The sequence below is a fragment of the Benincasa hispida genome, chromosome 1 (genome assembly GCF_009727055.1).
Source record: "Benincasa hispida cultivar B227 chromosome 1, ASM972705v1, whole genome shotgun sequence".
Lineage (NCBI taxonomy): Eukaryota > Viridiplantae > Streptophyta > Magnoliopsida > Cucurbitales > Cucurbitaceae > Benincasa > Benincasa hispida.
The window spans coordinates 81711059-81783147 of record NC_052349.1 but is presented as its reverse complement, the minus strand read 5'-3'; the positions used below and the strand labels follow the sequence as shown (position 1 = coordinate 81783147).

Here is a 72089-nt window from a genome sequence, read left to right as displayed (position 1 = left end):
TTCATTGTAACCATGTGAGTCACTACATTAACTTGCGCTGATTGAGAGAGAAGTTGCTCTGTTGAGTTAGCCACCTTCTTGGAGGAGTGAGGTCGTCATTTGATCGACCAGTGCGCTCATTGTATCAGTTGACACATCGACACTTTCTACTCTTTCTTGCTCTAGATCTCTTACCTCAAGCCTGGTATCAATCAACTCATCAGAATGTTGCGAGATGCGATCCAAAATATTCTTTACTTCCGTACATGATCTATTCATTAATCCTCTTTCTGTGGAGGCATCAACAACTACTTGCGTTGATTGGTCTAAGCCATTGTAAAAGGTTTCCATCAGAATACTATCGGGAATCCCGATATGCGGATAACTCTTCACTAACTGTCGGAATCGCACCCATGCGGTGCTCAAGGTTTCATAACCCTTTTGCTCAAAATTCAGCACATCCCTCCATCTCCTTGCGTTGACGGCTGGAGGGAAGAATCTGTTCATGAACCTATCAACCAACTATTCCCATGCTTTAATCTCATTCGGCTCTAATGATTGAGCCCACCTCTTTACGTCATCCCGCAGTGTGTAGGGGAAAAGATATAACCTAAGTCTTTCTTGAGTCACATCAAGCATGGAGAATGCTCTGCACATGTCTACAATATTCTTCAAATGCGCATGTAGGTCTTCTCCTTGTAATCCTCTAAATTGACCCATATTCTGAATCGTCTGCAGCATAATTGGTCTGATTTCAAAGCTTACATTCCCCTCAACCGTTGGTTTTGAGATTCCTGGTGAGAAGTTATAGAAATCTGGCGCCGCATAGTCTCTCATTGGGACGTCATGATCAACGACAAGAAATATGGAGCCTTGCGCTGGCCCATTTTCCCTTTGATTCCCTGTGGGAGCCTCGTTATTATTAGTCATGCTTCTTCACAACTTAATTTGGCCCTGATGAACTCTTGCGCGAATAATACACTTGATCTCTGGGTCCACTTAGAATTTCTGGATCACTCCAGCACTCATAAGCCGTCAGACTGCTCTTCTCATTGAATAGCCAGTACAAAGAGATCTATCCTGCAAAATACCACAAACATGCTCAAACATTAAATCGTTAACCAATCCTCGGCAACGGCACCATAAACTTGTAATGACATAAACTATACAATGACGCACGCAAGGCTCAAGTCCATGTCCCCGTTACAAGTTCCCTGGAAACGACACCATAAACTTGACAATCGAAAAATTTGTATAATGCAATGCATGTCCATGCCATAAACTCGTAACGACACAGATTTTATGCGATGATATGTGATACTACTTCTAGATATGCGTTATTGACAAATGTTCTTGTAGTATGTTGTGCGTTGTCACAAGTTTCCTTGCGTTGAAACCAAGTATAATTTCACCACAAGTTTCTCGGTGTGGTCCGAGGTCGAAAATAGGGACTATTTTAGGTTATTGCATTATGCTTGTGATATATGCGACCAGGGGTTTTTCAATTTAATAAAGATTTTGTGTACAAGAAATTAAACATGCGATAAAGCAAAGTAAAGCGGTAAAATTGCGATAATAACATAAATTGCGTTAAAGTAAGTAAATCTAAGCTAAGATGATACAAGATACAAGTTTCATGATACAAGATACTGAGGTCAAGGCTGGTTGTGAAGATTATGCAAAGATCGTGTAATGTGGTGACAAGTCTTATGTACGAAGCAGAAACAGAAAAGATAACTAATATAAACAGTGTAAGTTCCTTAATTGCGTAAAAGATATAAGTATTGTTCTGCTTTTCCCTTGGCTTACACCTCTCGGTGATCGGCCACATTCCCATATCTCTGTGGTGAAACAGGGATGAACGTGATGAACGCAAGGTTGCTCCCATCCTTGGAAATACTACTTGCTTTAGTTAACGCATTCTTCTAACCTTCTCTCGATAGATCAGAATGACATCTTCACTTCTACTCTCACAGGTGAAGATGTCGTCTAGCATGCTTTAGCTAAACGCATTTATCTCTTTAGCACAGATTAAGTTACTCGTTTAATCCATAATAATTATCAAAGTATTAAGAAAACTTCATGGAGAAAACGATTAATGGAGGAATGGAAATAGATAGAAAAGTGATAATGAAAGTGATCGAGACATTCAATAAATCTATTTAGCATCTTATACATGTTTTGTGAATGAAGAGATTAAGAAGATGAAATACACTTTATGAAATAGAATTAGAAACAAATACAAATAAGCGCCAATGTCTTAGTGTCGATCTGGATGGAGATTTGCTTACCGGCGTGGATGAACTGAATAGATGGATGAGCTTCCCTCTCAGGCTTGCTCAATCGGTAGCAGGGATCTAAGCACAGAGCTACACAATAGGGATCAGGCAGACTCGCACTGAGACTCACCTCTCAGCCTTGTCTCTTCTCTTCTCGGATTTCTTCCAATCAATACTCAGCTCAGCCTTTTCTCTCAATAATCCAGCAGCAATTAGCCCTCGTATCAATTATACCTGTATCAAGTATATCTTCTCTGAATTCTATGGGGGTATTTATAGGTGAAAAGCTTGGACTCTTGGCTTGTGGACCCCACTTCTTATTATGGAAATTTCGAAGATGGAGGAAAATATTCCTTCTGTTATGTAATCAGACCGTCAAATCTGCATAACGGTTAGTTGTACACGTGTCACAATCCTCTGTGTTTACGTTGCTCAGCTGCATCTTTCGATCGGTTGCTTGTATGCGGTGTTGTTTTTATTACCACATGCGGTTGAAATTCAGCTCAGGATCGACTGTCGCATTGCGCTGTCATTGCGTTAATCGTCTCTTAATTATTGATTTGATGGGCGCAATGTAACAAAGATGCGTTGTTCAGTTTCTCGTTGAGCCTTGATCACAAGCGGTGACTTGGTTTCCTGCAAAACAAAGTAAAAATACCCTTTTCTACCATCTCGACGATGTCAATGGGTGTAATTGTGATAATTTATAATTATTGTATTCCTAAGCTAATTTTCATACAATCGATGCATATTTACTCACTTTTGGCCACAATATCTAGATAAGGCAACATAAATAACTTGTATTTCTACCAGTTATCAACAACGCCCCTTGCGGTCTACTTTTCAGCTCACTCGCAATCTGGCCCATTTGCAATTCAAGGTTGTGGATGGACGTAGCTTGACTTTGAAGCACTGTCTCGTTTTTCTCTATATATTGCTTCAATAGGGTCTCCAAAGAAGAAGATTGCAGTGGTTGTTGTGAGCTGCTTGCTTGATTACTCGGTTGACCATTGTTGCATTGGAAGAATCCTGGTGGCTCGTCTTTTTGCGCCATAGATTGAAAATTTTGTTGTTGATACTTCCAGGCAAAATTGGGGTGGTTTCTCTACCTGGGGTTGTAAGTGTTTGAAAAGGGATTATTCTTTACAAAATATACAGACTGTAGATTTTGCGGGCAATCTTATATCGCATGCCCATCACCGCAAGTCGCACACCTTGCAGTGTTTTGACTTATTGCATTGATTTGCCCACCTTGAGGTGTTGGGCTGCTGATCGCCATTTCTTGGATCAAATTCATCATTGCGGTCATTTGGTTTTATAATGAAACAATGGCACCGTTAATTGCGTTAGAATTTTTAAGTCTCAATCTCTGGTCACTCTCTCTCCAGTCTTTATAGTTCTTCGAGATGTGGTCCAGGATATTCTTCGCCTCATCATAAGTTTTGTCAAGCAGACCACCAGTGGCTGCCGCATTGGCAGCGGTCTGCGAAGCGGGATTCAAACCATGATAGAAAATTTATATTTGAAGGCAGTCTGGTAACCCATTATGCGGACAATCCCGGACCAACCTTTTAAACCTCACCCAAGCATCGTTGAGCAATTCGTCCATATCTTGTTCAAAATTTGTAATAAGCTTCCTTTGTCTTGCGTTCTCGATAGGTGGAAAATACTTCTTCATGAATTTCTCCACCACCTGCTCCCAATAAGTGATCTCCCCTGGTTCGAGCGAATATGCCCATTTCCTAGCCTGATAACAAAGAGAAAATGGGAACAACGTTAGTCGAACTTCTTCAGTAGAGATGTTCGGGAACACAAAAGTATTGCAGATTTCAATAAAACTTCGGAGGTGAGCGTACGAGTCCTCGCCACACCTTCCTCCGAATTGACCTGCAGTCTGGATCATCACAGCATCACCAGTTTCATCTCGAATCTACTTCCGTCGAGGGCAGGCCTCATGATTCCCGGAGAGAAATCATAGAGGTTTGATGATGCATAGTCCCTGATGGGTCAATTGCGATCGTGTGCAAACAGAATCGGATTCGTCATGACATTATTATCATTTGGTGCTCCATTTCCAGGTTGCTCCGCCATCTCTTCTTTGTCTGATCATGTTTACTGTTGGTGGTCTCTTAGTCTCCTTCGAAACGTTCTCTTAATCTTCGGGTCATAGCTTGCCAGAGATTGAGAGTTCTGCAAAGAAATCACAAAAATTACCATTAACAAACTATTTTGTCGAAGCCCCCAGCAACGGCGTTAAAACTTGATGCTTGGAATTATGTAGTGGAAATATGGATGCTATGCGTTGATGGAATTGCATTGTGCACTTAAGTTTCCCCAGTGGAATCCAAGTGTAAATTCCTCTGAGTTTCTTGGTAAGTCCAAGGTCGAACACAGGGACTTTTGAAAATAGATTGCGTTGGTAATTTTTATGAAAAATTTGTGGTAACCAAGTAAAAAAATAAAGTGTTGGGTGTGTTGTTGCGCTGATGAAAAAGAAATAAATAAAGGCAGCGGATTTGAGAAAGATAGTTGCGTTGATAGATGCAATGAGTATGCGATGAACGGGTTGAGAAGATCTTTAGCTAGTGTTACTTGGGAATGCATCAGACTATGTGATCATGTTACAACCATGCACAACAAATCATTTTCCAATGTAAATGTGATGCTCCTAAGTCCAGGACGTATGTGTTGAATGCAAAATGTCCATAGAGCTTATCCCTAAGTCTCTACTCTTGTCCTATGCATTGATGCAAAATGCATGAAAGCAAGGTGACCGCATACATTCATATCTTATCGCTAAGATGCATGCGATGCGTTAATAACAAATAGTGCTCATTCCTAAGCGCCTATCTCTCGTTTATGCGTTCTAATTTGGTTCTTCTAAACCTAGATTCTAACCTGACCTTCCCAAGTCTAGATTCTATCCTTAGACTACCCTCTCGAGTATCCCTAATGGACGAATGAAGCATACAAAAACAAGATAATCGCAAGGAATGAAGATTTCCTAGTTATGCTAGCTAAATGCTTCTCAACCCATTCAACTAATTTAGCTACTCATGCGTGAACAACAAAGAGTGAACAGATATAGAGAAAGAAATTCCATTCTTATAAATGATTTGAGTACAAAATGACAATGGAAAGTAAAGGTAGAGAGCCTGGTAGCAATTCCTTGTTGACCGAGGCTTTTTACACTGAATCTCTATTCTGATCTAAAGATGTTCCCGCTTCCGCAGGCGTCGGCCTTTCCCAAGCTTACGGAACGATCTACCGGCCAAGTTTCTTCCTCGCGTCTGCCTTAAAATGAAAGTAAACTATGGACAGAGACATGAACTTGTGGAACAAAAGATTTTAAAAGTCGTGAACCCCTCTTCTGAAAAATGCACTTGGTATTTATAGAGCTTCCATGGTGAAAGGCAGCTTCTCTCTCTTGGTTGTACAGATGGGACAACTTTAATTCCTGACTGATGCACCAGATAATTGTCACCGATAAAGCTGAATGTACTTCGTGACCGTTATCGGCTGTCAACTTAATTTGGATCCAACTATCATTAGCTTTTTGTCCCATCGTTCTTAATTATCCTTTCACCCGGATGTGGCTACCATGTTGCGCTGACCAAGTTGCGGCGATCCTTCTCGGGCGAATGTGTGCGAGCAAGATCAACGCAAAGCCTTGCAGTGAAGTTGCGCTTGACCAATGAATTCCGCAATCTTTGCATTACGTTAACGCATATTCTACACAAAAATATAAAGATCAACTGTTCTAATGTGTTGGACGTATGCGACCGCAATATTATAGAATTTATGCTTAATGGACACAATTTAACATATTTTATCAATGCAATCCAATATTGTTTAAGAACTTAACGCTATGATAACATGCATTTCTGCCCGTTATCATTCACCTGCAATAAATAAAGAAGAATGGAGTGAAATTGAGGTATGCATTCGATTAAAAATTTGAGAGAAAATTTCGGTTGGAAGATAAGTTATTCAAGTGGTGTGCTACTATGATCTTCTTCTTGTGTTTACATTGCCTCAAGCTATTATTGAGTCCCACAACTCAGTCTAAAGCTCTAAGAGGATAGTGGGGAAGATCTTGAGGTGGTTCATGGTGATCTTTGGAGAAGACTACTGTTGATTAATCGAGATCTTGAAGAGTTCTACAAAGGTATGATCACAAACCCTTTTATTTATATGAACATGCTGCCAAAATTAGTGAATTTGAAAGCTTACTGGTCCTTGTTACTTCTGTTGCATGTTAATACACTCTTAGAAAAAGTCACCGTAGGGTGATCAAGTGCCCCTTCACTGAAATGAGACAATCTCAACCATTAGAAAGAAACAACTCCTTGTAACTAAATCTAACAGTTACCATCGTTCGGTCCAGAATTTGTTAACATCCTTAACAATTCTGTGTAAGTGTAACCCCTAATTTTAGGTCCTAAAGTCTTGCCCTAATGAGCCAACCTTAAGGAAAAGCCAATTAGGACAAGAGACTAACACAACCCTATCCATTTATGGAGATCAAATAAAGAGTTGTGCATAACTGCTATCTTTTAAGGGGACACCACGATGCCACAAGGTGATGTACATAAACTTTATCCAACCTAATGAGAGAGACTGAGGGATATGTTGTCACACGTCTCGCTTCTACTTACTATGGACATTCTCTCCATTCATCTTGGTATTGACCTACCCAAATGCCACTTGTAGAGAGACACTCCCATGATGCCTCGAGGCCGAGGATAAATCTCATAGTGTGAAATTTTAGGGAGAAACATGTAGAGGTAAAATGAAGTATCATATACCCTATTTACCTCCCACTCAATGTTCTACCTAGGGTTCATTAACTTAGAAAATCCGGCTACTAATTTTATCTAAGTGATTTGTTTAATTTGCTAAAAAACAACACTTGATTTTGATGATTAAACAACTTTGATTCAAGTCTTATTAAACTCTTTAACAAACTTTCATCAAATTTGCATGCGTGTAATAAATCTATCTAATTCACCTTTTCAGGTAGGTTCCCAGATAGGGGTGTGACGTTTTCATCGACTTAAGTACCCCAGCCTAGCCAAAACCAGCATTAGCCAAAATGTCCCTTATAGATACATTTGTTACATATTTAATCTTTTATTAGGAATCAATTTCATCCTATTAAACCGATTTAAAAGGTTAAACTTAGATTTGTAATTTTATTAGAAACGTGATCGTAGGTCTATCTCAATCAAATTTTAAAACACTTTTAAAAGATGATTAAAGCCTAAGATTTGCATGCAACTCTTTATTATTGATTTTAATTCTAATTTCATTAATTATAACTCTTATAAGAAATGAAACAATTAAAACCAATCAACATTGCTAGCTAGACATACATAGGTTATTTATAACATTTATAAATTAACCTAAGGTATTGTCATGCTTCATGCAATATTCATTCATTACTAATGTATAACTTTTATATAGACAAGTAATGAACTAAGCTGTAGCATACATTCCATACATACATACAACCTTATATTATAACATTTATAATATAAATGATGCATGAATATGCTATAATGCATGTATATATTATAACTCTTATATTATATGATGCATGAGCATGCTTTAAGTAATTTAATCGTGCATACTAATATATTATAACATTTATAATATAAAATGATGCATGAAAATAAATGCATAAACTATGGTGGGTTTTAAAACTATATGACATACATTATGACATATATAATAATCATACATCTCATACATATTTAAATAAAGTTGATGGACCAAGATAGTAAACCTCAAAACCAAAAAAGAACAGGCTAATCTATTACAAAAGTTGAGTCTACTGGTTCAAAACAGGTGAACTGGGTCTTGAATCGATCACCTTGAAGCCTTGCAGCTTGATCGTGTAGCAACCTTCTGATCATCGAGCAATGAATGTCAAGTGTAAACGATTGTGTAGCAACGGTCGCGTAGCTTTGAACTATTCGATGAGCACAAAAGTCCACACGATCGTGCAATGTGCTTCGAGTAGCATATACCATGCGATCGTGTAGTTAAAGACTATGCGATAAGCATGATAGTCTACACGATCGAGTGGCGTGTGTCAAGTATCGTATACTATGTGATCGTGTAACTATTGACCATGCAATGAGCATGATAGTCTACACGATCGTTTAGCATGCAAGCCTTGGTCGAGTATCAAATATCGCACGATCATTTACCCCTCGAGCGCTTACGTGATCATGCAGCGAACACAACACGATCGAGTAGACATCTCTACACGATTGCATAGCATTAGCTATGCGATCGTTTAGTAGATGCTACACGATTGTGCAGAAAACTTTACACGAACACATAGCCAAATCTAAACGATCGTCTAGCTATAGCTACATGATGTGACCACTGTTTCGTCTTCTCCATTGAAACGCACTGCAACCTTCACATCTAAAGCTTCTTCATAAACGAATACAAACTCGATTGCAAGAATTAATGCCCAAAAATGCAGGGGCCTTGCAAAATTAACTTTTGTAACTTAATTAGAAAGCCAAAACTTAGATTACTACCCCGAAACATCCATCAATAAACCATCCACATACATTTAATGATTAAACGCGATGCAGAAAATAAAACTCACCAAACTGTAAACAATTTTCAATACAGCAAATGGAATTTGGAATCAGAACACAACCTAGCTCTGATACCAATTGAAGGATCTCGTTTTACAGAGAACCTATGAGTGGAAGCAGGTTGTCCAATTCCATTACGATTGAAAATAAACGTTTACAGAAAAACATTCAGATTGTGCATTCTTAATGAAATTATAGCATGCTTTTGAAACTATAAAAGGAGTTCAAGTGATTATACCTTTGAAGATCTCTTCTTCACATAAATCCCTCGAACTAATCGAACTCCTCGAACAGCAACGAATTCTCCTCGAATAAACAGCAACTAGAACACTCGAACCAAAAGTGAAGGACACTACCACTTGGTTACCTTGGTATTCTCGGGGTGAAACCCAGAAGTGGTGGGCTCTGGCTATTTTGGTTAGGAGGGAGTTTATGTGATTGGAGGAGGAAGACGATTGAAGAAGTACAAGCTATCATATAGCAAAGTGCTTCGATCGTATAGTTTCTGGAGACTATCGTACAAGCTCTTAATTTCGTGTAGAAGAACTAGGAAGAAGAAGAAAACTGTTTTTCTTTTTATTCTGAAGAAGAAAACTGTTTTTTTTTGTTATTCCATTTTCCATAAAAACCACTTAACTTCCCACTAAGGTGCTTAGAAAGAAAAAATGATTAATTACCTAAATAAATAGAAATAAATAAAACCAACTTATCATATTATATTTATAACCTAGTTTTAATATTGCATCATATACAACATAAACTATAGTTCTTTTTCTCTATTTTATGGAATTTAATATAAATCATATTTATATTAAATTTGACAACTATAAATCTTATTCATAGAAAATATATTTGAATGATATTCAAATATTTGTTCCTCCAATCAAACTATAATGTATCAAATACATTATGTCAACTATATCATATATAATTGTATTAATTTAATTATATTATATATAATTAATTCACTCTTATTAATTTGAACATTTCAAATTAACCCAAAAATTGATTCTCAACTAAATCCTTTTGAGCTACCAAAGGAACCTTATCGACCTGTAGTTTGAACCTCAAACGATACATAAATAATTAATTAAATTCTTTATTTACATTATCCACCATTCGTTAATTGTTGGGTACTCCATTAAAGACCGACAACTGTCCTCTTCGCACTATAGATATATTTCTGTGTCCATTGGATATAACCAATCAACAGTACGATGACCCTTCACAAATTGCTCGTAAGTATAATTGGGCCAAATTACTGTTTTGCTCCTGTAATTATATCTAACTCCTTAAGTACCATTGATTCCTCTAATGAACAATAGATCATAGTTCCAATATGATTAAACCCCTCTCGAGCCAAGAGAGAGTATCGCACCACTTCAAGACCTAGAATCAGCCTTTAAGGGAGCAATTTATCTACTTACCCCTGCTTCAGGGAAGGAGTGAATTCCATCTCGTGTAGCTGAGTTCCCAACTCCCTAATCCCCAAAATGGTAGGCTTGTTGAGTCAACGATCTGGCCACTTTCATCCATAAAAATCAAAGGACCGCCCTCATAGGCAGGAGTTCACAACTCACTCAAGATTCAGGTCATGTTACCTATGGTCATCATAGTGAAATGAAAGTTTCTATTCTGAATGACGTTATATAATAAGACTAAGCATTTTGTGGTCCGATCTTATACAAACTCCTTTGTATAGAATATCCTTGTTCGCATGTCTAATACATGAATGATCAGGATCTGATCATTTATAGCATTTTACAACATTTGTAACATCTACAAAGCGGGTCATACTCGTAGTTTCACAAGGATAAGGTATCAAGCCTTATCCATATATTACAGACCATTTAGGTTATCACTTAAATATGATCCAACTGTATGTCTCCACATACATATTTAAGTTATAATGATAACCTTGAATATTAGTTTATTGGTTTGTGGTTAACGCAACTAAAATATCACATATTTCATAAACAAAGTGAATAAAATGTCAAATATTATTAATCACAAAAATGTTTGTTCATATAGTTTACAAACTGTAGGACCCTACGAGATTTAAGGCATCAACCCCAACAATCTACTACTGATTTGAAGGTCAAATTCGTGAAGATCAACTTCGATTTGAAGGATTCATCAAAGGTATAAATTCTGAAACTCTCTTTTATGAAAAATGTTTTCATGCATGCTTTTAGAACTTAAATTAAGTGTAATTAGAGTGTTTATTGATTCTAATTACTTCCGTTGCATGATCGTATGTTCCATCAGTTCATAATTACGGTTGAGTCAAAATGTTCATTTTACCCCTGTAATTACATCTTTTCCTTAAGTACCACTAATTATGAACAATTTGTTTATGATCCAGCCATGAACTAAATCTTTCTTAGGCTAGTGAGGGGGCGGGGCCCCTTGTTCAAAACTTGAAATTAGTACTTAAGAGAACTACTAATCTACTTACCCTATGTGGGATGGAATGGATTTCATCTCGTGAAGTTATGTTCCTAGCTCCCCATTTAGTCAAGTCCCCAAAATGGTAGGCTTATTAAGTCGGCAACTTAGACCACTTTCACCCATGCAAATCAAAGAACTGACTTCACAGACAGGAATAGTCTTAATGAATAAACCATATGTGATTTTATCGTCAATTTTGAAGTTTAAATGGATGATATTGAAATGTTGGAGTTAAATTTGATAAATATATAAGTTTAAGGGTTAAAGGGATGAAATTGTAAAACTAAAATCTACTTTTGAGTTTTGAGTTAAATTTTATGTTCTTGAAAAATAATGTAAATTAAAATCCAGTCTAGGCTCTATATTTTTTATTGTCCAATTTTAGTTTGGTACTTTTAATAAACTATTGTTATTATTATTTAAGTAATTTCGATAAAAAAGAAAAAAAAGAAAAGAAAATAAGTTTTTCGAGCTGGCGATTTGACTGGCATGAAGGAAGGTTTATTAAAAATGTATGGACTTTATATTGGGCTATGTAAGAAATCAAATGAATCATGGCACAGCCACATGGTGGGCTAATCGGCTAACCGACTGGTAGCCTATGGAGCCCAGACACAGATACGGCTATACGATACGAATACGGTCGGATACGACGATTCGTCAATTTCAAAAAAGCTAAGATACGGATACGTCTAAGGATGCGTCGTTTATATATATATATATATTTAATACATACATTTCTAAAAGATCAGGATACTGATACGTTGAAGATATACTTTCTTTTTCTTTTAAATTATCTAGGATATAGATAAATTTAGCATACAAGTTAATAACAATAGCACAAAATAGAATATAAACACTGAAATACAATACAAAAAAAGCAACATCTAAGATGTTGAAGTACAATAGTTATAAAATGCAATAAAAAAGTGACTCATATTGCAAAGAAGAAGAAGAAGAAGATTAGAGGGAGAAGTATGAAGATAAATGAAGAACTTCTTCATTGAATTGTTGAAAATATCCAAATGATTTATATTTTGTGGACTTTATAGGGACTCAAGTGTGAAGATGGAGATTAGATGATTATAGTCTAAGGTTTGGTTTGTTATTTATTTTTTTCCCTTTTAGTTTTAGACTCGAGTAATGAGCTTTTTAAATAGGTTGCCTAGATTTAGATTGAGAAAGATTAGATGAGTTGTTTATCTTTTTTCTTTAAAAAAAGTATGCGTAGAAATAGATACGTCAAATCGCGTGTCAGATACATATCTGGAAAGTAACTGGAAATATCAGTATTCGATAAGTGTCTAATACTGATTCTTTGTCTCATATGAAGTAACTACGCTTCATAGCTTGTAGCATTACTAGCAGGTAAGTTTTTCTCTTAACGTATAACCATAGTTCAAAATTTTGGTCGAATTCTCAAAATTTCTATTTTCCATAATTTCTCGAAATTTCCATCGACATTCGATATTTCCATCAAAATTTTGAATGTTGAGTTTTTTTTTTTTTTTTTTTTTTTTTTTTTAAATAATTAGCTATGCTTGCTCAAGAGAAGTTGGTGCTCTTTTACCATACAAAATTTTTATTTTCAAGAAACCATATATTTTTATTCAAATATTTTCCATAAGGTTTTTGCATCATTTGTTTCAAATTTGAATTAATGTGAGTTCTCTAATATTTCTTACATTTTCTCTCAAGCTCTATGAACTTATAGAATTTTCTTTTGCTTCTTTCTTTTCCATTATGTCGTGTTATATTTAATGTTATAATTTTTATATTATTATTATGTTAGTTTGATTCTTATATTCTTATTATGTTAGTTTGATGCTGTTATTTTTCAAACTTTATTTTATAACAAACAATTTACAATTATTCTATATATAAATATTTCATATACTTTAATTTTGTAATTAATTTTCAATATTTGATATTATTTTGTAATAAATTTTTGTTTTTTTAAATGTATATTCTCACATCAATATTTACATTATTTTATAAGATACATCTATATGTTCTCTTAATTTACAAAAATGATGATTAAATATAGTAAATTATGACATAATTTAGCTACAATTAAAGTTCCATCAATTAATTATAACAATTTTTATAAAAATTTTCAAAATTTTCATTAATATTTACATAAAATGAGGACCTCGAAAATTTTGATCGACAACAATATTTCAAACCTAACTATTTCACCATTAAAATAAATAAATAGAATAAAATAAAGTAAAAATAAAAATAATGTATAAGTAGGCTTTCTCACCTCACTCTCTTTCCATCTACGCTGTTACAAACCCGCCACTGTAGCCGCCGCTCCCCGCCCTCACTCGGCATGTAATTATCGTTCTCCCCTATTCAAGATAAAAAAAACTGATGTGCCGATTGATCCTAACCGAACCCAAAACCGACTGGTCGGTTCAACTCTGGAGTCCCGTCTTCAAAATTGCGAGTTCTTGAAAACTTGAGCTAACCTTGAGTACCTTGGCTCTTGCAGTATAACCCAGGCAGATTCCTAGAAGATGGAACCGGAACTAATTGCGGATAGTCTTGTAATGGAAGCCGAATATGGTTCTAACATACCCACCAGTCGGAAAAGAAAGGCTGATACAGCAGCTGACGGCAATAATGATGGCCGGCGAGCAACGCTCATGAAAAGAATTAAATTGTCTTTGACCAAGCCATCGTTTGTTCTGGGGCTTGCTCCGAAGATGGTGAGGACAGAAAATCGAATTACATTGCGCAATGCCCTGCACAAACTTATGAGGCAGCAAAACTGGGTGGAAGCAAGTGGAGTATTGAGCATGTTACTGCAAGGGACTTTGCGGGATAATTCTCCTATTAGGAATCGTTTGAAGTATTCGGTAATAAAGCACACCCCCCGCCAAAAGAAATTGTCTATATATTGCCCTCATTGGTTAGTATAAAATTTCACAAACTAAGTATATTTCAAATAGAAAAAGAGGTGAAAAAGTTATGATCACATGTAGAAAATATGCTTACTGTGGACGATTTAAATTTGAATTTGTTGGTTCTGTGCACCCTTTCCAATAGGAAGAACAGAGCAAGCTTTCTTGCTGTTAGCTATGCCATAAGCTTTATGTAGCTCAAATATTTGAACTTGTTTACTTAACTATTTAATGTACTTCTGTGTATGTCTTAGATTAGAAACAGAGCTAATTGTAAAGTGCTAGTGGGGAGAGGGGTAGAGCTAGAAGACCCTCAAGATGGCAAGCTGCTTGGGAGTGATAGATCAAAGCCGCATGGTCCGAATGGGTTCACTATGGTGGTTTTTCAAGATAATTGGGATATTATGAAAGGGGATTTGGTTAATGTGTTTAAATAGTTTTTTGAAAGGGGCATATTGATCTATGGACACAAGTTATAAAGAGTATTCATGGTAGAAATTTTGGTGAATGGCACACTTCTGGAAATCTTTTTGTAGTCTTCGTAGTCCTTGGATCAGCATATCAAAAATTTGGTTGAAAGTAGAAGCCTTGGCAGTCTTCAAACTGGGAAATGGAAGCAGAATAGCCTTCTGGCATGACTCTTGGGCTGGTAACACACCCCTTAAACTCAGTTTTCCCTCTTTATTTAGAGCTGCTTCTAACCAAAATGGATCTGTTTTGGATCATTGGGATTCTCAAACCCTATCTTGGTCTCTACCCTTCAGAAGACTATTAAAAGATGAAGAAATACCAGACTTTCAGACTTTGCTTCTCTTGATTTCCAGCCTAAAGCCTTCTCTCAGACCTGACTATCGTTCTTGGTCCTTAGAAGCAAGTGATTTATTCACAGTAAAATCTCTGTCAAACCATCTTGCCTTGGCCTCACCTATTGACACCCACCTTTTAAAAGCTCTGTGGAAGACCAATAGTCTTTGAAGAGTGAACATTACGGTTTGGATCTTGCTTTTTGGATCCCTAAACAGTGCCTCAGTTCTGCAACACAAGCTGCCCTCCCATTTTCTTTCTCCTAATCAATGTGTTTTATGTAAATCAGCTGGAGAAGACTTGCAACACTTGTTCTTTGACTGCTTCTTCGCAAGAAATTGTTGGGTAGTCCTTTTTAAATCCTTCAACATCAGCTGGGTTTTCGACATTACTTGTAAAAAGAACGTTCAGCAGTTACTCACTGGTCCTATCCTCAAAAAAGCCCTAAATCTGATTTGGTGCAATGCATTTAAAGCAATATTAGTTGAAATTTGGTTCGAAAGAAATCAAAGAATTTTTCAAGATAGAGAACAAATTTGGTTCTCTCTCTATGAGGCTGCTAAACTTAATGCTTCTCAATGGTGTTCTCTTTCAAAACACTTTGCAGCCTACTCACTTCAAGATTTATGTTTGAATTGGCAAGCATTCATCCTCCCAGTTTGATTATGTTTTAAGGAGAAGGGTCACTACTATCCAACCTTGAAGACTTAAATAGTTAGGATTAATTTATTATTCTCTTGTTTTCCCTCTTGGTTTGTACTTTGGCCATCAAAAAAGGGCGTTTCTTTTCTTTGTATTCAATTCTCCTGTAAGTTCCATATTTTCCGTTATTGTTTGAGTTCTATGGACATGATGAGGACGCTAAGGGGGTGTCAACCTAGTTGAGATGTCCGTGTGCGTCTCCTGATCCCGTATCTTGTATCACTCCTATTTAAGTACCCATCCCTTGTACTTTCTTTTTGTGCTTTAATAAAAAGTACGGTTTCCTTTTCAAAAAAAAAAGAAAAAAGAAAGGGGCATATTGAATAGTTCTATCTCTAAAACTTTTGTGTGTCTCATCCCAAAAAAGGAAAAGGCTAATTGGTCAAGTATTTCAGGCGCCTATTAGTTTCATTACCAGCCTTTATATAGTCCTTACTAAAGTCTTGGCCCATTGGTTGAAAAGGGTGCTTCCTTTGACAATTTCTGAGTCGTAAGGGGGGGCTTTTATCATGGGGACACAGTATTGATGATGGAGCAATCGAGGACTACAAAAGTAGCAAGAAAGAGGGAATGTTTTTTACAACCGTTTGAAAAAGCCTATGATCATGTGGATTGAGATTTCTTGGATAAGAAGGGTTTGGTAGCTCAAGGAGCAAAGTTTTGGCCACTAGTTACTTGGGCCAGGCAATTCTCTATCCCCTTTTTTGAACCTTGTGGTGGGTGTACTTAGTAGGATTGTGTCTAAATCTGTTATGGTAATTTAATTGAGGCCGAGGTGGGAAAGGAGAGGGTGACTCTTTTCTATCTCCAATTTGTCGATAACACTATCTTTTTTTGCTCTGAGAAGGAGGAATCATTCTTATTCATGAATTATATCTTGGCTTTCTTTGGAGGAATGTTTGGTTTAAGGATCAAAATCAACAGAGGTAAAAGCCATGTTATGGAGATGAATTGTGATGTTGAGATTGAGAAGCTTAGGAGTTAGGTGGATGTCACGGGTGGTGATGTGGGCTACCTTCCTTCTTCTTACCTTACCGTGCCTCTTGGAAGTAATCTCCAGTCTTTCCTTTTGGACTCCTATCGTGGACAAAGTTAGGAAGATACTTGCCTCTTGGAAAGAAGGTTTCTTCTCTAAAGCTAGTAGACATACTCTTATTAGGTATGTTCTGAGTGGTATCCCCATCTATTATTTTTCCCTTTTCAGAGCTCCAAGTAAGTGTGTAAGAACATTGAGAATCTTTTATGCAATTTCCTTTGGGAAGGGGTGGATGAAGGTGAAGGCAAAGGGGCGCACTTGGTCAAATGGAAGATCATTGAGAGAGCGATCACTTCAGAGGGCTTAGAAATTGGGAATTAAGGTTTTGTAACAAAGCATTATTAGCCAAATGGTTGTGGCATTTCTCCCTTGAACACAACTATCTTTGGCACACGATCATTGCTAGTAAGTATCGTCCTCACCCTTTTGAGTGGTTGGCGAGTGGGGTTAAAGGCACTTACTAGAATCTATGGAAGAATATATCTTAGGAGCTTCCGTCTTTTGATCCCTTGGTTTCTTGTGTGGTGGAAGAGGGAAAGGAAACTTATTTTTGTGAAAATCATTGGGTTCGGGGATTGCTCCTTGTTTTCTTGTCTTTATCATATTTCTTCCCTTAAAAATTATTTGGTGTCTGATTTCTTAGTGTGGTTGGGGAACTCTTGCTCCTCTTTGTTTGGGTTTCGTCACTCTTTATTCATTAGGGAAGTGACAGATGTCAGCTGCCTTCTGTCTATTGTTGAGGGGTATAACTTTAGGATTGGGAGATGTAGAGTCCCAACCCTTTGGAGGGATTCTTGTGTAAGTCTTTCTTTTGTAGTTTGATTGATCATTTTAACTTTAGGATTGGGAAAAGGGATTGGAGAGTGTGGAGTCTTAACCTTTTGGAGGGATTCTCGTGTAAGTCTTTCCTTTGTAGTTTAATTGATCATTCTTTCGTTGTTGAATCGGTCTTCTCCGCTCTTTGGAGGATTAGGATCCTCAAGAAAGTGAGTTTTTTACCTAGCAAGTTTTACATGAACGTGCCAACACAGTGGATTGACTTGCGAGGAAATTGCTCATGCTAGTTGGGTCATTCTGTTGTATTTTATGTTGGAAGGCGGAGGAAGACTTGGATCATACTATCTAGAGGTGCAAGTTTGCGAGCTCCGTGTGGGACTACTTATTTCAGATGTTTGGTTTTATGCTAGCTCGTCTTAGAGATACCAGTGATTTGATTAGAGAGTTCCTCCTCCATCCGCCCGTTCGTGAGAAGGGTTAGTTTTTATGGCTTGCAGGGGTGTGTGCTTTATTGTGGTTCTTTGGGGGAAGTGGAATAACAAGGTGTTTAGAGGGTTGGAAAGAGATCCTTGTGATGTTTGTTCTCTTGTTAGATATCATGTTTCCCTTTGGGTTTTGATTTCAAAGACTTTTTGTAATTATTGATTGACACTATTTTGTGTAGTTGGAGCCTTTTTCTTTAGCGGGGTTCCCTGTTTTTGTGGGTGGTCTTTTGCATGGCCTTGTACTTTTTCATTGTTGCTCAATGAAAGTTGTTTTCATTAAAAAAAAAAAAAAAAGCCTTCCTTAGAGATGGGCATCCAGTCCCTTTCCGTTGTGTTATTTCATTATGTATTGGGTGGTATCTGTTTCTCTAAAATAAATTGATATCATATCTATTATTAAAGTTGGTGTATTGTGCATCTACCTTTTACATATAATTTGTTTGTTGTGTTGGGTCTTGGTAGTGTCACAACCACTCGCATTTGGTTCAACTTATCACATTAAGAAACTTGCATTTATATACCTGTCAGCTTCTTCCATGAAATCTACTGAATACGACAAAAATTCTTTTTAGGCTTCAATGGAGCTTCTTAAGCATATAGAAGGTGATTGTATGAGGCCTGATAGGATCAGGCACATTTATGACATTTGGATGAAGAAGAATGGACCACTGAAACATTGGCCTATTGAGGTATGGGTTATGGAAATTCTCTTTTTGTTTCACTCCTCTAGGAGTTTGTATCTGTGAGCATTAATCTCTTTTCATTAATTCTATGAAAAGTTACTGTCTCTTGTTTAAAAAAAAGATAGTTAAGTGGTTTGCCAAATTTACCCAACACGAAATGCACAAAAAGATGGATTGGCTCTGACTTTGTCCTTGAAAAGATATCTGATGAGAAATTGATATAGCTTAATTCTTATGCATGTTGCATTTATACAAGTCTTGTGTTTCCCCCAAACATCTACTTGCTTATTCCAAGATTTCAATGGTTTTGCAGGACAGATTTATGGTCCAGTTAGAATACATTCTTTTCTGCCTTGAAGAAGGGAAAACGGAAGATGCACATCAGGAGACTTTAAGGTATGGTATTCAAACTGGCTGTATAATTTGTGTACTTGTGCATGTTTGCAATTTTTGCTTTATTTTTTAAAAACTTATTTGGCATGAACGTTTAACCGAAATGGATATTGAAACCATATTAGTTATTAGCCTATCATTTGTCCACTTGGAGATGTTTCCAACTTTATGACTTAATGAATAGTTGAACTGTCAACTGTGTATCTGTTCATTCTAGTTATTTTCAACTTTGGAAGTGGGATCAGCATAGATTTTTGGCATGTTCATTGCATCACATCACATATTTCATTCCATCCTTCCGTTTTCTGCCTTTATTTATAAGATGAGTGGGCTGTTTTTAACATTTTCAAGGAAAATATTCTCCAGTTTCCTGTTGGTCTTTCATTAGCAACGAAGATTTTGTGGTCTATAGTAGTGAAAACCATTTATAACAGATATTTGGTTCGAAAGGATGCAGAGCAGTTTTCAAAATACTTTGTACCCATAGAATGATTATTTTTGTTCTGGTCTTTATCTCAATTGAAATGCTAAACCCCAGCCCCCCTCCCCCCTGTTTATTGTAATTTTGAGCATTAGTCTTTTTTCATTATATCAATGAAAAACTTTGTTTCCTTTAACAACCCCTCAAACATAATTGGAGTTACAAATTATCTAGAGTTGGCTTATATAATAACGTATTGGTGGATGTTAAGGAAGAATCAGAAATGAATGACCTTAGTCAAACTAATTATGCTAATTTTCTTTTGTCAGCCTAATGCAAATGCCTGAATCTGTGAATGATCCAATGTCAAATATGATTATAGGGTTGACATTTCGGCAGCTGTGGTTCTCTACCATTCCAGAAGAGATTCAGTGGAGGGACTCTCTCCAGTTTCACTCCCCAATTCAATTAGATAGGATGATTTTGAACTCAGATAAGTGTTCCGTCAGCAACTCTCATGGAGATGGTGCCTCATGTCGGAGTAACACAGAGACTTCTATCATGAATGATAAAGTAATTAATGTTGATAGTGAAGGACACAATGAAGCTTCTTTAGATGTTGATCATAACATAAAAATGGAAAACCATCCTCAGAACTTTGTGGCACAAGATTTTTGTGTTCGTTCTGCTGAAAAAGATGAAAATGAAGCTTCTTTCTTAGATAATGGAGGCTATCAGCACTATGTTTCAATTTTCTCTGCTCTTGGTAAGTTTGGAATTACGCGATTGTAGGATTATTGAGCCGTCTCTGGATATCGTGCCACCCATAATTAGATTTCTCATTTTGAAGGAAATTTTTGTGCTATTCATTCAATCATTTATCTAGGTTGCCAAGCATGTGAAAGTGTTTGAACTTTTTATTTTATTTTATTTTATTATTATTTATTTTCTTTAAGAAACCTAACTTTTCATTGATACAGTGAAAAAAACTAATGCTCAAAATTACAAGGAAACAAAAATAAAAAGAGGAAAAAGAAAAACAACAATAGGAATATAAGCATCCACAACCCAATATAGACAAAAGCCTTGAAAAAAGCAATATGAAAAGTCGTAGAAAGATAACACCAAGCAGAAGCCATGAGTCTTGCTGTTACTATATATATATATACACACACAGTATTGCTAACAATTTAGTTTATAACTATATATACACACGCGCACGTGTTTTTCTTGGAGAAAAATGCAATTTTGATCCTTGAAGTTTGAAGTTAAAGTTTATTTGGTCCCGGGAGTTGAAAAACTGACACTTTCCCTAAAGATTGAAAAATGCTTTTAAATGGTGAGTTAATTTAGTTGATTAACGGAAGAAAAGGGGCATGACATGTTGAGTTGACTAGTTCAAGTCAAGTGCAATTTTTACTAATTTTAAATTATTTTTCTGGATGAGGTGGATTTTTTTCCCTCCTCGTCTCTTCCCTTCTCCTTACTCTCTCCCTCCATCTCTCCTCTAAAACCAAGTTCTTTGGTTACAAGAGAGAGAAGTTCTCTAGAGACTTACTCATTTTTCCGGCCAGTTCAGGCCCAAGCAGATATTACAGAACACTCATTTATGAGCTAATTTCAACAGTAAAAGTAGATTAAAAAACAGCTCGATCCAAAATCAACAACTATAAATTATGATTGGCTCAAAGCAAACCCAACCTTCAAACACACTTACAGGAACAAATTTTCCTGAAAAAAGAAACATCAATAAATCAACAAATAAACAAAGAGGAACGAACTCACCCAGCACTTTTACAAGCAATCCAAGCGAAGTAGATACAAATCACCGAAAGCCCATTAAACAGCAAAAGCCAAAATATATACATTGACAGATAAAATAAAAGTTTAAGCATTCATTTGAATGCAATTGACAAAACAAATCGAAGAAGAAGAGGCAGATTCACATACACAACTTTGGGATTGAATAAGCAATGAGGCACTGCAAATGGAGGTTGATTCTAAGATTGAGATAGGAAGTGGGAAAAGGGGTGAAGGTAGGTAGAGCTAGGGTTTTGGTGAGTGAAGGAAAAAGAGTAGAACCCCAAAGTCATCAGGGTTTCTTCATATCTTTTGGGATTTAAGTTGAATCCTATCCGGAAAAAATCTTATTAGGAAATGCTGATCAAGAAAAAATGAAAAGAATCCACACTGGGCAACATTAAGAAATCCACTGAAGATCAAGTTAATGGGGAACAGTCTAGCTAAAGAAATGTGACTAGAAGTTTAGATTGGACACAATAGTGGAAGGTCTCGTACTAAGAAGCTAAAGAAGTCGTCTAGGACAAGGAAAGTGGGGTATTGGGATGAATTGGTCAGAAATGACTAAATGAGCATGTGAGAGAGATCTTCACTTGTGAAGAGCTGGATTCCAGAGGAGGGATGGAGGGGAGAGAAAAGGTAGGGGGGAAGGGAAAGAAAGAAAGAACAATTCACCTCACCCAGAAAAATATTATAAAATTAGTAAAAATTACCACCACCTAAGATAACATTTGCTAACTCAACATTGCCATGTTGTTTTTCAACATCGCCATGTTGTTTTTCCGTTAGTTAACTATCGGTCAAACTAATTCAGGGACCATATAAGCATTTTCAAACCCTAGGGACCAAAAATGCATCATCATCTTATTTTGTTATTTTGATCTTTGATCATTTATAAGCTACAAAAGAAAGCAATTATTAACAAATGTGATCTTCTGTACATTACAACAAGTTTATCCCTAAGCTGACATCTACTCTCGAATATATATATATATATATATATATATATAATTCTTTGAAAATGTAAGTTGATGGGTTCATGATTATCAAGTTAACCATATTTGTCCTTTTTGTATGTGGTGCCACAGAGGGCTTGGATCCAATATTGTTGCCTCTACATTTGCCATCTTCCATTGAGAGTTGGGAGAATGCCATTAGTTTATGTGGCGAATTTCTGAATGACTATTATAAGGATGCAGTGAAGCATCTAGACCTTGCTCTTAACTCAAATCCTCCAATATTAGTTGCCTTACTTCCTCTTATACAGGTAAAGCAAACCTAAGTCTTCAAAGCTGTATTCCATTTAGATGATTCTTTCATAATATTTGATATCTTCTACACACATCAGACTACTATTCTCAATATTTGATATATATGAGTGAAGGCGACATTAACTTCTCCACAAGTTTTAACATGAAAACTAATTACATTCATATCCCAATATCCCGCCAATGCTTAGCAACTTTGAATCCATCCATCACTTGGAAGTTCTGTGGGCAGATTGCTGATTAATTTCCCTGCACAATAACACAGTTCTTATAACTACACTCAATGCTGCCATTTTGCTTGGATGGCTGCTGATTCTTCTAGGTGAGGTGCACACACTCTATTATTATCACCCGTCATTCTTTTAGAAAGGAAAAGAATATTTTGTGGCTGATGAAAAATAGAGTAGGGAAAGGAAAAATAGCACACCAAGATTTTACGTGGAAAACCCTAATTAGGGAGAAAAACCACAGGATAAGGGAATTCTTATTGGAAAACTGATACAAAGAAATACAACAGACCAACAACTTAAATAGAAAAAAGGGAAATCCTAGGGTACAATGAAAAAGACAATATTGCCCTTAGAGTGCAAAACCCTAATTTCAACACTCCCCCTCAAGTTGGGGCGTAGATGTCAATAAGACCCAACTTGCTCACACATGCGTCAAACAACTGTCTGGGTAGTCCCTTTGTTAAGACATTTGCAATCTGTTGACTGGAAGGAATATAAGGAACACAAATGTTGCCACTATCAAGTCTTTTCTTGATAAAATGCCGATCAATCTCCACATGCTTGGTTATGTCATGTTGAACAGGGTTATTTGTTGTGTTTATAGTTGCTTTATTGTCACAGTAGAGTTTCATTGGATCGGTATGCTCTTGATCAAGGTCTTTCAAAACTTTTTCAAGCCAGATCTCTTCACATATTCCTAGACTCATGGCCCTGTATTCTACCTCGGCATTACTTCTGGTAACGACACCTTGCTTTTTGCTTCTCCATGTAACAAGGTTGCCCCACCCAAAAGTACAATACCCTGATGTCGATTTTCTGTCTACTACAGATCCTGCCCAATCAGCATCGGTGTAAGCTTCGATGCATCGCTTTTCAGTTTTCTTGAACATCAAGCCTTTCCTTGGAGAGGTTTTCAGATATCTCAAAATGCGCTATACTGCCCTCATGTATTCTTCGTATGGAGACTGCATGAACTGATTTACCATACTCATTGCATAAGAGATGTCGGGTCTAGTATGAGATAGATATATTAATTTCCCAACAAGTCGCTGATATCTTTCTTTGCTCACTGGAACACCTTTACTCATATTACTTAACTTTGCATTTGCTTCTTTAGGGGTATCAACTGGTTTGCAACCCGTCATACCTATTTCCTTAAGCAAGTCCAGTGTATACTTCCGTTGGGAAACTGAAATTCCTTATCTCGATTGAGCTACTTCCATTCCAAGGAAGTATCTTAGTTTTCCAAGGTCCTTGATCTCGAATTCCTCAACCATCTTTGCCTTTAATCGGTCAATCTATGAGATATCATCGCCTGAAATAACAATGTCATCAACATAAACAATCAAAACGGCAATTTTCCCAGATACTGACCTTTTAGTAAATAGAGTATGATCAGAATGACCCTGTTTATATCCTTGCGACTTTACAAATATAGTAAATCTACCAAACCAAGTCCTTGGTGACTGTTTTAGCCCATATAAGGACTTTCTTAATCTGCAAACTCGGTGATTAAACTGTTTCTCGAATCCTGGGGGAGGACTCATATAGACTTCTTCTTCCAATTCTCCATTAAGAGAGACATTCTTCACATCAAGTTGGTGAATGGGCCAATCCTTATTAATTGCAACAGAAAGGAGGACTCGAATAGTGTTTAGCTTTGCAATTGGCGAAAAAGTCTCGGAATAATCAACCACAAAAGTCTGAGTAAAACCCCTGGCAACTAATCTGGCTTTGTATCTGTCAACAGTTCCATCGGGCTTATACTTTATTGTGAACACCCATTTATATCCGACTGCTTTATGACCACTTGGAAGATTGACTTGATCCCACGTATGATTTCTCTCGAGAGCTCTCATTTCTTCCATAACTGCGGCTTTCCATTCAGGACTTTCCAACGCTGTGTGTATACTGTTTAGTATCACCACTGTGTCTAGGTTTGTAGTGAGGGCCTTGAACTCAGGTGACAAATTACTATAGGAAAAGTAACTCTGCAACGGATATTTAGTACATGATCTAGTACCTTTTCTTATAGCAATCGGAAGATCAAATGATTCATCTCTGTCTTAACTTTCTTCTGACATACTACATTCTCCCTCCAGTTCTGTTATTTTCCCAATCTCGACAATTTTTTCAGCGGGAATAAGAGATGCTTCTTTTCCAGGTTCTACCATATTCTCAAGAGTCACACAATCATCTGTCTCTGCACCATCATTGACCTCAATCACATCTTTACTGTCATTATCTTTCCTGCCTTTGCTCTCAACATTTTCAACACAAGCATAAGTTTTATCACATTTATTATCATGATCAGGGATAGGACTACTAGTACTTGGATCTCTGTTCAGACTCATGAACTGGAGCTGGAGAGATAACAGGCGGCGCTATTTCCTTCCGAGATTCTTCCTATAGTATGTGATCCAAGGAACTTGTTTGGTTGGGAGGATAGGTGCATTGTACTGATACTGACATCAAGGATGGGTTCAGATTCAAATAAGGCAGAAAGACTAGGACCCCAATTGGTTTCTTCACTGGAATGCTCCCCCTGAAGAGAACTATTGGGAAAGAATGGATGATCTTTAAAGAATGTCACATCCATAGAGACAAAGTATTTTCTGGAAGGGGGATGATAACACTTGTACCCATGTTGATGTAGTGGGTACCCTACAAAAATGCATTTTTGTGCCCGAGGGGTAAACTTGGTACGGTTAGGTCCGTGTGTATGGACGAACACCACACAGCCAAAGACACGAAGGGGTACATCAAAAAAAAGTCTGGAATTTGGGTAAGACTCTTTGAAGAAATCTAAGGGGGTTTGGAATTTTAGGACCCGGGATGGCATGCGGTTTATTAGATGGGCTGCTGTCAAGATAGCATTACTCCACAAATAAGAGGGAAGGGAAGTTGACAACATAAGTGAGCGGGCAACTTCAACAAGGTGACGGTTTTTCTGTTCAGCCACTCCATTTTGTTGAGGAGTGTACGCACAGGAACTCTGATGGACAACACTTTTCGAGACTAGGAATTCGTGTAAGGCGTTACTAAGGTATTCTTGACCGTTATCACTCCGAAGAATAGCAATTTTGGCGTTGAACTGGGTTTCTATAGAATTGTAAAATTGTTGGAAAACTGAAGTGACTTCTGATTTATCTGTCAGAAGAAAAACCCAGGTTAGTCGAGTATGATCGTCAATAAAGGTTACAAACCAACGCTTCCCAGTTATGGTAGTGACTGGTGAAGGACCCCAGACATCGCTATGGAATAGAGTAAACGGTTTAGAGGGCTTATAAGGCTGAGAAGAGAAAGAAACACGAGGCTGTTTGGCCTGGACACACACATCGCATTTCAATTTAGAAATATTAATGTTGCGAAAAAGATGAGGGAACAAATAATTTATATACTGGAAATTAGGATGGCCAAGGTAATAATGCCATAACATATAATCAGTTTTAGAAACAGAAAAATGAGAAGAAAACAAACTAGTCCTATCACATATCCTAAAGGAAGCTTCTTCAGTGAGGAAATAGAGTCCCCTGTCATGCCGGGCAGTGCCAATCGTCATCCCTGAGTTCAAATCCTGAAAAACAACATCATCAGGTGAGAAGATAACATGACACTTCAAATCTCTTGTAAGTTTACTGATAGATAACAGATTATAAGACACTTTTGGCACATGCAACACATCTTGGAGTATTAAGCCAGCAACCCGTCCTTTTTCCAGCAACGGGGCAAAGGACCCATTTGCAATTCTGATTCTTTCATTTCCGACACCAGGTTGATAAGATAAGAATTGATCAAAGGAGCCAGTTAAGTGATCTGTGGCTTCTGAGTCTAATATCCACGGTTTATTACCAGTTATACTCACAAGGCCAAAGGAGTGAAAAGTACCTGTATGGGCGATTGCACTTACACCTACTATAGTAGTAGTGCTTTGAGTAGTTTCTTGATTCTGAGTCTAAGTATCTCCAGTAACAGATTCACCTACAAGAGCCCGACTTGGCTGTCATTTCTTACCATTTGGCGGTCAGCTGTGAAGTTTCCAGCATTGATCTTTCGTGTGCCAGGGTTTTTTGCAATGTTTACACACTGGGGGTGGCTTATCGTTCTGCTTATCTTAAATAGGGCCTGATGTTTTGAAAGCAGTGGAATCTGTTGGTGTTACAGGTGTATTGTTCATGGCCCTCGACCTATCTTCCTCCAGGCCAACTTCAGAATAGACTTCCATTGGGGATGATATAGGTTTGGTCCCCAATATACGACTTTGCACTGTATCAAATTTAGAGTTGAGTCCTGTAAGAAAGTCATACACACGATCCGTTTCTTCAGGCTGATAATGTAACTCTCCTCCACAAGGACAGTTCCAAATCATTTCACGACACAAATCCATCTCTTGCCACAACGGAGACAACTTGTTAAAGTAAGTAGTAACGTCCATTGTTCCCTGTTTACATTCATGGACCTGCTTACGTAGAGTATATAATTGAGAGACATTCTCTCTCCTGGAGTAGAGTTTTTGGGCTGCCTCCCAAATATCACGGGTTGTAGCTGCATACAATAAAGGTTTTCCAATCTGAGGTTCCATACTTCCAATCAAAATCGATCTCAACAAAAAATCCTCTCCTTTCCACATTCGCTCTTGGGGATCACCACTCCTTGGTTTTGGTATTTCATCTGTCAGATATCCAAATTTGTGACGACCCTCAAGGGCCATTTAATAGATTGGGACCAAGAAAAGTAATTATCACCATTCAACTTTTCTCTTATAATAATTCCAGAAGAATTGCCTATAGTTCTATAACATAAATTTGAGGGGTAAGTAGGGAACGAAGTTACCGAGTTTTCAGGTATGGATTTAGATCTGGTTGGATCTTGGATGTCGATCCTAGGGCTTCCCCAATAGTAGCAAGTTGCTGCTGAAACATCTCGTTCTGTCGTTTAATCTGCAACTGCAACTGGATAACTTGATCTTGGATTATATTTCCTTGGTCTTGGTGGTATGATGAAGACTCACCCCCTCCAAACTCATCCATGATCGGCGAAAACTGCCTTATTCGGTTGTTCATACTCGGCTGGAAAATACCCATACTTCTTCCATCTGTCCTTTGGTGCGGCAGAGGTTGAGATGAGACGCCGATCTGAGAGGAGAAGACCGGCGGCAAACCCAACGGACGGGAACTGGACGGATCGGCACTGGGCATCACGGATCTGAACCGGTTGGCGCTGGGTATAGCAGATCGGGGCTGGTCGGCGTCGGTCGGTAGCGTCTGAGATCGGTTGGCCGGATTTCATTGTGCGCGACCGTCTGGGTTATTGGGCTGGTCGTTTTCATCTACGCGCAGCTGGACCAGACGAGAAGATGTTGGTTTGCTGGTCGTTGATTGCTGGGTCGGGCGGCTGGTCAGTTCGTCTGCGAAGGAGTCGGCCGGTTGGAAGGGATTGCTTTTTGCCGTCCGTTTTTCCCTTCGGGGGGGCATAGCACAATTCTTCTTGGAGGAGAGTTGGTTTGCCAGTCGAGAGATGGAACATCGATTTCGCTTAACAGAAGAAGATATTCCTTCGGAACCCTCTCCGAAGTGGCGTGGCACAAAGCCCAATTGGAAAAGAAAGGGGAGCGTACCGTTACATGAATCGTAAATGCATGAATATGATGTACCAAAAAATCAGAGACTTCCCCTTCCGCTCTCCAATATAGGGAACCTCTATCGATCAACTCACATATCTGTCTGTATCGACGGTGTGGAATTGGGTTTCTCGTCCGGTGGATCTGATCTATAGTTAGGGGGCAATACATACCAAAAGGCTGTTGCTTTTCTCTGGCTAAGATGTCACAACGTTGGCCATCTTTCTTCCATATAGATTGTCGTGGCATGAACTCAGAATTTCTTCAATTTCGCCCCTCGGAGTGAAACAAGGGATCTAAAGAAGAACATAGGCGTTTATAGTAAACCGCCACAGATACTAGGAGTAAGCCTGCAAGTAGTCTTTATTAAGCTGTAAGCTCTACGAATCTTGCTCTCTTATCTGCTTCTTCTTTTGTTGACAATTCTTTGTCCGTCTAAACATTGGGATGGGACAGTAACGAGCAAAATGCCCCACTTACGGGTTTTGACCGAGGGGGTGGATCGAAGCGATTGCAGCGAAGAATTGAAATGGTTAGCCAAAGACTTCCGTCAATGAACATGAGAAAGAAGCATCTCTTTTCTAAGATTAANTCACAACGTTGGCCATCTTTTTTCCATATAGATTGTCGTGGCATGAACTCAGAATTTCTTCAATTTCGCCCCTCGGAGTGAAACAAGGGATCTAAGAATTGAAATGGTTAGCCAAAGACTTCCGTCAATGAACATGAGAAAGAAGCATCTCTTTTCTAAGATTAATATGAGGTTTTCCTTCGCCTGACTTTCCGAGGAGAGACTTGGAACCAAAGAAGTAGGGATGTATGCTTGTGGGAGAGTTTCGAGTTTCCCGACAAGTCGATGTACAACCGACAGGTGAAATGAGTGGGTCAAAAAAAGACTTAAGAATTTACAGGAAATTTTGCGGGGCTTTGCAATATTTGACTGATCACAATTCTGTATAGTCCATTTACTATAGAAGTTCCCAGGGCGGCGACGGCTAGTCTTCACGAAAGTGGGGAAGAAGAGTTTGGAAGTACCTGTCAATGGCTTTTTGGATAATACTGATTATATTTGGGTTATTGGTTTGGGATTCTCCTGTTGGATTTTCCTCAATAGTGGCCAGGATTTCGTCTCCATCCTCTGATACCATGGTGAAAAATAGAGTAGGGAAAGGAAAAATAGCACACCAAGATTTTACGTGGAAAACCCTAATTAGGGAGAAAAACCACGGGATAAGGGAATTCTTATTGGAAAACTGATACAAAGAAATACAACAGACCAACAGCTTAAATAGATAAAAGGGAAACCCTAGGGTACAATGAAAAAGACAATATTGCCCCTAGAGTGCAAAACCGTAATTTCAACAGTGGCTATACTTCATTAGAGCCTTCTATTGGACCATATGCTTCACTAGGTTCTCCAGGTAGGGACGTAGGGTAAAGACCTTGGACAGGTATTGAGGAAAATGCCTACTTTGAAGAGGTCGTGGTGTTGTATTATGTGTAAAAGGTTTTATTTTATTATCATTTGTTGAATATAGAAAGTCTTCTTCTCCCTTTGGAATATTTTTTTGTAATTAGTATTTATTCATTTCCTGTAATATTTCTTCCTTATTTCCATTCATATTACCGTTGATTAGCTTTGCCATAGTTGGCTGTCATCAGTGTATATATTAGGACAATACCCATTTGTAAAAAGATAAGAAAAATTCAGAGTATTCAAAATATCAACATCATTATTTTTTAATTTTTATTTTTTTGAGGGTTGTTGATGGCCTTGATCATATCCTTTGGAGTTGTGACTATTCCTATGTTGTGTGGTCTTGTTTTTGGGGGAGTTTGGTTTTGAGTTGGCTAGATAGTGCGATTGTGGAGTGATCAAAGAGTTCCCAACTCATCCTCGCTTTAGGGAGAAAGGAAAGTTTCTTTGGCAAGGGTGTGCTCGATTTGTGGGGTCTTTAGAGAGAGAGGGACAGTAGAATCTTTCGAGGAAAGGAGCTCAACTCTTTTGATGTTTGGTCCCTCATTAGATTCCATGTTTCCTTTCTGAATTTTGGTAAGAAATCTTTTTAGTAATTATTCTCATTGTTTTATCTTGCTTGATTGAAGACCTTTCTTGTAGGTTGCCTCCTCTCTTTGTGTGGGCTATTTTTTTTTTGAGTTCTCTTGTATTCTTTCATATTTTTTTTTTCTCAATGAAAGCTTAATTGGCTCCCCCTCACATCCTTACATTACTTTCCAGAAGCTGGAAGAATTTTTTGTAACTTGCCCTTCTTGGGTTTGCCATTATGTGCAGTTTCATCATACCACACTTTCCTTTTGTTATCTCAAACCAAATGTTTCACAAAAGAGCCAAAAAAGGTGACCTGCTGAAGAACCCTCCCCCCTTATCTTAGAAAAGCAGATGCTCTCTTTGTCTCTCAAGTTCTTCTACGGAAGGTTCTTTTGATTCTCAATAGAATAGACACTTACCTTGGTATTTATAATGAGATAAAATAAGTGGATTGAAAGAACTGATTGTACAAAGCCACTTTTAATTTAAACATATAGAATTTTGCACTCTTTACATGACCTATTTCCTAAATTTTGTGGATTTCAATTGTTCACTAGGTAATCCCCAAATTGTTCGCGGGGGTAGTTTACTGCAGGCGCATCCAGTGTTGCCTTTCTGTTGATTTTGCAATGAGAGATGTCGCTTGACTAAATAAAAATAATTTTGGAATCTCTTTCAGAAAAGCTCAATACAACTCACAGCTAACAAACTCCAATGATATTTTTCCCTCTAACAAACCAATCAACTAACTTGTAAGGCTAATCTGTAGTTCTATATTTACTATATGCTTAACAAACTGTTACCTTGTATAACAAATAACTGCCTTACTTGAGATGCTGTTTTTGTTCCTAGAAGATCGTGTTGATACAATATTTGTGGCCTTTTTTTTCTGTACTATGTTTCTAATACAAAAATTGCACTGCATGGACCGAGAAGTTTATGTATTCATTATGTGTACATGGGCAATAGCACATTTGGTTGAGTAGGCGATGTAAGTGCGACCCTCTTTTCAGAGTAAACTTCGGAAAAGAGGTCTAAACTTCACCTTCCTTTTGTGTCTATAGTTTTCTTATGACTGGAAAGAGGTTCCGTAGTCTAGTGATTAGGACATTGGACACTTTATCCAGTATAGTTCTATTAAATGACTGGAAAAATGAAAAATAAAACAATCAAGTGCTGGTTTGAAAATTTTCTTACCTTATTCATTGTTGCGTTTGTAAATTTTTCTGTGTTGTGCTCTGTAATTTGCTGAGATAGATGATCGTTCAAACACCCCATTTCTTCTATATCCTCATCTCTCTCCTCTTGATGCACAAATTTCAGCTGTTGTTGATTGGAGGTCAAATTGATAAAGTACTCGATGAAATGGAAAAATTCTGTCGTGATTCAAATGGAGCACTTCCCTTCAGGTACTAAAATCTGCTCCAAGCCCTTAGATCTCTATTTTGCATTTAGTAGTTGAAATTGAATATTTAAGGTTGCATTTGGTAACCATTTGGTTTTTGGTTTTTAATTTTTAAAAATTAAGCCTACAAACACCTCTTACATCTCTAGATTTCTTGCTTTGTTATCTATTTTATACCCATGTTTTTTAAAATCAAGCTAAACCTTGAAAACTAAAAAAATGTAGTTTTTAAAAACTTGTTTTTTTTTTTTTAGAATTTAACTCAGAATTCTATTAAAAAATATATATTTTTTGAAATGGAAACAAACTTTTCATTGATATAATGAAAAGAAACAAGTGCTCAAGTTACAAGGAAACATAGAGTTATACAACTCAAAAGAACTATGGATCAAGAGATGCACTAGATTATTTCAACTAGGTTGACACAATCTTAGCATCCTTATCATTTCCTATTACAAAATAACCTCAAAATGGGACATATAAGTCATTGACAATACATCACAGAGATTTAAAATATAAGCAACATAATTAGGCGTTAGAAATAAGGCACTCCAATTGAGGCATATGTCTTGTGTAGAGTAATCAACAAAGAACTTGGATTATGAACTCCATGAAGATGCTAGAACATGCTGAAGCAAAACGCTCTGACCAATCAATGGGTTTGTCATGAAGGATTCTTTCATTCCATTCCGTTCAAACCAAAGTTCTGACAATATAACTTGAATTGTATTTGACCATAAAACATGTGTTTTGCGTGAAAGTGAGGGACCACCTAACAATTGTGGAACATTGTCTCGAAAAGAATTCTCAAAAACCCAAGACACGTTAAAGTATGAGAAAAACTTCCACCAACACTTACTAGAGAATGGGCATTAAAAAAATAAATGCTGTAGGTCCTCACTGGATGCTAAGCAAAGAGAGCAAATGGAAGGAGATAAATAATGACCTTTCTGCTTATGTTGTAACGTGGCTGCATAGTTGAGGGTGTCGTAAATCATGATCCATACTAGAGTACTAATTCCTTTAGGGTCTTAGACTTCCATAAAGCCCGAAAAATGACCTTATCCATTGAAAATGAAGCAATTCAATGTTTGGAAAGCGATTTAATAGTGAACTTGCCTGATGATTCCAAAGACCAATGATATCAAAATTTGAAGAAAACTTTTATTAATTGTGTGAGAAATGAAGACAAGTTCCGACCCAAGGTGAAAGGGTTTGATCACCCCTAAACTAACTAACTACCTCTAGACTAACTAACTAAACTAAACCTAACACCCCTTAAATAGACCCAAGCAGGGAAGGTGGGTAGGAAATTGGATGGAGATGGAGTTTTTCTCTTATTTCAGTGTGAAGACCATCAATATACCGAGCGATTTGTTGATTCTCATTCTCAACTAAATTGTTTCTAGCACGGAGTCTTTGGAACCCTTTCATGTAGTCTAATACATTTCAAATGTCCTATTTACAATGTTGAAATTGATTGTAAAGTAATCTTACATGGTGAATGGGCAAGAACCTCTTCTCCATCAGTCGGAGCATCTTGGGGCAGTTGCAGATGGGAGCTTTGCCTTAAAGCCTTCTATTTGATTGGATTTGGTCCCACCATGTGGTTGCTCCACTTTTGAGCTTAAGGCTAACCAACTTCACCTTTTTATCCTCCGAGGTTCCCATATAGTCAAAGAAATTTTCAATGTTGTTCACCCAATCAAGAAAAAGCTCGATACTCGTTCTTCCATTGTAAGTGGGCAAGTCAATCTTCATCTTATGGTTGGAATCTTGCCTCCAATAATGATTTCCTTGAGCTTGAGGGTAGTGATGAGAGTCTTGATAATAATTTCTGTTGTATTGTGCTTCTTGGGGTGGTACTTGATTGTTATGATAGATTTCTTGGAAAGGAGAAAGTGGACGTGCTTGTTGACTCTGTTGAGCCGCCACTGATGGGGCAATATCTTTATCTTCAGAAGAGACAATCTTGGTTCCCATGACAGGATGCACAGGTCCTTGATGTATCAGCTGGTGGTTATGAAAAAACTGATTGGAATCTGGAATTTGGGCAGAATTACCTTGATATGTTCCAAATGGAGCCCTTCTTGGATGAAATTTTGCTGAATATTGATCTTTATGAAATCCAATTTGCAGTCCTGGTTGTTTTCGTGGTGGTTGGTCTTGAATTCCCTTGTCTTCTTGAAATTCTTGACTGCTGTAATCTACTTCTTTTCCCTTGCCTTTGTTTTGATTAACCAAAAATTTACCTATTTTGGTCATGAGGAGTTCAACAGCCTGTTGCATACTGGTGATGGTGTTGTTGATGTTACCGATGGAGTCCTCAAGAGTCGAGAGTCGATGATTGGTTGTTTGGGGGGAAGAAGATGCTTCCACGTCACTGGGGGTTGGATCATTGTTGTGAAAATGGAACGTCTTCTCCTTCCCTTGTCCATTTGGAATTTTATTCCTTGTAATTTGTATTTATCCTTTTTAGTATTATTCTTTCCATATGTACATTTTTTTACCGTTATGGGTCTTTCCCATATTTGGCAAACATTGTTGTATATATAAGGGAGATTCCCTCTTGTAAAAAGATGTAGAAAAATATTGAGAAAACTCAGAATTCAACAATTGTTTTTGGGGTTTTTGGCGCCCATCAGATCCCTTCCACGAGGTGCTCTGATACCAATTGATATAGTACTCAAATCTTGGAGCAAATCTTGAAGAAAATTTTTATTAGTTGTGTGAGAAATGAAGACAAGTTCCCCTTAAATAGACTCAAGAGGTAAGGGTTTGATCACCTCTAAGCTAACTAAACTAAACCTAACCTCCCTTAAATGTCAAGGGGGAAGGGTGGGTTCACACCTAAACTAAAATAATAAAGTGAAGTAAAAATATGAATGAAAATTGCATTTGACAAAAACTTGTAAGAATTCCCAAAATACCCTGCATCAACCAAATTCTAGAACCTGGGGATTGGGATAATCTTTTCCCTTCCAAATTACTTAACAGCTGCTGGAATTCTGAAATATCCTCTTTTAGAGGTTGATGGAAGAGTAAATTCCATGAGGAGGTTGTTGTATCCCAGTGAGCATTTAAATTATCATTTGGGGTGGAAGCAACCCGACATATAAGAGGAAATGTTATCTTGAAGGAACGATTCATGCACCAAGGACTACTCCAAAAAGATTTCTTCAAGCCATTACCCAAAGCTGCATAATTGTTGAAACTGCTCCAGATTTTTGAAATATTAATCCTATGGGCTGTGTAGACTAAATCCAAATTTTGCAGCTGTGTGCCAATGATAAGTATCAACACCATCTATACTTTGTACAATTTTGTGCCAAAATGCATCAGGCTCCTTTATAAACCGCCAATTCCATTTAAAAAGCAATCCAAGTTTCTGTTTTTCAGATTTCCTATCCAAGATCACCATCTGACAATACTTTTGAAGTTGTAGATGATTTATCTTGTTGCCTTTTTGTCCTTCCTAGAAAAAATTGCACATTAATCTTTCTAATTCGGCAATAACCGAGCTGGGCATGTGAAGATTAACATGTAGTATGTTGGAAGGTTCGCCAATACAGCGTTACAAAATGTTAATCGGCCCCTTCAAGATAAATTGTATCTCTTCCAACGATCAAGCTTGAAGTGAATTTTGTCTATTATAGGCTGCCAAAATGCATGTTTTTTGGGGTATCACCCTAGAGGTAGCCCCAAATAAATGAATGGAAATGTTCCAGCCTTGCAACCCAAACGTGCAGCAGTAGAAAACAAACTAGACTCTTCAATGTTGACTCTATAAAGGGCTGACTTTTCCCCATTTACTTTCTGCCCCAAGCTCCATTCATAAAAGCCAACTGTTTTTATGAGTAAATCCAACATTGTATCATTATATTCGCAAAACAAGAGGGTGTCATCTGCAAATTGTAAAATGGAAAGGTGGACTTTATCTTTTCCAATCACAAAGCCTTCAAACAGTCCATTCTTGTGTATTTGTGATATAAGGATACTAAGGACCTCACTAATAATGAGGAATGAAAATGGTGAAAGCGGATCCCCTTGACGGATTCCTCTAGAGGCTGAAATACGACCTCTAGGTCTTCCATTGATGTAAACTGAAAATTTTGGATTGCGGATGCATCCACTAATCTATTCTACCCATTTTGGATGAAAGCCCATACGAGTAAAAATGCTTTCCAGAAAACTCCAATCTACTCTATCAAAGACTTTTTCCATGTCCAATTGAGTATCCATCCCTACTTCTTTTTTGCCTGATAGTCTTCTACGGCCTCGTTTGCTATGAGCACCGGATGAAGAACTTTTTGTCCTCCTATGAAAGAACTTCAAGAGTCGGAGATCAATGTTGGCATAACCTTCTTTAGTCTTTCTGCTAGGACTTTAGTGAGAATTTTGTAGGAGGAGGTAGTAAGGCTTATTGGCCGAAAGTTTTTGACATGTAGGCAGTTAGCTTTCTTTGGAATAAGGCATATAAAGTTTTCCTTGATACATGCATTGAGTTTTCCATTTAAATGAAATTCATTGAACATTTTGAGAATGTCCTTGAGCATTTGCCAATATTCCAGGAAAAATTCAACTGTAAATCTGTCGGGCCGGGTGCTTTATTTTTACCTATAGCCTTTATAGCATGTAGGATTTCTCCTCCTTCAAGTGGTGCTGTGAGGAAAGAATTTTGAAGGGCTGTTACCTGTTTCCATCTAATGTTCTAGGGGATTGATCTAGGCCCCAGTCATTTCTTGTACAATGAAGCAAAGTAGCTCAAAATCTCATCTCTATAGCTCAAAATGATTGTATAGGAACTCTATCAGCTGACATCAATTCAGTAATCAGATTTCGTTAAATTATATTCTAAATCTTCGAGCTAGTTAAATTGGCCAACTCTTCCTTCCGATCATCTTTCCGACCAGCCTCTAACCACTCCCCTTCTGTCCTCAAGCCTTCCTCCACACCCAATCCTCGTGGCCGACTTCAACCCCATCCCAACCTCCTTACCCAAGACCCTTAACTCCACTCCCATAGATTCTTTGGAAGTCCTTAGCTGCAAGATAATTGAAACCCACTTCTGTGTTTACTTACAAGAAGAAAAGTTCATCATCGAAGATGTAGAAGCTAAGAAATATTTATCTTTATCTACACCACAACTCTTGTGGTTTGTGGATAACATCTCTACCCTTGTGAAACTCCCAACTTCCAGCTTCTTTGTCAAAAACGGTCAAGACACTTATGGAGTAATGAAGCTCTCAAAAATTCGTATTTCTTCAAGGTGGTTGATAAGATGTGTGGTTTGGCCGGCGACTAGAGGACGGCTCTTTATTCATGTTCCATTAGGTAACTTTAATTCGGGGTGGCTTTCTTTTGTTAATATGTTGAGAGGATCCCTGATTTTAAAAGAAGAAAATGATTATTTGAAAGATCAACCAAAGCCTCACATGAGTTTTGCAGATATAGTAAGAGGTATAAAACCCAAGGCACATCCTTCATCATCACCAACCCTGCCTCAACCTGCTAGCTTGATAACAAATTCAAAACAAAGCACTCTTCAAGCTCTGGCTCCCAGAAAACAAAGCAAGGCAAAGTATTGGACAAAGAAGAATCAAGAAGTACTTGAAGAAGATTTCAGTAACCTATGGGTAGTCTCAAGGTTGTTTGAATCCAATCAATGGTCGGAAGTTTCAAAGGTAATTAAAGTATGGTCCAATTCTAATGTTTTAATTAACCCCTTATCAGCAGAGTATGCTTTACTAAAAATGGAAGAAGGAAAGCTGGAAGCCTTAATAGAACAACCGGGAAGATGGCAAAAGATTGGGCATTTACACCTGAAATTTGAAAGATGGAGCAATTCTCTACACAGTCGACCAAGATCAATAAAAGGATATGGAGGGTGGTTATCCATTAAAAACCTGCCCCTGAACTACTGGTGCAAGAACACATTTGAAGCAATAGGTGCCTACTTTGGAGGGCTAGAAGCCATTGCAATTGAAACACTAAATCTACTCAATGTGGTTGAAGCAAGGATTATGGTAAAGAAAAACATCTGTAGTTTTTTGCCAGCAACCATAGAAATAACAGAAAAAAACAGAGGAAATATATTTCTACACTTTGGGGACATGGAGTTCTTGGATCCTCCAAGAAAAGATATGAGAATTTTGGAAGGAAATGAACTTCACAATCCGGTTGACATAGCTAGACTAAATCAGGTTAAGATCGATGAAGGATTAAGCCATCCAAATTCAGCTGAAGAGTGGTCTTTCCTTGATACAACAGTAAATCAAAATTTTTTTGTAAGGAATCCTCTGTTTTCAAAAGAAGTCAATGTCAACATGCCGGAAAATTTAGAACAGGGGACATCTTTGCCGGAAAAAGAGGAAGGTAGCTTGCCGAAGCAATTGGTTGGCCAATCAGAAACCACTTTACCCGAAGTCCAGAACCGGTTAGGTGTGAACATGTGGAAAGAGAATGAAGAAATCTCATTAAAAAGAGAGAAGGAAGTCAAGGGAAGCCCAACAGCCACTCCTTCGAGAACTCCAACAGTCACCACTCTATTTAATTCTAAAAACACCTCATTTATAAACCCTACTAAAACATCTCTTCTGGAAAAAAACCAAAGAACTGACGTTTCAAATTCCTTGGAAGAACAACCAATTATTTTGAAAGAGATAAACCCTTCATCTTCAGTTCTACATGGCCCCACAATGAATAAACCATCAGCATCTCGGGAGAAAAACAAATTACCTTACCGCGCGGCAGTAAATGAACTCCCCACTGAAGAGACAAGGAAGTTGAAGCATCATATTCGATTAAAAAGCTGTGGCTGGCCAGAGGATACCGAGGAGACACATACATTAAATGCTGAAGAGGAAGAGTCCTCCCCTGTTCAATCCCCTGTCCAATTTACCCCTCCGGCATTTGATAATTCATTGAAATATCTAGAAGAAAACTCAGTGTCCCTCTTTAGTCGAAGCTCACATCTTCTCAAGCCATTTCCTAAATACTTTGAAAGAAGGAAAAGCTCCATTGTTAAAACGTGGTCCTTACTTGCAAACTTAGACTTATTGGAAGATTGTTGCGCTCGGGTACAAATACCTATTGATGAGGCAGAGAGGTCAGTAATTCCTCCCACTTTTCCTTCTTCAACCACTCCTCAGTTGGGTAAAAACTTAGATCTATCTTTCATTTATGTGCAAGGGTCTCCCATTCTGTCTTTGACTCTAAAAAGCTACCACAAGAGTATGATGAAGCCTCAATAGCTAGTGTCAGCAGTGAAGACTTAGACTTTGAAGATAATAACTTGAAATTCAAGGGCCTAGAAGATCAAAAAGATGTCATACTAAACTTGAATTTGCTTTTCCATGAAGAGGAGGTACAAGATTCAGCAGTCTTAATCCCTCCATCCCACATTGAACTACCTCAAGAGCTCAATTCTTTTTTAAATATTTGTGACATTACCCTGGCATAATCAGCAAATGAAGATTATCTCATGTAATATTAGGGGACTTGGAGATAAATCTAAAAGATTAGTTATAAAAAAGCTTCTGAGGAAAATAAATCCGGATGTTGTTCTACTTCAAGAATAAAAAAAGGACAGCTTTGATCTCCCTTTCATAAAAAGCATTTGGAGTTCTAAAGAGGTGGGCTGGGCTTTTGTAGAAGCACAAGGCAGATCAGGGGGTATTCTTTCTCTTTGAGATGAAAGCAAAATTGTAGTTTTGGAGGTCTTCAAGGCAGAATTCTCATTAACATTAAAGTGCAGTACCATTTGTAAGAAATTATGCTGGATTTCCAATGTATACGGACCAAACAGCCCTAGTGAAAGAAGAAATTTGTGGATTGAATTAACCTCATTAGCAGAAAGATGTGATAGTGCTTGGTGTATCGGTGGGGACATTAACTGTATTCGAAGAAGACAAGAAAGATTTCCAATAGGAAGAGCAACTAGAGAAATCAGACAATTTAATAATTTCATTAGAAATATGAATCTACTTGAAATCCCCATGTCAAATGGAAGATTCTCTTGGTCACGAGAAGGAGAAACAATATCGAGATCACTGATTGACAGATTCTTCATCACAAGTAGTTGGGATGATTTGTTCGAAAACTCAAGAGTCTCAAGACAAACTAGACCAATTTCTGATCACTTCCCTATCTTGTTTGAAGCTGGAGCTGTTGAATGGGGCCCCTCCCCTTTTAGATTTTGCAATAGTTGGCTACTTGATAAGGAGTGTTACAGAATTATTGAACGTTCTAAGGGTGGGCTGGTTTTAATTTCTCAATCAGACTAAGAAAGTTGAAACAAGCCCTCAAAAGATGGTATGCTGAAAAAACCAAGCAGCTGAAAGCTAATGAAGAGACACTACTAGAAGAAATTCGAAGAAGAGATTTAATTATGGAGTCTTAAGAGGAACCCTCTCTTGAGAAAGATTTAAGAATCTCCCTAAAAGCATAATTAGTTTCCATCTACCAAACAGAGGAAAGAAACCTTATTCAAAAAAGCAAACTGAATTGGTTACAATTGGGTGATGAAAATACAGCCTTCTTCCACCGTTTTCTTGCTGCCAAGAAAAGGAAAAACCTAATAACGGAGTTAATCAATGACCAAGGGGAAGCTACAAAGGATTTCAAAGAAGTGGAATCCCTTATTATTGATTTTTACAGCAATCTATACTAAAAAAGTCAAGGACTGAGATATATACCTCAAAATCTGAGCTGGCCAAGGGTCTTTCAGATCAGATTTAATTTGACAGAAATTAAAGAAACAGTAAAGATGTTGGGAAGAAACAAAGCTCCAGGACCGGATGGCTTCACAATTGAATTCATACTAAAATTTTGGGAGCTTCTAAAGGACAATATAAAGGGTATTTTTGATGATTTCTACCGAAATGGGAAGCTCAATTCTTGCATCAAAGAAAATTTTATTTGCTTAATTCAGAAAAAAATCAGAGGCAGTTTTAGTGAAAGATTTCAGACCCATTAGCTTATCTACTATAATCTATAAGATTATAGCTAAAGTACTTGCAGAAAGGCTAAAAAAAGTAATGCCTAGCTTTATAAGTCAAACTCAAAGTGCTTTCATTGAAGGGAGACAAATCCTTGATCCGGTCTTAATAGCTATTAAGGTCGTAGAACACTACAGAATTAAGAAGAAGAAGGGTTGGATTTTAAAGCTTGATCTTGAAAAAGCTTTTGATAGAGTGGATTGGGATTTTCTTGAAAAAACCCTTAAGGAAAGGAACTTCCACCCCAAGTGGATAACTTGGATTTTGGGCTGCATCACTAACCCAATGTTCTCCATCTTCATTAATGGAAGACCAAGAGGAAGGATCAAAGCTACAAGGGGAATTAGGCAAGGGGACCCCCTATCCTCCTTCCTCTTCACTTTTGGTAAATGACTTGCTTAGTGTTTTGGTTGACAAAATTCATGAAAAAGGGTTGTTTGAAGGCTTTGTGGTTGGAAAAAACAAGGTACATCTCTCTATTCTCCAGTTTGCTAATGACACTTTACTCTTTTGCAAGTATGATGATGACATGCTAGCAATCTCAAAAAATCTATTACTTTGTTTGAGTGGTGTTCGGGGCAGAAAGAGTTAATTGGGAAAAATCTGCCATCTGTGGGATAAATATTGAAGATTCTAAGTTAAGGGCAGTGGCTTCAAGAGTGTGTTGCCAATTAACACACCTACCTTTCATATATTTAGGCCTTCCTCTTGGGGGCACCCAAAGAAATTATTGTTTTGGCAACCGGTCATTGATAAAGTTCACAAAAAACTTGACAAGTGGAGAAGATACAACTTATCAAGAGGGAGAAGAGCTACCTTATGCAACTCAGTCCTTGCGAACCTCCCAACTTACTATATGTCCTCCTTGATGCCTAAAAAAGTGATTTCAGCCATTGAAAAAATTTTCAGAAACTTCTTTTGGGAAGGTTTTAAAGGGGGAAAGATAAATCATCTAGCAAAATGGGAGCTAGTTTCTAAGAATCAAGCTGATGGGGGACTCGGAATTGGAGGTTTAAAAGCTAAAAATATGGCCTTATTAGCCAAATGGGGTTGGAGATTCCTAAAAGAGCAACCTTCCCTTTGGAGCCAAGTTATTTTGAGTATACATGGTTGCAGTCTTTTTGGTTGGCATACTTCCGGCAAGGTTCATTGTAGTCTTCGAAGCCCTTGGATAAGTATTTCAAGATCTTGGTTGATTATTGAGAAGTTGGCAGTCTTTAAACTAGGGAATGGAACCAGAATTGCATTTTGACATGACCCTTGGCTGGACTCTCTTCAGTTAAAAGATAGATTTCCTTCCCTTTTCAGACTAACATTGCTTCCAAATGGTTCATTATCACAGTATTGGGACTATCACACCTCTTCTTGGACTCTAAACTTCAGAAGAGACCTAAAAGATGATGAGATTTTAGAGTTCCAAGCCTTACTAGCATTATTGGCTGAGCAAAGATTATCCAATAAGACATTCGCATTTGGTCCCTTGAAAAACATGGCTCTTTCTCAGTAAAATCCTTGTTTAACCATCTTTCCGAGACCACCCCATTATCAACCAGCCTTCACAAGAGTCTATGGAAGTCTAACAGCCCTCGAAGGGTTAATATAACTGTTTGGATAATGCTGTTTGGAACCCTAAATTGTTCATCGGTGCTGCAAAAAAAGCTGCCTTGCTTTTCTATTTCCCCCAATTGGTGTGTCCTTTGTAAATCAGCCGAAGAAGACCTCCAACATTTATTTTTTGACTGCTGCTTTGCCTTCAACTGCTGGAAGAAATTCCTTAAGTGCTTCAACGCTTCTTGGGTCTTTGATTTTTCCTTTAGATGCAATATTCATCAGCTACTTTCAGGTCCTATTCCGAAGAAATACTCCAATTTACTATGGACTAATGGAGTAAAAGCAATGCTGGTTGAAATCTGGTTTGAAAGAAATCAAAGAATATTCAATGGGATTGAAACTCCTTGGTATAATCGCTTTGAGGCAGCAAAGCTCAATGCCTCGCTTTGGTGCTCCATTTCTAATTGCTTTGAAGCCTACTCCTTGCAAGACATAAGTTTAAATTGGCAATCTTTTTGTCAACCGGAAGATTAATCGAAGCATCAGAAATAGAGACAGCAGCTTCGCTTTCTTTAGTACTCTTATTTGTCTTAGCTTCTTGATGTAATTTAGATTTCTATAGCCGAGTTCTATATTTTGTTTGGTTGCAACATTCAGATTGTATTGCTTCATTAGACTACTCTTATTTTAGCCTTTGTTGGCATTCTCAATTTGTTGGATATGATAAGGGTGTTATGGGGATGTCAACCTAGTTGAGATGCCCTGGTGCACCTACTGATCCTTTGGTTTTCTGATTGATTTCCTTGTATTTGCCTTTATTATCAAAGTACTCATCTCTTGTACTAATTACATTGATTAATAAAGGCTGTTTCCTTTTCAAAAAAACAAAAAAATATTCAGTAATCAGATTTCGTCTTTTTTTTTGCTGAGAGAAAACGATGAAAGAAGGCAGTGTTCTCATCTCCCAATTTCAGTCAATTCAGTTTGCTTTTTTGAATTAAATTCCATTCTTCCATAGAATATAAATTCAGAAGTTCACCTTTGACTGCTGAACGAATGTCTTCCTCCAAAGGTGGGAGAGCTTCCTGTTCAGCCTTCAAATCAAAGAACTCTAACTCAGAAATAAGGTTTCTCCTTTCTTTTCTTTTCTCTTTCAAATTCTGAAAACCAGGCTTTTGTGTTTTCCTTCACTTTGTGCCATTTTAAGCTAATGATGAACCCAGCCCAGCCACTTGATTCATCTTCCTCCAATGTTTTCTTGATGAGATTTGAGCAAGCAATATTCAACATCCAGCTGTTACAGAACTTGAATGGACTAGGACCCCATTGAATCGATCCCATTTCCAAAAACAATGGAAAATGTTTGATTGATCTTCCTCCAATGTTTTCTTGATGAGATTTGATCAAGCAATATTCAACATCCAGCTAGAACTTGAATGGACTAGGACCCCATTGAATCGATCCCGTTTCCAAAAACAATGGAAAATGTTCTGGAAAAACTCTTGCTTTCCTACTAACACAGTGGAGTTTGAAAACAGCTTGTCCCAATCCTTATTGACTAGAAAACAATCAATAAGGGAATGAGACCTTGAATTTCCTTCTCTTGACCATGTGTATTGTCCATTTTTTTTTTTGAACAAGAAACGAACAACTTCATTAAGATAATGAAAGATGTTACAAAGTGATTGAGAGGATACAAAAGCAAGAAAACAAAAGAAAGGATAAGCAAATGCACCAGGACATCTCAACTAGGTTGACACCTCCGTAGCACTCTCATCATATCCGAAAAAAGTAAAGCAAAAAGGATAATAACTAAATAAAAAGCTGACTAATCCGTGCCTGTTGCAAAGGCTTACACCAAAATGAAAGTCTGAAAATTAAACCAAAGTAGAAAACTAAAGAGCTAAAAGATCAAGAAAGGGGAAAAATGAAGACGTTCCAACTGAGACTGATGTCTCGAATGGAAAAATCTTTAAAATCTTTGGAGAGAGAGCACCAGGAAGAGGCATTGATGCGAGCGGTATCAAATTTAATGGAGCAAAGAGATGCATTGTCGTGAAACACTCTTTGATTCCTTTCAAACCATAATTCTAATAACAGTGCTTTGATTGCATTGACCCAAATTAATCTTGGCTTCTTCTTCAATTTAGGGCCAATAAGAAGTTGAAACACGTTTGTCTTGAAATCATTATAAAAAACCTAGCTGGTATTAAAGCAATTGAGTAAACGTAGCTAACAATTTTCTGCAAAAACACACTGGAAGAACATATGTAAAAGAGTTTCTGAATTTGCCATACAAAGAGAGAAAACCTGTGGAGAAATATAATGGTTAGGAAGCTTCCTTTGTAGAATATCTGCACTATTAAGCAAACCATTCAGCATAATCTAAGTCAGAATGTTTATCCTTCTAGGGCTCTTTGATTTCCACAAAGCCGATTCTAGTTGAGTTCCAATTGGGGAGGAGAGGGATAGATGTATGACAAGGGATTTAACTGAAAAAATCTCACTTGGTTCTAAGATCCACCTTCTTTTGTCTGGAAGCAAGTTAAGTTTAGAGGAGGAAAGCTTTTCAGCAAGGAGTTGGAAGTTTTCTGACTCTTCTTCCTTTAAAAGTCTTCGGAATTGGAAAGACCAAGATTCTAGTGCCTCATCTCAAAAATCATGTATTGCACCATCGGGCTTGGTAGAGATGATATAAAGACTAGGAAAGGAGGCTTTTTTGGGGAACAATGTCCAACCAAGGCTCAAGCCAAAACGCAACCCTTTTACCGTTACCTACTTTAAAAGCAGCCAAAGATTCTACTTTTAGCCAAGTTCTTGAGATGTTGACCCATGGACTTCTTAGGCTGCTGGTAGATTTGCCATTAGTGTGCCAACCGAACATACTTCTTCCATAAATGCTTGTTATTACTTGCCTCCAAAGGGAATTCTCCTCATTGATGAACCTCCACCCCCATTTAGCCAGTAGACTTTGATTTTTAAGTCTCAAACTTCCAATGCCGAGCCCACCATCTTCTTGTGAACGAGAAACAAGGTCCCATTTTACTAAGTGGTTTAATTTACTTCTAGAATGCCCTTTCTAGAAAAAGTTTCTCATAAGTCTTTCTATAGTTCGAACCACCTTTTCTGGCATCATGAAAAGTGACATAGTGTATAAAGGGATGTGAGAAAGTACTGATTTACAAAGAGTGGAGTGTCCTCCTCTAGAAAGATTGTATCTCTTCCATTTATCCATTTTGCTTTGAATTTTATCAATCATTGATTGCCAAAATGCCACTTGTTTGGGATAGCCACCTAAAGGAAGGCCGAGGTACATGAATGGGAGGTTGACAGCCTTGCAATTCAGTCTGGAAGCTTCTGATTGTAGCTTGTTATAATCAATATTGATACCACTTAAAGCTGATTTGTCCCAATTAATCTTCAGCCCTGAGCACCACTCAAAAAGTTCAATTGTTTTCTTTAGGTTTTCGAGCGTCTCCTCTTCATCTTTGCAGAAAATTAACATATCATCAGCAAATTGCAATAAGGAGACATGAATTCTATCTTTGCCCACTAGAAAGCCTTCAAACTTGCCTTTCTCATGAAGTCTGGACAATAATGCACGTAGAACTTCATTGACTAAAAGAAAAAGAAAAGACGAAAGAGGGTCGCCTTGTCTTATTCCTCTTGTAGCATGGATTCTACCTCGTGGTTTGCCATTTATAAAAATTGAGAATTTTGTGTTTGATACATAGCCCATCATCCACATTATCCATCTTGAATCAAAGTTCTTTTCAACAAGGATCTTTTCAAGAAACTCCCAATCAACACGATCAAAAGCTTTTTCTAGGTCAAGTTTTAAGATCCACCCTTTTTTCTTCTTAGAACGATAATCTTCAACCGCTTCGTTGGCTATGAGGATTGGATCTAAGATTTGCCTTCCTTCAATGAAGGCACTTTGTGAAGCATCTATTATATTTGGCATTACCTTTTTAAGCCTCTCCGCTAGTACTTTAGCTACTACTTTATAAGTCAAAGTAGTTAAACTTATTGATCTGAAATCACGTACTCAGACAACATCCTTTTTCTTTTGAATTAGGTTGATGAAGTTTTCCTTTATACATGAATTCAGCTTCCCATTACCATAGAAATCTTCGAATAGTTCTAGGAATTTGTCTTTAAAAAAAATCCCAGAAGTTAAGGAGGAACTCGGTTGTGAAACCGTTTGGACCGGGGGCCTTGTTTTTGCCTAAAGAGTTTAAGGAAAGTCTGATTTCAGCTGTGGTGAATCTGGCTATCAGCATTGAATTCTCTGAACTAGAGACTTTAGACCATTGGAAGTTGATAGGTATGGTTCTTGGGCCGGGAGACTTGGTGTACAATGAGGAGTAGAAGTCTAGAATTAGGCCTTCAATCTCCTTGAAGGAGTGAGTTGCTACATCTTGGTCATTTAAAAGTTCGGAGATTAGATTCCTTCTTCTCTTTGCATCCAAGAATTTATGGAAGAATTTGGTGTTTTCATCACCTAAGTTTAGTCAGTTAAGTTTGCTCTTTTGCTTTAGGTTCCTTTCATCAATTCTGTAGAGGGAAATAACTCAACTATGAAGGAGATCCTCATGCTCTTTTCTATTTCCGGAAAACCATGGGCTTCTGCTTGCTGGTCATGCTTATCTAGTTCTTTAAGTAACACTTCCTCCCTTGATTTCCTTGCTGTCTCAAAATCTGAATGCTAGGTTTTAAGAGTAGATTTGACTTTCCTTAACTTGGTGGAGATCACAAAACCGGTCCAACCATGCTGAACTCCCAAGCTCAATGTGTCTTTAATAATTCTACAGCTGTCTTTGATAGATAACCAGCTGTTATAAAATTTGAAAGCGGATGGTCTCCATTCAAATGATCCTGCTTCAAGAAGTATGGGACCGTGCCATTCTTACTACTCGGGTGTTTGCAAAGGAATCATCCCAACTATTAGAGATCAAGAATCTATGAAGAAGTGAAGAAGAAGTTGTGGGACCATCTCTTGACCATGTGAATTGGCCATTACTAAGGGGGATTTTCATTAGTTTTGCTGAATCAATGAATTTGTTGAACTTTTTCATTCCTTTTGTTGGTCTCCCTATTGGAAACCTTTCTTGAATCCTTCTTGTGATGTTGAAATCACCTCCTATACACCAAGATTCGCAGCATTAACCAGATAGTGAATGTAATTCCGGCCATATATGTTTTCTTTCTTTGTAATCAGTGGGGCCATACACGTTCGTGATCCAACAAGTTTTCTTACATATGGTGATGCATTTAACTGATAAGGAGTAGCCTCCTTTGAGAACCTCAAAAACAGAAATTTTACTTTCATCCCACATGGTTAATAAGCCCCCTGATCTGCCTTGCGCTTCTACAAGCTTCCAACCAATGTCTTTGGAGCTCTAAAGTTCTTTTATAAGTCTATTATCAAAGAAGTCCTTCTTGGTTTCTTGAATTAGGACCGAATCTAGATTGATTTTCTTGATGCTTCTTTTTACATCCATTCTTTTAGAAGCATCACCCAGGCTCCTTGTGTTCCATGATATAATTTTCATGGTGAACTCTCAGGGTTAACCCAAGATCAAGTCACAATCTTCCACTATCGAGATCAGATTGTTGGGAATTCCTTCTTTGTCGATGGGCTTTATGAGAGGGAGGATGTTGCTAACCGTTTTGGGTTCTTCTTCTGATTGCAAGATGCAGTGCAAAGCTTGTTGGTGATCCTCACCAAGGTAATCCTCTTCATGGAAGGATTCAGGGGTTATGCTGCCAAATTCATCACTACTGATGCTGAGTAAAGAGTCTTCATAGAATCGTAGTTTTGGTTGACAGCTTGTAGGGGCTCAGATGTACCTCGCATAAAAGCCACATTTGAGCCTCCGACTTTGAAATCATGATATGAGAAAGAGCAAGGGGCAAAGGGAGGATAATCTGACCTGTTAATAGGGCCGGTGGGAATTTGCACCTTGATGCAACAACTCTCCAATAGGTCTGCATTTATCATGGAAGTCCAGCCATTCCGGAATGAAGTTGTCTTCCTTATGAAATGCTTTCGATAAGGTTTTAAGAGATGAGGCTTGCTTGTGGGGTTTTGAAAGATGATCAGAGAGGGTTGAGGGAGAGATCTTGGTGCAGGTGGGGTCTTCTGTTAATGATAAATCGAAACTTTGGAGTGGGGGGATGGGAGTAGACCCTTGGACTTCCTTACTGAATGGTAATGATTTTGTCACAGTGGGGCCCAAAAGATCTGAAGGCGTAGGGTCTGTGGCAGTCGATTGAACTTCCTATCTATCCATGGAGTTTGAAACGCCACTATCTGCTTTTTTAGACTGTTGGAGTTCCTCCGAAATAGTAATGTTAACAAGGCTTTTATTTAGAGTATTTTTAATAGTAATCAAAGGAGCGGCTAGTGGAGTAATCGAAGGAGCAATTGTTGGACTTCCCCTGGATAGAATTTGAGTTTCTATTGACTCTCTCCTCATTAAAGACTCTTCCTTCTCTGTTCTTAATGACTTCTCGACAATCTCTCTCTTCCTGTTCACACCTAACCGGTTGGGATCTTTGAAACATGTGACTTCTGCTTGGACTTCTCCGGCCTTTACTTCCGGTGGACTGGCCTCTTTTTCTTCCAGCAAAAAAGCCCCCTGAACCACATTTTTCGGTGAACTGTTATTTTTAGCATCCGGTTGATACATCAATATCCTTGAAAACAGGGGATTTCTTGAAAAATTCGAGTGATTTACTGCTATTTCAAGGAAAGACCAATCTTCAATCTTATTTAAATGCTTTAACCCTTCATCATTCATGACTTGGTTTAAACGAGCCAAGTCTACCGGATTTGAGAAATCTTTTTCATTGAAATCCTTAACTTTGCTTGGAGGGTCCAAGAACTCTATATCACCAAAGTGTAAAAAGATGCTTCCCCTTTTTTCCTCTAAGATTTCTAAAGTTGCTAGCAAAAACCCACAAAGGTTCTTCTTAACTTGAATTCTAGCTTCAGCCACATTGAGTAGGTTTAGTGTTTCTATTGCAATGGCTTCTAACCGTCCGAAGTAGGCACCTATTGCTTCAAAAATTTGCTTGCACAAACAATCCAATGGCAGGTTTTTTTTATAGAAATCCATCCTCGATAACCTTTTATTGACCATGGTCGGCTGTGTAAAGTTTATTCCACCTTTCAAATTTCAGATGGAGATGTCCTATCCTTTGCCAAACGCCAGGTTGTTCTATTAGGTCTTCCAGGTTCCTCTTTTCCAATTTTATTAAAGCGGTTTCTGCTGAGAGAGGATTGATGAACTTTAGAATTGGACCATAACTTTACTTCCTTAGAGACTTCTGGCCAATTATTGAATTCGAATAACCTTGAGACTACTCATAAATTGCTGAAATCTTCCTTGAGGACGTCTTGGGTTTTTTGAATCCAAAACTCTAACTTGCTCGGTTTTTTAATAGCCTGTGGAAGACGGGGGCTCTGTTTTGATGGAGATGCTGGATTAACCGAGGATTTTCTTCCCTTTACTATATCCGCAAAGCTATCTGAAGACTTCAAGTGATTTTTTGGCACGTGAATGTCTTCTTTTAGTGTCAGGGAGCCACTTAACATGTTAACAAAAGAATGCCAACCTGAATTAAGGATTCCTAATGGGAGATGTATGGAAAATCTTCCTCCAGACGCAGGCCAAACAACACACCTTGATAACCACTTTGAAGAGACACGAATCTTTGAGAGCTTTGTAACACCAAAAATGTCTTGGCCACTTTTGACAAAGAAGCTGGAGGTTGGGAGCTTCAAGAGGACTAAGATATTTTCCACGAACCAGAGGAGCTGTGATTAAGCCAAAAAAAGGTGCTTTTTAGCTTCCACATCTTCTATGATGAAATTTCCTTCTTGGAGGTGAGCACAGAAATGGACATCATTTATCCTGCAGCTTACGACTTCCAAAGATGAACTATTCTGCAAAACCGGGGAAGTGGGGTTAAAAACCTTGGGTAAGGGGGCTGGGAGGGAGTTTTTCTTGGCCATGTGGATTGGATGTGGATGAGGACTAAAGGAGGAGGAAGAGGAGGGGGAAGGAGACTAATCGGAGCCTGTGCCACCCCTTGTCACACCTATCACTCACATAGAAGCATCACTTCACCATGCAATCCACTTTTACATTGCTCACATGTGTATTGTCCATTTAATAAAGGAATTTCTAGTAAATCAGCTTCCTCGATGAACTTGTTGAATTTTCTCATCCCTTTTGTTAATCTTTCAATAGGCATTCATCGTGAACCCACCTGGTAATGTTAAGATCTCCCTCTAAACACCAAGGCTCCAAACAATAGTGAGATAAGGATGTGAGCTTTGGCCAAAGGAATCTTCTTTTTCTATAATCCGTGGCTCCATATATATTTGTTACCCAACAATTATTGTTACATAAAGTTCTGAATATGACAGATAGAGAGTACCCACCTTTAAGAAATTCCACTGGGGATACCTTACTTTCATCCCACATTGTGAGCAAGCCCCCTGACTTTCCATATGCTTTGACAAAGGTCCATCCGATCCCATTCGAACTCCATATTGATTTAATAAAATGGTGGTCAAAATCTGGCTTCTTTGTTTCTTGGATGAGAACAATATCTGGATGGTGAGATTGTAAGAAATGCTTCAAGGCTGTCATCTTGGATTTATCATTGAGGCCTCTCGTGTTCCAAGTAATTATCTTCATGATTATGCAATCCCCTTGGGGGATGTGATCTCCTGCAATTGAAACCCACAAGCGGCGCAACTAAAGACGGAAATTTGGAGGGAATTTGGAAGGAGATAAGGGAGAAGTTCATACCAAGGGTTGCTGTTGTTGAAGGAATAACACCTTAGAAGCTTCTCTTATTTGATCAATGATTGGTTCTTCTTCATCTTGTATGTACTGATCTAACTCTTTACTACTAACACTGACATTGGAGTCGTCGTCTGAATCTTGATGCTGCTGTTTGGAATACTCTTGGGTGAACGTACCATGAACAAAGGGGACAGACGATCCTGGAAGCATTCCAAATGAACAATGGCCGGTGAAGAGTGGCGTTTTCTTGTGGGGCTGTTTTGATGGGAAATTAAAATTTGAGTATAACTTTACTCTAAAAAATCTGGATTTGTTGAATGATTTACCAGAAAATCAGATGAATATGGTCAAGAGTCGGAGATGATGGATGTACAGGGCTGTCAGAGTTTGAGTTCTTCAAGGTATGTGGGTCTGTCACTTTTTTTTTTGAAAAGGAAACACTTGATGAAATGAAAAGAGACTAATGCTCGAATTACAAGAAACTACTAAAAATAAGAAGAAATAGGGATCAACAAATGCACTTGGCTATCTCAACTAGGTTGACACACCCATAGCATCCTCATCATATCCCAAAACGAACATTTTGAATAAAATAGAAAACTATGTGTCTAATAATACCATTACATAGAATGAATGAAAGCATTCTAATTAAGACAAATATCTTGAATAGAATAATCTGAAAAATTCTTGGAAAGTGAACACCAAGAAGAGGCTTTAACTCTTGCAATCTCATAACGTTCAAACCATTGAAGAGACTTTTCTTGAAAAATACGCTGATTTCTCTCAAACCAAATTTCTGTCAAAACTGCTTTAACTGCATTAATCCATAACTGAAGTGAGTGAGTTTTTAAAAGAGGATCGATGATAAGCTAAGCCACATTCTCCTTGAAAACATTGCTGAAAACCCAATGAGGATTAAATGTTGCAAACAATTTCCTCCATAATTCCAAAGAGTAATGACATTCAAAGAAGGTATGCTGGCTGTCTTCAGAATTTTGCACACGCAGGGGGTAGATAATGATTTGGCAGCTTCCTTTGAAGAGTTTGTGAGCAATTGAAAAAACCATAAATCATTACCCAAATTATAATATTTATTCTCCTTGGACAGCTTGATTTCCATAAGTTTTTGTACAACAGACTGTCTATAGGTGAAGATGAGTTCAAATGCTTGAATAATGATTTCACCGAAAAAGCACCTGAAGCATCTAAAGACCAAGATCTACAATCTTGCCCATCAGCTATCATTTTACCTTCTAATAAAAATAGAAGATTGTGAAAATCCTAAATTTCATAATCTTTTAGTAATCTTCTGAAAGTAATTGACCATGATAAAGTAGTTGTATCCCAATGTCGAAAAACAGAACTTTCAGGAGACAAGGTAATTTTATATAATTTTGGAAACAAAGAACTTAGTGGAGAGGAACTTAACCAGTTGTAATGCCAAAAAGAAATTTTAAAGCCATTACCAAGTTTAAAGGATGCAAATGATGCAACTTTTTGCCAAACTCGGGAAATAGTAATCCAAGGACTTCTAAGGCTTCTCCCTTCTTTTCTAGCCGTGTACCATTCGAATGAATCACTACCATGAATACTTTTTACTATCTTACACCAAAGAGCTTCTTTCTCATGCATAAACCTGCAACCCCATTTTGCCAACAGAGCCACATTTTGGTTTTTTAGATCACCAAAACCAAGGCCTCCGTATTTTTGTTGTTTAGAAACTATCTTCCATTTGACAAGGTGATTAATCTTGCTTCCATCTGAACCTTTCCAAAAGAACTTTCTCATAATCTTCTCTAGTTCTGAGATCACTTTTGAAGGCATTACAAAAGAAGCCAAGTAATAAATTGACTTGAGAGAGCTGCCTTGATCAAAGTGAGTGTACGTTTACCTCCCCTTGCCTCCATCTGTCTCTTCATCTTCTAATATGTGAGGCTGCTGGGAAATTAAAATTGAATATGTTGGTTGAAGTAATCGAGGGTGAGGGGACTCTTCAACTTCTAAGCCTTCTGCAATCAACCCCTGATCTTCCATGCCTCTTGGACTCTCTTACAATTTCGTTGCTTTGGATATTGGAATGAATTAATTGCACCGGTATGTTTTCATTGGCATGTGAACTGTTATGTATTCCATATTTGAGGACATAGAGTGTTCCTTATTCATTGTGCCAGCTGCCAATTCATCTATCTTTTCAATGCTCAGATTGATTACTGCCAACTCATCAATCTTTTCAGAACCCGAGATGTTTGCTGCAAGCGCTAATGAAGGTTCTAAAAATCCATTCTCTACAACATCTGGAATTTGGATCCATATCCATTGGAATTTGGATCGCCCTTCATTGAAGACATCTACCTCAAATCCTTCATCCATCATAACTTCTTTAATTCGGTTTATGTCCAATGGATTTGTGAAGTCCATTGCTACGAAAAAACCCTTAAGTGAACAAAAACTCTGCGGTGTATTGTAAAGTTCAAAAGTCAGAATAGTCTTCCCTCCCTCTGATCGCCTCTCCCTCCCCTCCCCTTCTATTCTCCCTCCGACTCCCTCCCTTCCCTTGACCTCCTTTCCTCCCCTGTTTCAGCCCTGCTTTCCAGCCTTGGCTTTTAACTCTTGCCATACCAAACCACGCTGGTATTTTAGTTCTACAGTCAGCCCCAGACTCCATGGAGGTGAAGAGTTGCAAAATAGGTGTTCATTTCTTTTGTATGTGGAAAGTGAACAACGGATTTTTCATAGAAGACTTGAAAAAAGGAAAAAAAGTTCTTTTCTCTCCACTAATGGCGCAATGGCTAGAGGGTAACTTGAAGAGATTACTGTATGGTTCATCTTTTGAATTTTTCCTCCTTAAAGAAAGGGTTCATCAGTGTGTCATTTGCCTCTCCAAATTTCGGGAAAGTAGGGGCTGGTACATAGAATGTACAGTCTGGCCCTCAACGGGAGAAAGGAAAAACATTCACATCCCTTTTGGGGATGGCACCTCAGGCTGGCAAGAATTCAATGATATGGTCAGCGGCTGCCTCAAGAATTCCTCATCAAACTTGTGTTCTTTTGAGAACAAATCCCCCCCTTCAGCTGTAGACAAGCCGTCACTGAGCTCCCCTCTTCAACCGCAAACTTCCCCAAGGAACCAGAGTTCCCGTCTCCCTTGTTTTGATGGTAAAAAAACAGAATAGGCAGCATCAATGGGTGATCAAGCAAGCTGATGACTTCTCTAACCTTTGGATTGTCTCACGTCTTTTTGAATTCGATAATTGGCTTGATATTTGTAAGGCACTCAAAGACCACTTTCAATCTAATGTTATTATCAATCCTCTATTTGCAGAAAATGCCTCGGTAACAATGGATCGAGACTCATTGGATGAACTAGATAATTTCTCAGGCAAGTGGCAGAAATTTGGCTCCTTCCATCTGAAATTCGAAAGATGGAACAACTCCACCCATGGCAGACCAGCTTATGTCAGGGGTTATAGGGGTTAGATCTCTATCAAGAACTTACCCCTTGATTATTGGTGCAAGCAGACCTTTAAGGCCATTGGAAAATACTTTGGGGGAAAGCATTGCTATGGAAACACTTAATTTGATCAATGTTTCAGAGGCCAAAATTAAAGTAAAGGAGAATCTTTGTGGTTTTATCCCAGCAACAGTTGAAATATCAAATGAAAAAAGAGGATCAATCTACTTGAATTTCGGAGATATCTCAACATCCAGCCCTCCTAGTAAGGTCAGGGGTGATTTATTTGAATCTGACTTTACAAATCCCATTGATTTAATTCGGATAAATGAAGTTAAATGTGATGAAGGCATTTGTTGTGATCCATTAAATTCAAAATTCAACTTCCTACTTCCCTCCAACTGCAACATTAAGTTCTCTAGAAGTCCAGGAGTTTTTGTGGATAATAAAGAAAGCAAGATGAGAGAGATTGAATCCAAGGCCAAGAAGTCAAGAGGCTGCTCGACCTCTGAGCCGCCCCCTCATTCATACCTCACGCCTCAGCCTTTTGATCTTTCCGAGCAACCACCTTCAGAGCCGTCTGCAGAGGACAAAGATTTAATTAAAGGAATAATTACAAAGGGTCGTGACCCTTCAACTTCCCCTAAAAAAGACGCCAAAAATGATTTATTGATTGGAAATAAGTCAGAGGGTCGTGGCCCTTCAAATTCTTCTCACAAAGGCTCCAAAATTGACTCGGGGAAATCCGGTCTGATCCTTCCTACTCAGAAAGCCGGTTCATCTCCAACCAAGTTTGAGAAGTCTGTTACTCAAGATTTTATCACAGAGAAGCCGAAGGCCTCGGTCTCTATTCCTTCCTCCCACAGACGGCTCCAAAAGATGAAAAGGATTAAGCCATTCAAGCATCACAATTCTGCAAAATTGAATTCATTTGGGTTGCAACCTTTTCCCAGACACTTCATCAGAAAGCACACATCCTTTCAAAACCCCTGGTCAGCCATCTCCAACCCGGATATTCTTGAAGTAAGTTGTGCTAACCTACAAGCCAATCCTCAAACTTTGAGGCCTGATAGGGAGAGTCCTATCCAACCTTCTCTAAACTGCACCTGAAGTGATAAAACCTCTACAGATAGCCAATTTCCCAGCCATAACAAGTTTATTTTCCCCTCTCCATTCTCCCAAGACTCAGATGATGACTTGTTGGCTAGTGTGAGCAGTGAGGAGCCGGATATTAATGATGTTGAAGATAAAAAAGAACTCGATGACAATCAAGAAGGCATGGACTTCTCCCTAAGTCAACTCTTCCTTCTCCTTGATGAACATTCACAGGTTAGTGAAAGCATTTTCCCGAACCCCCTCTAAATTTGTCAGTTGTACCACAAACCCTACACTCCATCATAAAAGAGTGTGATTTCATCTTAGCTTGATCAAAGGGAAAAGTGTTGAAGAATCCTCGGTGGGCCTTAATGAAGATAGTCACTTGGAATACAAGAGGTTTAGGGGATTCCTCAAAAAGATTGCTTCTAAAAAGATTTCTGAAAAGTCAATCCGGATATTGTCCTTATCCAAGAAACAAAAAAAGACAGAATTGAGGGCTCATTTATCAAAAGCCTTAGCTCAAAAGAGGTAGGTTGGGACTTGGTGGAAGCTAAAGGAAAATCGGGGGTCATACTCACAATGTGGGATGAGAGCATAATTCTAGTCTCCTGCAGCTCAAAAGATGAATTCTCCCTTTCAATCAAATGTCAAATGTTAAACAAAAAGATTTGCTGGATAACAAATTTATATGGCCCTTGTGATTACCGAGAGAGGAGAAGATTGTGGGCAGAATTATCCTCTCTGGCAGAGAAATTTGATGATCCATGGTGTATTGGTGGAGATTTCAACAACATTCGAAGAAGGCAGGAGAGATATCCAGTTGGTAGAGCAACGAAGGACATGAATAATTTCAATAAGTTCATCAGATTAAACAACTTGCCGGAAATTCCACTCTCAAATGGACAATTCACTTGGTCTAGGGAGGGTAATGGTGCTTCAAGATCTCTTCTAGACCGTTTTCTTGTATCAAACACATGGGAAGAAGTTTTTTTATAATTCAAGGGTTGCAAGACAAGCTAGAACCAGGTCAAACCACTTTCCTCTTACCTTAGAAGCAGGAGCTTTTGAATGGGGCCCTCACCATTTCGATTTTGTAACAGCTGGCTGAGCAACAAGGATTGCTGTAAATTGATTGAAAAATATCTGAAAATGAAGAAAAAACATAAATGGGCAGGTTTTACTCGCTCCACCAAATTAAGAGAAACAAAATCAGTCCTAAAGAAATGGTTTCATGACTATGAAAAAGAGATGAAGATGAAAGAGGACAACTTATTAACAGAAATTCATAGAAAAGACTCTCTAATAGTGGGAGTATTCCCTCAAGTCAGTGATGAAGATGCAGACTTTTCCTTGAAGGCAGATCTCCTAGCCTTTTACCAACTAGAAGAAAGAAGCTTCATTAAAAAATACAAGCTAAAATGGTTAAAAGAAGGGGATGAGAACACTTCTTTCTTCCACAGATTCCTATCTGCCAGAAAAAGAAAGAATTTGATTGCAGAATTGCTTAATGATCAAGATATTCCAACCAAATCCACCCGGGATGTTGAAGATATTATTTTGGCCTTCTACTCATCATTATTCCTGTCTCTTATACACATCTAGATGTGTATAAGAGACACGGAATAAGGCACCAGGGCCGGATGGCTTCACACCAGAATTCTTCATCCATTTTTGGCAGCTTCTGAAAGACAACCTTATAAAAATGTTTGATGATTTCTACAGCAACGGTAAGCTCAATACATGTATTAAAGAGAACTTTATTTGCCTAATTCCAAAAAAGACTGATGCAGTGAAAGTCAAAGACTTCAGACCAATCAGTCTCACTACCCTCTTGTACAAGATAATAGCAAAAGTCCTAGCTGAGAGGCTAAAAAGAATCATGCCAAGCATAATTGCCCCCACTCAAAGTGTGTTTATTGAGGGAAGACAGATCCTAGACCCCATCCTAATTGCAAATGAATGCTGTCAAGGACTATAGATCGAAAGGGAAAAAAGGATGGCTTTTAAAGCTTGATTTGGAGAAAGCATTTGATAGAGTGGACTGGTCATTCCTTGAAAAAGTCCTAATTGGGAAGAATTTCAGCTCAAAATGGATATCTTAGATTTTGGGTGCATCACCAATCCAAAATTCTCCATCTTTATCAATGGAAGGCCTCGTGGAAGGATAATTGCATCTAGAGGAATTAGGCAAGGAGATCCCCTTTCTCCTTTCCTCTTCATCCTTGTGGGAGAAGTCTTAAATGCCTTAATCAACTGGTTACATGAGAAAGATCGTTTTGAAGGCTTTTTGGTTGGGAAGGATCAAGTCCACATTTCAATTTTGTAATTTGCCGATGACACCCTTATCTTTTGCAAATATGATGATGATATGTTAGAGTCTCTTCGGACTACTCTGGACCTTTTGGACCTTTTTGAATGGTGTTCTGGACAGAAAATTAATTGGGAGAAATCATCTCTTTGTGGTATAAACATTGACCAAGACATGCTGAATAAGTGGGCAGAAAAGTTCAATTGTAAAGCAGAGTACTTTCCCCTTCTCTATTTAGGACTTCCATTGGGAGGTTACCCGAAAAAGATTGATGTAAACTCTCCTCTTGTCCCCTCCCTTTTTTCACACGCTTACATGTCTACACCCTTGTAATTGGGAGCCTATCAAATTTATTTTTATCATCCATTTGACCTTCCTATCATTCAATTTCCATTGTGTTAATTGTTATATGGGAGTTGAAATTGTAAAATCATAAAATGTCTTATATTCATCATCATAAGGAATCTTGTTCCGTCTACCTTCAGGAAGCAAGTTTCTTTGGTATCATGTTTAATTTGTAGTCAGAAATAAGAGACGTTATCGAGGAATTATAGCATGTAGGAGGAGGTTAGAGTCTGGTGCACTTTACCACCTCTTTTGGGTGTTCATTCATCTAATCTTTTTATGTAAATTTGCAATTATCCTGTGTTTAATTATCAAAAGTTAGGGCTTGCGTCTTTATTTTCTGCTGCCCCCATGTTGACTCGTTTGTCATAATGGAAGTTGGTTTCTTTATTAAAATTACGCACACACAAAGAAGCATAAACTGAGCATACTTCCATCAAATCACTTATAACAGAGGTTTGAAGGCCTCTTACCTGTAACTAAATATTGATTTAGATATTCTGCAGATTGAGGGCTGCACTTGTGGAACATTTTGATCGTAGTAACAATGTGTTGCTTTCAACCTGTTATGAGCAAATATTGAAGAAGGATCCAACCTGTTGTCATTCACTGGGAAAACTTGTTCACATGCATAGAAATGGTATGTTAATTGCAGAACAGTCTTCTATAATGAACTATTAGATTTTAAGGAGGTAGAGATTTGAGATTCTGAGATTATACCTTCTGGCTGAATTCCTCAGATAGTAGATAATTTTGACCGTGAAAAGCTATCTTATAAAATTGTGTATTCTGGTTTTGTTTTCCGAATGTCAATTCTTCTTTTATATTCTTTCTTCATCCCAGCCAGTTGTTACAGAAACCTTGACATGCATGGAATTCCTGGATCAGAGTTCTCAAATTGTAGTTCACATCTTGAATATCAATATGAGTTATTTCATGAAAAGATAAAAAATACTTTCACATATACAATTTGTGGTGAGATAATCTGCTTGCCTATTATATATGTACTTGAAAACTTGTCTCGTAACTATGCTTTTTTATTGAATTGATTTTCTTATTGAAATTGCAGGCAGTTACGATCTTGAATCGTTATTGGAAATGATAGCTGTGCATTTAGATGGTACATATCCAGAATATGATACATGGAGAGAGTTGGCTATGTGTTTTCTGAAACTTCATCAATCTGAAGAGGATAGAGTATCAACAGCGTGTTCAATTGGGAATGGTGGACCTAAGCCGATGTCCTCATTGAACTTTAACAGTAACATTAAGTTGTTAACTGTAAAGAACTCGAGAAACACTTGGAGATTGCGTTGTCGATGGTGGTTGACTTGCCATTTCGGCCATAAAATAACATCAGAGACATCAGTTGGTATGTCCACCGGAAAGTTTTCAACCTCTTGTTTTCCATGCTATGATGTTTAGATCTTATGCTGCTTTTTGGTTTAAATCATTTAGTTGATAATGAAAACTTAAATCATTTAGTTAATGAAAACTGAGGGCTAAATTAGTGATATTTTAACGCTAGATTACCCCAAAAAAAAAAAAAAAAAAACCCATTAAATTTTGTCTTTTAGTTAAAAAATGCATCTTTAAAAGGTTGCAATATTATCCTTGACTTTTCATAAACCTTTCAAAACTGATGTACAACTAGTTTTATAAAGCTGATAATTATTAGTTATTGAAACCTTTCAAAACTGATGTACAGCTAGTTTTGTAAAGCTGATAATTATTAGTTATTGAAAAATAGAGGAAAGAAGAAAAAAGACAAGATTTTACATGGAAAACCCTAGATCAGGGAGAAAAAACCACGATAGAGAGATTTTATTAATTTTATTACATCTACACAATACCCCAGACTCAGATATAAATAGGCTCAAAAACCCTAAATCAGTAGACACGTTGTGAAAAGACAAAAATGCCCTTAAGGCAAATACATCATATTTCAACACTCCCCCTCAAGTTAGGGTGTAGATATCAATAAGACCCAACTTGCTAATACGAGTATCAAAGCTCTATCTTGATAATCCTTTGGTGAGAACATTAGCAATCTGTTGGCTTGAAGGGATGTAGGGGATACAAATACTGCCACTATCCAATTTTTCTTTGATAAAATGTTTGTCAATCTCCACATGTTTAGTCCTATCGTGTTGCACCGGATTGTTGGCAATACTGATGGCAACCTTATTATCACAGAAAAGTTTCATGGGACCATGACGATCCTGATGAAGATCAGACAGAACCTTCTTCAACCATATTTCTTCACATATTCCCAGACTCATAGCCCTGTACTCAGCTTTAGCGCTACTCCTAGCAACAACCCATTGTTTCTTACTCTGCCAGGTTACTAGATTTCCCCACACAAAAGTACAGTACCCTGAAGTGGATTTTCTGTCTGTAACAGAACCTGCCCAATTTAAGTCGGTGTAAGCCTCAATGCACCTTTTGTCATGTTTCTTGAACATTAAGTCTTTTCCCAGAGTAGACTTCAAATACCTCAGAATCTGAGTAACAACTTCCATAATGAGCTTGCATAAACTGACTAACCAAACTAACAATATGTGATATATCAGGTCTGGTATGAGACAGGTAAATCAATTTTCCCACAAGACGTTGATACCTTTCTTTATTTACAGGAACCCATTCAACAGAATCTCCCAGCTTGTTGTTGACTTCAATAGGAGTATCAGCAGGTTTACACCCAATCATTCCGGTTTCTTTTAACAAGTCCAGAGTATACTTCCGTTGAGATACGGATATTCCTTCTTTTGATCTCGCTTCCTCCATCCCAAGAAAATATCTCAACCTGTCAAGGTTTTTTATCTCAAATTCATCTGCCATCTTTCGTTTCAACTTGACAATCTATGCTGTATCGTCACCTGACAAAATGATATCATCAACGTAGACAATTAGAACGACTACCTTCCCTAATGCCGATTTCTTAGTAAACAAGGTATGATCAGAATGTCCTTGAACAAACCCTTTGGACTTAACAAAGGTAGTAAATCTGTCAAACCAAACCCTCGAAGACTACTTTAATCCATATAGGGATTTCTTCGGTCTACAGACTCGATTATCAAAACGTGCTTTAAAACTAGGACTTATATAAACCTCTTCTTCTAACTTATCATTTAGGAATGCATTCTTTAGATCTAGTTGATGTAAGGGCCAATCTCTGTTAACAGCAACTGAGAGGAGAAATCGAATCGTGTTTAGCTTTGCCCCTGGAGAGAAGGTTTATGAGTAATCAACTCCATATGTTTGAGTAAACCCTTTCGCAACAAATCTGGCCTTGTACCTATCAAGAGTTCCTCAAACTTATACTTAACAATGAACATTCACTTACGCCCGACGGTTTTATGACTTTTGGGAAGTACAACCAGATCCTAAGTCTTATTTGTTTCAAGTTCTTACATCTCTTCCATAACAGCAGCTCTTCACTCAGGAGTTTCCATGGCCTTATGCACATTGGTCGGTATCATCACAATATCCAGGTTAGTAGTAAAAGCCGTAAACCCCAAAGACAAGTTACTATAAGACAAGAAATTATGCATAGAATGCTTGGTATGCGATCTAGTTCCTTTCCGTAAGACAATTAGCATATCAAGAGTAGCATCATAATCACTTGGTTTTTCTAACTACTCATCAGTACAAGAGCGGTGACGAGGCCCATTGCAAGTTTTCAGTCTCCTGAGTACCTTTTGGTAACTTATCACCATCCACAGTCTCGACCTCGTTTGAAATCATCTCATTAACCACATCACCCTCAGCACACTCATTTTTATTTCCAGACCCACCATCAGAAACAGAGGTACCTTAAGCTAGTGCCAGTTTCGATTCTTGGACAATTTTTGGTGGAGCGACAGGGAAAACTATTTCCTTTCTAAGATTCTTCCTGTAGTATGTTATCCAGGGCACCTGTTGTATAGGAAGGACAGGGCCATTTGTATCTGGGATAGGCTCAGGAAGGAGGTCTATAGGAATAGAATATGTGGATGAGTTAGCCTCTTCACTAGTGGTCTTCCCCAGAAGAGGACTAACTGGAAAGAAGGGTTCATCCTCGAGAAATGTAACGTCCATAGTGACAAAGTACTTCCTAGAGGATCAGTGAAAGCACTTATAACCTCTTTGATGAAGAGAATAGCCGACAAACACACACTTTTGGGCACGAGGAGCAAACTTAGTTTGGTGAGGACCATGGTTATGAACAAAAGTGGTACACCTAAACACCCGGAGAGGAACATCCGGAAAAAGACGTGTGGAGAAGAAAGATTCTTTAAAACACACAAGGGGTGTTTGGAATTTAAGAACATGGGAGGGCATTCGATTGATTAGATGAGTTATTGTTTCCTTTTCAAAAAAAAGATTAGGTGAGTTGCAGTGAGTACAACATCCCCCCATAGATACGAGGGTAGAGACGCAGGAATCATAAGAGATCGAGCAACCTCAATAAGATGGTGATTTTTCCGTTCAGTTATCTCATTTTGTTGAGTATAAGCATATGAATTTTGATGGACGATGCCTTTCGAAGTCAAAAACTCACGAAGGGTGTGATTAACAAACTCCCGTCATTGTCACTCCGAAGAATGACAATCTTAGCATTAAACTGGGTCTCGACCATAGTGTAAAACTGTTGAAAAACAAACGTCGTTTTTTATTTATCACAGTGAGAAGAAACGGCCATGTAAGACGGGTGTGATCATCAATAAAGGTGACAAACCAACGTTTATCGGACAAGGTAGTGACATTGGAAGGACACCAAACATCACTATGAATCAAATGGAAAGATCGGGAAGGTTTATACGGCTGAGAAGCAAAGTTAACCCTAGGCTGTTTTACACGTATATAAACATCACAAGATAGAGAAGAAACATCCACATTACAAAACAAATGGTGAAACAAGTACTTCATATATTGAAAGCTTGGGTGTCCAAGTCGAAAGTGCCACAACGAATAATCTTTTTCAGAAACAGTAAATGACGATAACTAGTCCTAGACAAACTTCTAGAGGAAGCATCATTGGAAAGGAAATAAATACTTTGTCATGTCGGGTAGTGCCAATCGTCGTCCCTAAGCTCAGGTCCTGAAAAGAAACAACATTTGGTGAGAAAATAACTCTGCAGTTTAAATCTCTAGTTAATTTACTTCTAGACAGCAAATTGTAGGAAATCTTCGGCACATACAACACATTCTGTAAAACCAATCCTGAAACGGAGACAAATGACCTTTCCTTGCAACAGGAGTAAAGAACCCATCTGCAATTCGAATTTTCTCATTTCCAGCACTCGGAGAATAGGAAAGGAATTGATCAGATGAACCAGTTAAGTGATTAGTCGTTCCTGAATCTAAGATCCATGATTCGTTTCTCTCAATAAAGAAACTAAAGGATTGAGAAGTACCTAATTGGACAATTGCACCGATCCCAACAGTATCCGAGTCAGCTGGATTGGTCACCTGAGATTGCGAAGCAGCATCAACAAATTCACTCATGAGAGCTCGGCCAGACTTTGACTTGTCATTCGGAGGACGACCTTTGCGATTCGGAGGTCGACCATGTAGTTTCAGCATTGATCCTTCGTGTGCCATGATTTGTTGCAGTGTTCACAAATCGGAGGGATTTTACCATTCTATTTTTCATTATCAGACCCAGAGGATTTGACCCCAAAAGCAGCAAAGTTCACAGTAGTAACTACGGAACTGTTCATTGCACTCGTCCTATCTTCCTCTAATCAGACCTCAAAGTAGACCTCCATAAGAGACGGAGTCGGCCTTTATCCCAGTATTCAACTTCGGACAGTGTCAAATTTTGAGTTCAAGCTAGCCAAGAAGTCGTAAACACGGTCAGTTTCCTCAATCTTCGAATTGAACCCTGTTGCCGCATGAGCAATTCCAGACAATTTCACGACACAAGTGCATCGCCTGCCACAGTAGAGACAATTTATTGAAGTAGGAAGTCACGTCCATGGTCTCTTGCTTGCATTCATGGACTTGTTTCCACAATGTATACAAACGTAAAGTGTTCTGCCTTTTTTAATACAACTTCTGGACTGTCTCCCAAATATCTCGTGTAGTAGTTGAAAAGAGCAAGGGCTTTCTGATTTGAGGTTCCATTCTGTTAATCAGTATTGAACGGAGGAGAGGGTCCTCTCCCTTCCAAACACGCTCCTGAGGATCCCCAGGGTTTGGTCTCGGTATCTCACCAGTTAGGTATTCGAACTTATGTCGCCCTTTGAGAACCATTTGACGGATTGAGACTAGGAGAAATAATTCTGGCCATTTAGTTTCTCTCTTATGGTTATCCTTGCAGAATTCCCCACAGAACCAGACAAAATACTTGCAGTAGATAAATTAGAGAAAGTTGTTATCGGATGTTCCGAATACAACAAAAGACCAGAAGATAAATTTGGATTGGAATTTGTCTGAAAATTTGTCGTGGTCCCAAAGACCGCCCCAAGCGATGCAATCTGTTGCTGAAGACTTGCTAACTGTTGTTGGATTCCAACGGGACTACCATAACCGATTGACCCATGCTGAGGGGGAATATATGGTGTTGATGTGGGATGCTTCTGCCCACATGAACCAAAAAATGAAGCTCCAATTGTGGGTATGGCAGAATAGAGCTGTGGCTGGGTTGGAGGAACAGGTTGTGGCGCGGCTAGAACAGAGGAAAAAGGGCACTGAAACCAAAAACCCACTGGAGGAGGCGGCTGAGGCGAGATCACCCGACATGTTGGAACGCTCAAAATCCGGAAGTGCCCGAACGGTTGATCAGCGCTAGACCCGATCGATTGGAAGGTGGTTGGGACGCTCGAAGCTGCGCTGGACCCTATCGGTTGGGACACAACACGAGACTCGATCGGCTGTAGAAACGGCGCAGCTAAAGAAGCTCCCGGTTAGGTGGCTTCGTCTGGGTGATTTCGATCAGCTGCTGTGCCTGCATCGGGCCGAGAATGGACCGGAAGTATCGATCGATAGTGGCTTGAATCGCAGCATTGGTTGAAGCTTCTGTCGTTTTCCCATCACTTGCTAGGGTTGATTGAATTTCTTCTATCCCAACTAGGGTTTCATCACCTAGCTCTGATGCCATATTGAAAAATAGATGGAAGAAGAAAGAAGACAAGATTTTACATGGAAAACCCTAGATCATGGAGAAAAAAACCATGATAGAGAGATTTTATTAATTTTGTTACATCTGCACAACACCCCAGACTCAAATATAAATAGGTCCAAAAACCCTAAATTAGTAGACACATTGCGAGAAGACAAAAATGTCCTTGGGGCAAATACACCATATTTCAACCGTTTACAATTTCTATTTTAAAGTTTAGTTAGACAGCTTGTTAATAATTAGTTGGAAGATAGTTATTCTTCATTTCCAAAAAAAAAAAAAAAAAAACTAGTCTTTGGTTTATACCAAATCGGTATCAGAGCAGCTCCAAGATTCCGGACAAATGGGGGAAAGAAGAGTCCTCCACCCGAGAGAAGGAGACAACCCACAGCAAGAGCAGGAGGCAGAGGATACAACCGTCCTCTCTCCAAGAACCATGACGTCACGTTTGCTGTCCGTCGAAGATTCATTGGAGGGAATTCAAGATACATTGACTGCTATTCAAGGATCGATAGTGGCACTTTTGAGGAGGGTAGATTTTGTCGAAGCACCACCTCAAGATGATGAAGAAGGTCTAGCCTTCAACCGACATGGTGCAAGAAGGGTAGGCGTGGCATGAGAGGACCAAGATTCATGGAAAATCTTCAAGAAAGACCTCAAAAGAGTCCAAAGACAGCAGCTAAAAAACCCAAGGCGGCAATATTTTGTTCATGATAGGTACCAAGAAATCAAGATTCAGACTCTTCAAGTGAAGATGACCAAGAAGAGGAGTTTCTTCTTCCAAGAAGGGGAAGAGGAGATATATATGATGTTAGAGGAGACCCTCACGACTACAAGATGAAAATTGATTTACCAACTTATAGTGGAAGGCAGGATATAGAGACTTTCTTGGATTGGTTGAAGAACACGAAACACTTCTTTGCATACATGAATACACCCGAAAACAAGGTGGTCCAACTTGTGGCATTGAAATTGAAGGCTGGTGCATCAGCTTGGTGATGGAGGTTAATCGGCAAAAAATGGGCAAGAGACCCATTTGGTCATGGGAAAAGATGAAGTGGTTGATGAAGGAACGCTTTCTCTCTCATACTATGAACAAGCTCTTTACAGCCAATACCAAAACTGCAGACAAGGTCCTCGGTCAGTTTGAGAAGTTCCATTGGCTGGGAGCTAGGACTAATTCGATGGAGAATGAGCAACATTTCATTGCAAGGTTTGTTGGTGGCCTTCGCATGGACATCAAAGAAAAGGTAAAATTACAACCTTTTCATCTTTTATCCGAAGTCATTTCTTTTGCTGAAACTGTGGAGGAAATGAATGAAATTCGATCCAAGAACTTATCGAGAAGGGGATCTTGGGAAGCATCTATGAGTAAGAAGCCCAGCTGTGAATAAGGCAGTAAACCAGTAAAACCCACCTTCCTTAGCTAAAGGGAAGGATAAAGAGGCCCAAGAAGGGGCTGAGGAACAAAGTACAGAAGCTGTAAATAGGGGGAAGAAGCAGAATCCTTATAACCGGCCTTCCTTGGGTAAGTGCTTTCGGTGTGGCCAAGCTTGCCACCTTTCCAATTCATGTCCCCAGTGCAAGATTGTTGCCTACTTAGAAGATGAAGAAGAAAATGTGAGGGTAGTGAAGACAATGACGATGAAACAAAATTTATTGAATCGGACGAAGGAGATAGGGTATCTTGTGTTCTACAAAGAGTCTTAATCACCCCAAAGGGAGATGCCAATCAACAAAGACATTGTCTTTTCAAAACTAGATGCACTATCAACAGGAAGGTGTGCAATGTGATTATTGATTGTGGGAGTATCGAAAATTTTGTTTCGAAAATGCTAGTGGCTGCTCTACTCAAGGTGGAGGCTCATCCTAGTCCTTACAAGATTGGGTGGTTACAAAAAGGAGGTGAAGTCCAAGTAGTTGAAATTTGCACCGTTCCACTTTCAATTGGGAGTGGATATAAAGATCAAATAGTTTGCAATGTAATGGAGATGGATGTTTGTCATATACTCCTAGTGAGGCCGTGGCAATATGACACTTGAGCCTTGCACAAGGGGAGAGAAAACATGTACGAATTCCAGTGAATGGATAAAGGGTGGTATTACTCCCTTTGAACAGGAAACTTGAAGATGGAGCGAAAGAAAAGAAAGGGGACAGCAAGCATTTGTTTACCACTGTAATCTCAGGTGTCTTCCCTCAGCTAATGAAAGAACCCGAGGGACTGCCTCCCATGCGAAACATTCAGCACCAAATTGATCTACTTCCAGAAGCTACTCTTCGACATTTATCTCATTATTGAATAAGCCCTAAAGAATATGATATATTACATCAACAAATAGAAGAATTACTCAAAAAGGGTCATATCTGGCCAAGCTTAAGTCCATATGTAGTACTAGCCCATTTAACTCTTAAGAAAGATGGTAGTTGGAGGATGTGTATCGATAGTGGAGCCATCAACTACATCACTGTGAAATATCACTTTCCCATACAACGAATTAGTGATTTACTTGATCAACTTGGAGGAGCATTGATCTTTTCCAAGGTAGACTTGAGGAGTGGTTACCATTAGATTCAAATTAGATCGGGAGATGAGTGGAAAACAGCCTTCATGACCAATGAGGGGTTGTTTGAATGGCCTGTCATGCCGTTCGGACTATCAAATGCGTCGAGTACGTTTATGAGACTCATGAACCAGGTACTACAACCCTTCTTAAATAAATTTATTGTGGTCTATTTTGATGACATAAATGTACAACAAAAGTTTAGAAGATCACTTACAACACCTTCAAAGCTTGTTCCAAGCTTTATTAGAAGGGGAATTATTCATCAATCATAAAAAGTGCCTTTTCCTTGTAAAAGAAATCTCTTTCCTTGGTTTTCTAATTGGCCAAAGCCAAATAAAAATGGGTCCAAGGAAGATTGAAGCTATTGTTTAGTGGCCCGTTCCCTCCTCTGTGAGAGAAGTACAAGCTTTCCTCGGCTTTGGATCCTTCTATAGGAAATTCATCCAGAATTTCAGCTCTCACGCAGCTCCTATAACTGATTGTTTGAAAAAAGGCAGCTTTGTTTGGTGAGAAAAACAGCAAACCAACTTCGAAGATATTAAACAGAAACTGAGTTCTAGCCCTGTTCTTAAACTTCCAGACTTCTCAATTCCTTTCGAAGTGGCTGTTGACGCATGTGGATTGGAATTGGAGGAGTTCTATCACAACAGGGACATGCTATTGAGTATTTTAGTGAGAAACTCAGTCAATCAAGGCAGAATTGGAGCACATATGAGCAGGAATTATATGCTCTTGTTAGAGCACTCAAACAGTGGGAGCATTATTTACTCTCTAAGGTATTTCTTCTTTTAACCGATCACTTCTCACTTAAATACTTGCAAACTCAAAAGAACATAAGTAGAATGCATGCACGGTGGATATCATTCATACAAAGGTTTGACTTTGTGATCACACATCAAGCGGGCAAAGAGAACAAAGTTGCTGATGCCCTAAGTTGAAAAGGCCTATTACTCACTGTTTTAGCCACAAAAGTGACTGCCTTTTCCCACCTCACAGAATTATATGAAGAAGATGAGGATTTTTCAGAAATTTAGTACAGATGTACTAACTTTTTACATACCGAAGACTCATTTTGGATGGATTCCTATTTAAAGGAGAGCAACTATGTATCCCTCATACTTCTCTTCGAGAAGCCCTTCTAAAGGAAGCTCATGTGGGAGGCTTGGCTGGATACTTTGACCAAAATAAAACATTTGAAACAGTATCAACTCAATACTATTGGCCACAAATGTGAAAGGATGCAAATAATTTTGTGAGAAGATGTCCTATATGCCAAATAGCCAAAGGCACTAGCTCTAGTTCAAACGCTGGCCTATATCCTCCTCTGCCTATACCTACAACTATTTGGGAAGACTTATCCATTGACTTTGTGCTCGGGTTACCTAAAACGCAAAAAGGATTTGATGCCGTCATGGTCATAGTAGACCGTTTAAGTAAAATGGCCCACTTCCTTGCTTGTAAGAAGACGAATGATGCAGTGTATATAGCCAACATCTTCCGAGAGGTAGTCCAACTTTATGGAGTTCCCAAATCAATTGTTTCCGACAAAGATGTAAAATTTCTTGGCCATTTTTAGCGTACCTTATAGAAGAAGTTGGACACTACTCTTAAATTTAGTACCACGTCTCATCCTCAAACTGACGGCTAAACAGAGGTCACTAATAGAACTTTGGGAAATTTAATCTAATGCTGGAATGGTTCAAGACCAAAATAGTGGGTTATGTCCCTTGCACAAGCTGAATTCGCTTTCAACCATATGAAGAATAGATCAATGGGAAAATGTCCATTTGAGATAGTATATACTTCAACCCCTCGATTGACATTTGATCTTGCAAATCTACCTACTTGTGTGGATGTCAGCATTGAAGTTGAGAATATGGCCGAAAGAATAGAGAAATTACATAAAGTACATGATCACTTGCAAAAAAGTACTTCATCATATAACGAAGCAAGAGACAAGTCACGAAGAGTAGTTGAATTCCAAATAGCAGATCTAGTAATGATCCATCTTCGAAAGACGAGGTTTCCTACGGGAACTTACAACAAGTTGAACGACAGACAAATGGGGCTGTTCAAAGTACTAGAGAAATATGGATCAAACACTTACAGAATATAACTACCAAATGACTTACACAAACCCTATCTTCAACATCGCATACATGAAGCCATACTTTGCTACGGATGACTTCCGCTTGGCAGAATAGAAGTCCTCGAGTATGAGTCTAGTCCTAGGGGGGTGGAATATGATGTACAACTAGTTTTATAAAGCTGATAATTGTTAGTTGTTTACAATATCTGGTTTAAAGTTTAGTTAGATAGCTTGTTAATAATTAGTTGGACAGATTGTTAGTTATTTTGATAACTGCTTGTAATAAACTTTTCCTATAAATAGATATCACCTCCCCATTGAAGGGAGAGTTTTTCATTTTTTTTTTTTTTAAAAAAAAAAAACCAGTCTTTGGTTTACACCAAAAACTGCCTCTAGAGTAGAAAATCCATTGGAATGTTGGATAGAAAGTTAATATGGGATGATTTAAAACAATAGCAGTGACTGAGACACTTGCCTACATTATGTTTGAAAGAACGATGTTTTGCCACATTGACTTCTTTTCTAGCATTCAAAAGGATTTTACTTAAAAGAGTAATTTTGAAGGGTTTATGAAAGGTCAAGAGTAATATTGCAAGTTTTGTAAGAAGGAAATGTCAAAGTTCATAAAAGGTCATGAGTATTCTTTACAATTTAAGCCTTATTTTAAAGTACGTACTTTGTATATTTTCGAAGCTTATTTTATAGTCTTTGGAGTTTTTAGTAGTCCATATATCCTCACTAAAAAGAAAGCTACCTCCTCATTATTCCTACTTAAATTTGGTATGCTGCGTGGGCATTGGAGTGGGGGATATCTGAACTGCAAAAAATAGATATGAGAAGCTATCAATCAATAGGATGAAGGTTATGTTCTTTGATTTTTGGGATTCAAACATGTATTCATTACATGGCTACTTTCTTTCAATGTATAAAGATTAATGATTTTGTTCTTTTGGTATATGCAACAGGTAATTTGGAGCTTTTGACTTACAAAGCAGCATGCGCATGCCATTTGTATGGTAGCAGTTTCAAATATGCGGTAGAGGTTTACAACCTTTTAGATAAACAAAACGACAAGGACTTGTTTTTGTTCTTAAAGAGGCACATGAAGAATTCGTTTGGACTCCATTTTAAGTTATAACTGAGTTTTCCTTCCCAAAATCATTATTATTATCATTACCATTATTTAGTGCATAATCATCTGTATTTTTTTTCAAGTGTCACGAGGTTATTGCACTATTCCAACCGTGTGACGCTGTAATTCAGACTGAATCATGGTTAGCTTAAAGCTAGTACATTTGTGACACTAAGTATCCCATTGGAGAAACAATTTTCACCCCACAAATAAAATATACTCGCATCTTTTGGAATGGTGGTCTCAGTCTCGTATGGATCATGAATGGGATCATAGTTGTACAACTGGTTTTTTCGGTTTTCACTTATTTGGGATCTCTAGGGAGGTGATCAAGTTGGCCATGGTAGCATTTTGTTGAGTCTATTTAAAAATTCCAATTCATAGGCCACAAACGAAGGAAAGGAAGTAAAAATTGATCACATCTTATCTTGTTTTATGTACTTCTGTACAAAACCTGATTTCCACACTAAATTGAAGTTGAATTTCGTCCTTTATATACTTCACCTTATTCTTTCAAACAAGATTTTTTTATTACCTTTTCAATATATAAAGTTCTAATGCAAGTGAGTAATCATTCTTTGAATCGGTTGAAAAACAAGAAAATTTACCATTTTCTTTCTTACCATTTTCTATCTAGATTTTGTTTTTTTTTTTTCTTTTTTTCTTTTTTTCAAATTCATTAAGTCTGGTGAATTTACACCTGTAAT

The 72089-nt window shown here is 38.1% G+C and overlaps 1 protein-coding gene across 3 annotated transcripts; it reads left to right on the top strand.

Annotated features, from left to right (window-relative positions):
* The first annotated feature begins 13596 nt into the window (after positions 1 to 13596).
* Positions 13597 to 71617, top strand: LOC120073019. 3 transcript variants are annotated; one of them, XM_039025586.1, is made up of 10 exons: positions 13597 to 13743; positions 13827 to 14193; positions 18615 to 18731; positions 19039 to 19121; positions 19869 to 20305; positions 22428 to 22606; positions 31831 to 31916; positions 58996 to 59129; positions 59559 to 59861; positions 71216 to 71617. In XM_039025586.1, exons 2-10 carry the CDS (start codon positions 13852 to 13854, stop codon positions 71386 to 71388), a joined length of 1854 nt encoding a protein of 617 aa, XP_038881514.1. In that variant the 5' UTR covers positions 13597 to 13743; positions 13827 to 13851; the 3' UTR covers positions 71389 to 71617. The 3 variants fall into 3 exon arrangements, with proteins under 3 accessions (XP_038881514.1, XP_038881506.1, XP_038881523.1); XM_039025578.1 differs by having other exon boundaries at positions 13604 to 14193; XM_039025595.1 differs by lacking the exon at positions 13597 to 13743 and having other exon boundaries at positions 14057 to 14246.
* Positions 71618 to 72089: the final 472 nt, after the last annotated feature.

Bases quoted from the DNA above. Each gene is read 5' to 3' on its own strand.
- LOC120073019 (XM_039025586.1), top strand. From the start codon at position 13,852: ATGGAACCGGAACTAATTGCGGATAGTCTTGTAATGGAAGCCGAATAT. The intron at 19,122-19,868 runs GTATGGTATTCA...TTCTTTTGTCAG, and splicing joins GCACATCAGGAGACTTTAAG to CCTAATGCAAATGCCTGAAT. The intron at 31,917-58,995 runs GTACTAAAATCT...GATATTCTGCAG, and splicing joins AATGGAGCACTTCCCTTCAG to ATTGAGGGCTGCACTTGTGG.